Source organism: Salvelinus fontinalis, chromosome 26 (genome assembly GCF_029448725.1).
Source record: "Salvelinus fontinalis isolate EN_2023a chromosome 26, ASM2944872v1, whole genome shotgun sequence".
Classification (NCBI taxonomy): Eukaryota; Metazoa; Chordata; class Actinopteri; order Salmoniformes; family Salmonidae; genus Salvelinus; species Salvelinus fontinalis.
In genome coordinates this window covers 12,383,992-12,450,409 of record NC_074690.1, presented here as the reverse complement: position 1 = coordinate 12,450,409, position 66,418 = coordinate 12,383,992, and the positions used below count along the sequence as shown (strand labels likewise).

At 42.9% G+C, this 66,418-nt stretch overlaps 2 protein-coding genes across 2 annotated transcripts; both read right to left on the bottom strand.

The window, feature by feature from the left end:
* Window positions 1-9,971: 9,971 nt before the first annotated feature.
* LOC129824576 (uncharacterized) lies at window positions 9,972-15,833 on the bottom strand. Its single transcript, XM_055884267.1, has 7 exons — window positions 15,563-15,833; window positions 13,040-13,297; window positions 12,754-12,888; window positions 11,909-12,601; window positions 10,868-11,062; window positions 10,634-10,722; window positions 9,972-10,454 (listed from the first exon to the last, which is right to left on the bottom strand). The coding sequence occupies exons 1-7, from the start codon at window positions 15,636-15,638 to the stop codon at window positions 10,371-10,373; spliced, it is 1,530 nt and encodes a 509-aa protein (XP_055740242.1). The 5' UTR covers window positions 15,639-15,833; the 3' UTR covers window positions 9,972-10,370.
* Window positions 15,834-16,193: 360 nt separating this feature from the next.
* LOC129823651 (zonadhesin-like) lies at window positions 16,194-43,479 on the bottom strand. Its single transcript, XM_055882524.1, has 25 exons — window positions 43,403-43,479; window positions 42,747-42,787; window positions 42,041-42,297; window positions 38,798-39,350; window positions 38,395-38,591; window positions 37,848-38,228; window positions 27,727-28,028; window positions 27,284-27,549; window positions 26,813-26,866; window positions 26,558-26,695; window positions 26,007-26,269; window positions 25,812-25,896; window positions 25,631-25,702; window positions 25,382-25,519; window positions 24,524-24,786; window positions 24,244-24,328; window positions 24,094-24,163; window positions 22,963-23,151; window positions 22,619-22,692; window positions 22,206-22,414; window positions 21,945-22,101; window positions 21,313-21,692; window positions 19,596-19,725; window positions 16,982-17,150; window positions 16,194-16,693 (listed from the first exon to the last, which is right to left on the bottom strand). Exons 1-24 carry the CDS (start codon window positions 43,477-43,479, stop codon window positions 17,017-17,019), a joined length of 4,515 nt encoding a protein of 1,504 aa, XP_055738499.1. The 3' UTR covers window positions 16,194-16,693; window positions 16,982-17,016.
* Between the last annotated feature and the right edge of the window lie 22,939 nt (window positions 43,480-66,418).

The window sequence follows — 66,418 nt, the reverse complement described above, 5'->3', positions numbered from 1 at the left end:
AGCCGCAGATCCATACTACTTGTCAAACAAACATAGAGAACTGATACTATATACTGTTGCGGTGGGATTGGCGTGGGGTGTAGTGGTCCCTGACTACTTCTTTGGATTCCTCATGTCTTACTCATTGATAGAAAAAAGTTTAGTCTAAATCTGATGTTAGATAGTATAATTATTGAATATTATATGAATCCTAAAAATTAAAATGGCAAATTTGGGTGAAATCAATTTTTCAGAGATCAAATTATATTTCAACAAAATAATGGTTTTCTTACGCTATATACACAAAAGTATGTGGACACCCCTTCAAATTAGTGGAGTTGGCTATTTCAGCCACACCCGCTGCTAACAGGTGTATAAAATTGAGCACACAGCCATGCAATCTCCATAGACATTGGGAGTAGAATGGCCCTACTAAAGAGCTCAATGACTTTCAACATGACAATGTCAGTTCATCAAATTACTGCCCTGCTAGAGCTGCACCGGTCAACCTTAAGTGCTGTTATTGTGAAGTGGAAATGTCTAGGAGCAACAATGGCTCAGCTGCGAAGTGGTAGGCCTGAAGCTCGTAACGCGTAAAAACCATCTGTCCTCGGTTGCAACACTCACTACTGAGTTCCAAACTGCCTCCGGAAGCAAAGTCAGCACAATAACTGTTCGTCGGGAGCTTCATGAAATGGGTTTCCATGGATGAGCAAACGCGCACAAGCCTAAAATCACCATGCACAACGTCAAGCATCGGCTGGAGTGGTGTAAAGCTCGCCGCCATTGGACTCTGGAGCAGTGGAAACGCGTTCTCTGGAGTGATAAAATCAGCTTCACCATGTGGCAGTCAGAAGCACGAATTTGGGTTTTGCAGATGCCAAGAAAATGCTACCTGCACGAATGCAATGTGCCAACTGTAAAGTTTTGTGGAGGAGGAATAATGGTCTGGGGCTGTTTTTCATGGTTTGGTAACTTATGTCATAGGCTTGAGTTGGGCATAATCAAGCCCAAAGTTACATGCTCTTATTCAGAGGATGGCATCAGTGGCCTTCCTATGCCATTGCCTTGGGAAGTGATCCATTGAGAGCATCAAGCTAAAATGTTCAGAGAAAAAGCTCTGGTCTGATTTCAACCCCTAAGTGACCCCATATGATCTGAGTTTACAAACCAAACCTAGATGGCGAAAGGCGAACCCTTAGGCTATCAGTCAAGAGAATTAACATCAGTTGCATCTAGCAGGATTGTGGAGATGTGCTTGAGAACACACGTAATCCATTTGCACCACGTACAGCTATAGCAATGCTTAGAACGAAGCAACCAGGATAGGGGGGAAAATAGCATAAAGACCTATAATTTTGAGTAACGGGCAAACAACGTGTGTTTTCAGTTCTACTTTTAGCGCCTCATCCTGAGTCCGTGACACGAAGCTCATATCATATCTCATTTCACCGTGGCCTTTGACTGGCCACAATCACTGGCCACTTTAAAAAATGGATTTAATAATGGTATCACTAGTCACATTAAATAATGTCACTTTAATAACATTTACATTTCCTACATTACTCATCTCATATATATATATATATATATATATATACTGTATTTTATACCATCTATTGCATCTTGCCTATGCCGCACGACCATCGCGCATCCATATATGTATATGTACATATTCTTATTCCATCCCATTGTGTGTATAAGGTAGTCATTGTGAATTTGTTAGATTACTTTTTAGATATTACTGCACTGTCAGAACTAGAAGCACAATAATTTCGCTACACTCGCATTAACATCTGCTAACCATGTGTATGGCACCAATACAATTGATTTGATTTGAAATAAAATCAAACGTGCGTGCATGGCCCATTGTGATAGTAGATTCCCTTTCCCGTCGTATTATTTTCTCCCCTCTCAGCATGGTCAGATTTTGCCTATCATTTGACATGCGTTCTTGGCTCACAGAGAACGTTTAGAAATCCCAGTGGAAACGACAATAACATCCTTGTTGAATTTGGTCTATGAAGTTGCAAACGTAGCAATAATATATATAAATGTATGTGTTTTACAATAAATCGGCAGAGCAGTTGGTTTTTAGCCTAGTTCAGTGTCTTCAGTGGTGTAAGAGTAACCATAATAGCCTTTGGTACCCCATTACTGTCGGCTCATGACAGCTCGGTCAAAGGTGGTGAGAGTAGGCCTTGAGGACAACCGAATCTCCCGGGTCAGAGGGAGCAGCATCCTGCTGCCCTTATATGATCTATGTAGCTAGTTATAAAAGACATCGATGTCCCTGGGGCGGAGGAATATCGTTTCTCCTCAGTCATAATTTGATTTCTGAGCCGTGCTCCTATCCTCACTTTGGCGCCTGTTGACCTATCTGAAGTTTGGAACATGTGCCACAGCTACTCCAATGAAAAAAACATGCAACTCTGCTCTGGCGGATAGTTTTTCTTCCTTTTTACACGTATACCAATCTGTATTAGTTAAAAACTGCTAAAATTCTTGAACCTCAAAACGAAAACATGCTTGTCCATTTATATATACAGTTGAAGTCGGAGGTTTACATACACTTAGGTTGGAGTCGTTTTTCAACCACTCCACAAATTTCTTGTTAACAAACTATAGTTTTGGCAAGTCAGTTATGACATCTACTTTGTCCATGACACTAGTAATTTTTCCAACAATTGTTTACAGACAGATTATTTCACTGTATCACAGTTCTATTGGGTCTGAAGTTTACATACACTAAGTTGACTGTGCCTTTAAACAACTTGGAAAAGGATGTCATGGTGTCACGATCGTCTTTCTGTGGAAGAGAGGACCAAGGCGCAGCGTGATATGAATACGTCTTCCTTTTTAATGAAAGAAGATGAACACGAACAAAACACTTTTACAAAACTAACAAAACAATAAATGACTGTGAAGCTACAAACGAAAGTGCACACACAAGCTACTAACGTTAAACATAGACATAGACAATTACCCAAAATACCCAATGAATATGGCTGCCTAAATATAGCTCTCAATCAGAGACAAATGAACAACAGCTGCCTCTAATTGAGAACCAATCTAGGCAGCCATAGACCTACAAACACCTATACACGACACTGCCCCATTAAACATACAAACTCCTAGACAATACAAAAACACATACATTCCCCATGTCACACCCTGACCTAACTAAAATAATACAGAAAACAAAGATAACTAAGGCCAGGGCGTGGCAGTACCCCCCCCCCCCCCCCCCCAAAGGTGCGGACTCCGGCCGCAAAACCTGACACAGAACGGGAGGGTCCGGGTGGGCCTTTCTACGGCGGCGGCTCGGGTGCGGGACGTGGCCCCCACTCCACCATAGTCAATACCCGCTTTGGTGGCGCCTCTGGAACGGCGACCCATGCAGCGAGTCCCAGACTGAAAACCATCCCGGAGGGCGCCACTGGACTGAGGGGCAGCTCCGGACTGAGGGGCAGCTCCGGACTGACTGACGGATCTGGCAGATCCTGGCTGACTGACGGATCTGGTCAATCCACATTTTAAATGTAGGAGAGGTATTATAGGCACACAGTAGAATAATACATTTCTTAGCAAAGTATGTAATGGTCATGAGCAAATTTTCTCTGTCAGGATCAAGAACAAAGTCCTGCTGGGCATTAAGAAGATAGATACACGGGGTCATATCAAACTGTACATCTAATATTTTCTGTGCAGCAGTATGTATAGATTGCCAAAATCTGGCAATATCTCTACAGCTCCAAAATACATGCATATAGGTTCCACTTTCAGAAGTACATCTTTTACAGTTAGGAGAAATGTCTGTTTTCATTCTATGGAGTCTCAAGGGAGTGTAATAAAATTTGTACAAAAATTTGTAATTAGAGAAATTTGTAATTAGAGATTCTTTCATTAGTAGAGGAGCAGTATACCCTGTCGCAAACCTCCGCCCATAACTCATCACTGATAGTCAGACCAAGGTCCTTTTCCCAGATTATTTTCAAAGAGTAAAGGAGGAGCCCCCTTTCTCAGAAAGGAGTCTATAGATCTAAGATATTTTGCCTTTAATGGATTGTGCTGTGACAAGAAGGGTTTCAACTTCATTCAACTGAGTTCTAAACCTCCTCTTGGAAGTAAATGAGGAAATGACTAATTTGAAGATATTAAAAAAAATGGGATCTTGGCACATTGAATTCACTGCAGAGCTCTTGAAAGGATTTCAGTGTAGTGGTCTTCTGATGAAATAGGTCTGAAAAGGTACTGATTCCTAGAGTATGCCAAAGATTAAAGTTGGCATCCCTCAGGGCTTTTAGCAAGTCTGGGTTGCCTACTATAGGCGAGGGAGAACATTTTTGGGAGAAGATGCCCAGGTATTTCTTACATTCCCTCCACGCTAGTAGGGTGCTGTAAATCACAAAGGTTTTGGCTATGTTGCCCACTTCACTAAAGTTATTCATGAATATAATTGAGCTTAGTGGCAATGAACCACAGGATTGGGCTTCTATCTGAATCCCCGTTGACTCTTGTCTGTTTGTGATCCATGTTAGCATGTTGCGGATTTGGGCAGACCAGTAGTACAATTGAAGGGGGAGACCGCCCTTAGATTCAGGTTTCGATAGAGTGGAGAACTTGATCCTAGGTTTTTTTATTGCCCCATATAAATTTGGTGATGCTTTGGTTAGTTGTTTTGAAAAAGGAAGCTGGGAGAGCATGGGAGCATCTGAAATAAATAGTTCAGTCTAGGGAGGATGTTCATACGGATGACATTAATTCTTCCTACTAAGCTAATTGGGAGGGAGATCCAGGTTTGGAGATCGTTCTTGATTCGATCCAGGAGTGGAAGATAATTCTCCTTGAAAGGCTATTCAGATCTGGTGTTATGAAGATCCCAAGGTATTGAAACCCCTGTGTCTTCCATTGGAATGGACATAGTGTCTTCATAGAGCTGGTGAGTGTAATATTGAGAGGGCAGACAGTGGATTTGTTCAAATTGATCTTATAACCTGAAAACTTGCCATACTGAGCAATTGTGTCTAAAATGGGAAGAAGGGATTTCTCAGGGTTGGATATGTAGAGCAAGACATCATCCACGTAAAGCGAAATCTTGTGCTGCAGGCCGCCTGCAGAAACACCTATAATACTTGGATTGGATTGCTCCTTATCAACTCTGCCAGAGGCTCCGCCCCCAACAAGTAGAGCATGGGGGACAGCGAGCACCCTTGTCTTGTGCCCCGTCCCAAAGGGAATCTGTCAGAGTTCAGTCCGTTAGTAGTCACCATGGCCTTTGGATGAGAGTATAGTGATTTGATCCATTTAATAAAGTTTGGGCCCATATTGAACTTTTCTAAGACTGAGAACAGAAAGCTCCACTCCATCCTGTCGAACGCCTTCTCAGCATCCAGTGAAGCCAGCAGGACAGGGGTCTTCTGTACATTTACTTGATCAATAATATCAAAAAGACGGTGAATGTTATCAGAAGAATATCTGTCTCTAATAAATCCAGTTTGGTCCGCTTTTATTATTTTGGGAAGAAGAGTGTTTAGTCTTTTGGCGAGCAATTTGGTAATCATTTTGTAGTCGAAATCCAACAAGCGTATGGGCCGGAAGGAGCAGCAGGATAGGGGGTCCTTGTCTTTTTTGAGCAACACTGTAATGCGAGCTGTGTGCATTGAGTCTGGGAGAACAACGTTTTTGCTAAAATCCTCCAGCATTGGCATGAAAATAGGGCTAAGCTGGGCCCAAAAAGCTTTGTAGAACTCTCTGGGGAATCCATCTGGGCCTGGGGACTTGTTAGGTGGCATGGAGGTAATTGCCTCCAGGATCTCCTCTGGAGTGAAGGGGGAGTTGAGATCTTCTTGGTCGGTCTCTGATAGTTTAGGTAGCGAGATTCCCTCTAGGAAGGAGTGGAGTTCTGCCTCTGTGTGTTTTCTCTCAGAGATATATAGTTTGTAGTAAAAATGATGAAAAGTTAAATTGATATTTTTTGGGTCATATGTGCCCTCGTCCTCTGCTGTTCGGATAGCCATAATTGTACACTCTGACTGCTCTTTTTTTAAATTGATAAGCAAGCAATCTACTAGGCCTATTGCTATAGTCATGGTATTTCTGTTTAGTAAAGATTTTTTTTTTTAAATCTCCCAAGTATAGTCCAAATTCAGTTTGGCTTTGGCGGCTTTAAGTTGACTCCAGGAGGTGCTGTCTGGGGATTGTTTATGTACTTTTTCACAGCGTTCCAGCTCCCTCTCATGATCTAGCCTTTGTGCTTCCATTGCTTTTTTCTTAGAGGAAGCATATGCAATTAGATGACCTCTTAATGTGGCTTTAGCAGCGTCCCACATTGTGGCTGGAGAAACAGGAGAATCTTTGTTGTCTTGTGTGTAGTTGTCTATCCATGTAGTTACCAACGTATGGAATGCTTTGTTTGATCATGGAGGTGTTGAATTTCCAGCTCTTTGACCTCGGGATGTTTTTGCGGAGGTGGACAAAGGCGTGATCCGAAAGTGCTATAGGTCCGATTGTACACGTGGATGAATTTATGAAACTCTTTGGGATAAAAATGTGATCTATACGGGAGTAGGTGTTATGGACATTAGAGTAGTATGTATAGTCCATAGATTAGCTATTAGTCTCTCTCCAGATATCTATCAGTCCCATCTCTTTAGTAAGAGAGTTCAACATTTTTGCAGATCTAGGATTTGTGGTGGGGACTTGAGATGATTTGTCTAGGGTTGGGTTAAGGGTACAATTAAAATCTCCAGCCAGCACTCTAAAGGAAACACAATGCTCATTGAACAGGGTTATCATTTGGACATGAAAGCAGGAGTATCTGTGTTAGGGGCGTATATGTTTAAGATAGTTAGTGGTTGCCCATACAGTGACCCAGTTATCAAAATAAATCTCCCCTCCGGATCAGATATGTTTTTGTCAATTATGAATGGAACATTCTTATGGATAAGTATGGCTGTACCTCTACTGTTTGATTTGAAAGATGAGAAATACACCTGTCCCACCCAAGCTCAGCGGAGTTTGGCATGTTCGGCATCACAGAGGTGTGTCTCTTGTAATAGCACGATGTCTGCTTTTTCCTTTTTTAGACCACATTGTATCTTTTTCGTTTTATTGCATGACCTAGAACATGGCAGTTCCATGTCAATAGATTTAAGGTACTAGTCATTGTCATCGAACAGTAATCGAACTTTAGTGCAAGTCATCTCTGGGTAAAGGTGGATAGTAGTTACAGCTGCGTTCACATAAAAGGAAAATAAATGGTTTACATAAAATAACAATCTCTGAACACCCCAGCCGAGTTCCCAAACAACTCGACATATCCCGTTGGATCTATTACCCCCCCGCTCAGTCACAATTCTGTGTTCCAACAAAAACAAACGGGAACAGTTAGCAACGCACAACGTCTCCCCGTCCCCACCAAAGAAATGCCTCATCCTCTCCGCCACGCAATGAGTAAATAACAACGTAGCCCCCGTCCAGACCACATTAAAAGAGGGAGAAAATAGAATCAATCGCCCAGCCTACATATACCTCCCCCAAGGGACATAGGGAACCACAAGTAATAATTGCAAAATAAAAAAAGGTAAATAAAAGTTGGCTGAAACGTTAGTAGGCCCAGGTTATGCTATAGACCTCTCAGCTAAAGGAACATAAATGTAGATTAGACGGCTATAATGACATTTAGCGGGGCGGGTGGGTCTTTGGATATCGGCTATATGTTGTCTTACCTCCTTTAGTAATAACAGTAATCGCATTTAGTCATTGGTCCATTTCTCATTGACCAGGATGTTGTCTTTCAAAAAACGTTTTGCCTCTTCGGGAGTTTTGAAGTGTCGCAGGGCTCCTTAGTGAAGAATTCTGAGCTCATTTGGGTATTTGAATCCCCTAAAGATGCCTTGGTCAATGGAGTATTTCTTCACCTCGTCAAACACTCGGCGCTTTCGGCGTATTCCAGCTGACAGGTCCTGGTGTAAGGTGAGTTTGGCGTTTCCCACTGTAATGGTGTTGGTTTTCGCCGCCTGTAGGACTCGTTCCTTGTCGGTGAATCTCAGGAAACGTATGGTGATTGAGCGCGGTGGTTGTCTGGCTGCTGGTGGGGGCCTCAGTGCTCGGTGAGCTCTCTCAAGTTCTATGGGCCTGTCGGTGGACAGGTGGGGCCACTCGGGAAGTTTGTCTTGCAGGTAGCGGATCAGTGGCATGTTCCCTCTTATTTTTCGCCCAGATCAATTAGAACCCAATTATTCCTTCGCCCCCTGTTTTCCAGGTCCTCTGTTTTCTCTTCCAGCTGCTCTATTTTTTTTTAGCATATGCTATCGTTTCCATGGCGCCTGTCAATAAGTTTTCCGTGGATAGGATTCGCTCCTCTGCCTCGTCCAGGTGCCCCGCGTTTATGGTTATCTTGTTGTTGATGTCAGGCAAAGCATTTTCCAGGATTGTCACCTTGCCCCCTATCGCACTGAGGTGAAAGTTAATGGCATCTAATTTAATGTTGAGTTCTGTACGTTGGGATCTCAACTCAGAAAGGATGTCTTCGACAGAGTGCGAGGTTGGCATTCGTTGGGCCTCAGGGGGGAACGGGTCCTCTTACTCCTGACTAATGGCGCTAGCTTTTTCTGAAGCTAGCTGCTTCTTGGAGGCTTTTTCCGTCGCTAATGCTCGAGTCCGGGTAAAAATGTCACCTATAGTGTCGCCTTTTGTAGCCGCCATGACTTTTTGACTCTGGCCGCAAAACCTGAAACCAAATGGGGAGGGTAGGGGGGGTGATTAGTGTCGGTGGCAGCTCCGGTGCAGGTCGTAGCCCCCGCCCAGACCCCAGATCCGGCCATGGCGCCGGGCTGAACGCCGTGCCTGGACTGGGCATCGGCGCAAAGGAGGGCTCCGGCCATGGAGCTGGGTTGGACGCCGTGCCTGGACTGGGCACCGGCGCAGAGGAAGGCTCCAGCCTTGGAGCGGGACTGGACGCCGTGCCTGGACGCCGTGCCTGGACTGGGCACCGGCGCAAAGGAGGGCTCCGGCCATGGAGCAGGACTGGACACCGTGCCTGGACTGGGCACCGGCGCAGAAGAAGACTCCGGCCATGGAGCAGGACTGGACATCGTGCCTGGACTGGGCATCGGTGCATAGGAAGGCTCCCGCAATGGAGCGGGACTGGACGCCGTGCCTGGACTGGACACCGGCGCAGAGGAAGGCTCCTGCCATGGAGCTAGGTTGGCCGCCGTGCCTGGACTGAGTTCTGGCAAAGTAGAAAGCTCCGGCCATGGAGCAGGACTGGACACCGTGCCTGGACTGGGCATCGGCGCAGTGGAAGGCTCCTGCCCTGGAGATGGACTGGACGCTGTGCCTGGACTGGCCACCGGCGCAGAGGAAGGCTCCCGTCATGGAGCAGGACTGGACGCCGTGCCTGGACTGTGCACTGGCGCAGTAGACGGCTCCTGCCATGGCTCTGGACTGGGGAGACGCACTGGAGACCTGGTGCGTGGAGCCGGCACAGGTGGCACCGGACTGGTGACACGCACCTCAGGGCTAGTGCAGGAAGCTGGCACAGGACGTACTGGACTGGGAAGGCGCACTGGAGGCCAGATGCGTTAAACCGGTGCAGATGGCACCGGACTGGTGTCACGCTCTTCAGCACGCCTGTGCTGAATGCCTGCAGCATTCTCATCGCTACCACCTCTCTCCGGAATCTTTCATCAAATTCCTCCTCCGACTCCCAAACAGGCTCTGGCACTCTCCGCTGCTCGACCGTCAGCTTCGTGTGCCCCCCCCCCCCCCCCCCCAAAAAATCTTGGGGTTTCTGTGGCCGTGGTCCCCGGCGTCGTCGCTGTCCTTCCATGCTCCTTGGCAACTCCCGCCAAGGAAGGGTCTCATGTCCTCCCATGATCTCCTCCCAGGTCCAACTTACTTCTCCCATCGTTGCACGCTGCATGGTCCTTGTTTGGTGGGATATTCTGTTACGAATGTGTGGAGAGACGGACCAAGGCGCAAAATGATTGGAGTTCCACATCTTTATTAAGTTAAACTTAAAACAAACCAAGAAACAAACAACAACTGTGCAGTACTGAGGTGCTACATGCACTCTCTCAAAAACAATATCCCACAAAGCAGGTGGGAACAGGGAAACCTTAAGTATGATCCCCAATTAGAGACAACGAACATCAGCTGCCTCTAATTGGGAACCATACCAAGAGCACCAACATATAAATATATAACCTAGAACACCCCCTAGTCACACCCTGACCTACTACACCATATAGAACCAAGGGCTCTCTATGTTCAGGTCGTGACAGTGTTCCAGACTATATTAGGGTTATATGGTGAGGGTTAGTTCCAGGAATCTCATAAGATTCTTTGGGTTAGTGTAGAGACCTGGTTTGGATTAAATGTTGGTCTCATATTCCTCTGACATTTCTGATGCGTAGTGTGCAGTTGTTACAGTACTCTCTCTGTAGAAAGGCTTGGACCTGCGCTGCAAGCTGGAGAGGAAGAGTAGAATCAAGCAAGGAATAAAGGCTCTCCTGCCTGTTATCTCAACAGGTTGATATAACATAGCCTAGAAGCCTACTTCTAAATGGTTGATACTGGTTATGTAGTAATGTTTTAGAAACATTAAGCCGTGTAAAAGTGTGAGTTGATAATTGTGAGCTTCACTTACATTATGCAACGCCTCAATGATCTTCTCCTTACTTATGTCCCCAGCCGAAACTATAGAGACCCTCAAATGGGCGATCAGAGCATGGGTATCTGATTGAAAAAATCACAATGTAATATGATCCGTTTTGAGATGATGATCCTAGCCATACTGAGCTGTAAATGATGCCCTTTACAAAAATCAATCATGTTAATGCCATGATTCTGGAGCAACTTGGCAGTGGGAACTATAGCATACCTTTGTGAGAGGTTATGATGTTCTTATGGTCTGCCTCAGTTGTTTCCTTGGAGACAGTATTGTGGAACAAGGTTGTTGTGACTGGTGGTGTTGTGTTACCAGTTGTGTCATCAGAATGACTGGTAATGGTCTGTACTAGGTTAGACACAGCAGGGACGGTATGTGTGGCTTGAAGAGTCGATGTTGATCCAAGTTCTGAAATATACCATGTATATGATTAACACTTTGTCATGAAACTGATGTATTTATTCTTGGTCCATACAACTAGGGGATAGGTGTGACTAGATGTTGTTTGACAGTTCAGATACTAAACAGTGGTGTAAAGTACTTGAGTAAAAATACTTTAAAGTACTACTTAAGTCGTTTTTTTGGGGCATCTGTACTTTACTATTTATATTTTTGATTAATTTTACTCCACTACATTCCTAAAGAAAGCAATGTACGTTTAACTGCATACATTTTCCCTGACACCCAAAGGTACTCTTTACATTTTGAATGCTTAGCAGGACAGAAAACGGTCCAATCCGCACACTTACCAAAAGAACGTTCCTGGTCATCCATAATGCCTCTGATCTGGCGAACTCACTCAACACAAATGCTTTGTTTGTAAATGATGTCTGAGTGTTGGAGTGTGCCCCTGGCTATCCATACATTTAAAAAACAAGAAAATTGTGCTGTCTGTTTTGCTTAATATAATGAATTTGAAATCATCCATACTTTTACTTTTGATACTTAAGTATATTTTAGCAATTACATATTTAAAACCGAATACCAATAGACTTTTACTCAAGTAGTATTTTACTGGGTGACTTTCACTTTTACTTGAGTCATTTTCTATTAAGGTATCTTAACTTTTACTCAAGTATGACAATTGGGTGCTTTTTCAGTACTGATACTAATCCAGAGTAGTGAAGGCTGGGACTTTTGTGACTGTACTGCCCTCTAACGGTGACAGTGTAGTATTGCTGTCTCCTGTTATTGGCGCTGTTGTGTCTGTCGTTTTTGCCGGAATAGACTACTTGAATATCATCATACACTCACCAATAGGAGTGGACGTTGTGACTTCTAGTGTGCTGCCATCTTCTGCTGAAGGTGTAGTACTGCTGTCTGCTGTGTTAGATGGTGAAGGTCTAATATTGCTGTCTGCTGTGTTAGATGGTGAAGGTGTAGTACTGCTGTCTACTGTGTTAGATGGTGAAGGTGTAGTACTGCTGTCTCCTGTGTTAGATGGTGAAGGTGTAGTACTGCTGTCTACTGTGTTAGATGGTGAAGGTGTAGTACTGCTGTCTACTGTGTTAGATGGTGAAGGTGTAGTACTGCTGTCTGCTGTGTTAGATGGTGAAGGTGTAATATTGCTGTGTACTGTGTTAGATGGTGAAGGTGTAATATTGCTGTCTACTGTGTTAGATGGTGAAGGTGTAGTATTGAGGTCCACTGTGTTAGATGGTGAAGGTGTAATATTGCTGTCTACTGTGTTAGATGGCGAAGGTGTAGTATTGAGGTCCACTGTGTTAGATGGTGTTGTAGTACTACTAGTACTGCTGTCTACTGTGTTAGATGGTGAAGGTGTAGTACTGCTGTCTACTGTGTTAGATGGTGAAGGTGTAGTACTGCTGTCTACTGTGTTAGATGGTGAAGGTGTAGTACTGCTGTCTACTGTGCTAGATGGGGAAGGTGTAGTATTGCTGTCTACTGTTCCTGGCTCTTGTGTGACTGGCTTTGGAGGGGTGAACGCTTTAGAAAACAAGGAAAATGATGGCAGTTAGAAAGTCACAATTCAAACAACCGACTGTTGAGAAAACATGTCATATGTTATGAAATAAGTATCATTTCAACTGGTTGCTTTTGTATGTACTGATAGGACTGGTATTCTATCTGTCCCTCACGTTGTGTGCAGGTGTTCCTGTAGTCATGACAGCAGTCTCCATACAGCACACAGGCCTGGTCACAGAAACAGCTTCTTCTTCTACAGCTGCTACTCTGCCCCAAACAACACAGAACTGGAGGGGACGAGCATCTGTCTGAAAAACAATGGAATAGTGAACACTGAGGCTTCACCTTGTAAAAAGCTAGCCAGGCTTCTTACAAATGATCATTATACTGCAGGCCTTCGTATTGCGTTAATATCACTTAGGGACTCCCATTGAACAGGTAAGTGGGGTATTTACTCACCCTGTGATGGGGTCGATTGGGTTGGTGTGGTAGATAGGCTTGAGGTGTTGATGGTGGTATTAGAGGTGGAGTCACCCTCTTGGGGCCTGGCTGTGGTGCCTGAAACATGGCTGGTCAGACTACTGCTGGGGTCCTGGGTGGAAGTAGCCATGCTGGGTCGAGCAGAGGTGGGGGTAGAAGGAGTAGTTGGGTGGGATGCGTTCACAGGGCTGTAGTCAGTCTGAGTAGCTGTCGTATGGGTTGGAGAGATAGCTGTAACTAAAGAGAGAAGACAGTGAACACAATCTAAATGATGACACATCCCTTTAAATCATATCTTGTGTTAGTAGTGTGTGCCCATTGTATAGTAATTGCAGTTGACTGACAGATGGGCTGACATCCAGACAGACACCCACACAACACAAGCTATATTAAAGAGATGTGACAACAACAAGTTCAGTGTTATAGTGACATTCTTCTGTCTAGACGTGAGGTCTCAAGTATCAAGCTATTCACTTATCAGACTAGTCAACATTCCTTGCACTGATTTGTACTTTCACTATGATCTCATATTTTGAAGATGAAAAATAGACTGAACATACAGTGCTGTGAAAAAGTATTTGCCCCCTTCCTGATTTCTTATTTTTTTGCACATTTCTCACACTTAAATGTTTCAGATCATCAAACAAATTTTAATATTGCACAAAGATAACCCAAGTAAACACAAAATGCAGTTTTTAAGTGATGATTTTATTTATTAAGGGAAAAAAGCTATCCAAACTTTCATGGCCCTATGTGAAAAAGTAATTGCCCCCTAAACCTAATAACTGGTTGTGCCACCCTCAGCAGCAACAACTGCAATCAAGCATTTGCGATAACTGACAATGAGTCTTTCACATCGCTGTGGAGGAATTTTGGCCCACTCTTCTTTGCAGAATTGTTTTAATTCAGCCACATTGGAGGGTTTTCGAGCATGAACCGCCTTTTTAAGGTCACGCCACAGCATCTCAATCGGATTCAAGTCCAGACTTTGACTAGGCCACTCCAAAACCTTCCTTTTGCTTCAGCTTGAGGTCACGAACTGATAGCCGGACATTCTCCTTCAGGATTGTTTTGGTAGAGAGCAGAATTCATGGTTCCATCAATCACAGCAAGTCATCCAGGTCCTGAAGCAGCAATGCAGCCCCAGACCATCACACTACCACCACCATATTTGACTGTTGGTATGATGTTCTTTTCTGAAATGCTGTGTTACTTTTACAGTAGATGTAACAGGACGCACACCTTCCAAAAAGTTCTACCTTTGTCTCGTCAGTCCACAGAATATTTGCCCAAAAGTTTTGGGGATCAAGATGTTTTTTGCCAAAAGTGAGACGAGCCTTTATGTTCTTTTTGGTCAGCAGTGGTTTTCGCCTTGGAACTCTGCCATGGATGCCATTTTTGACCAGTCTCTTTCTTATGGTTGAGTCATGAACCCTGACCTTAACTGAGGCAAGTGAGGCCTGCAGTTCTTTAGATGTAGTTGTGGGTTCTTTTGTGACCTCTTGGATAAGTCGTCGCTGCGCTCTTGGGGTAATTTTGGTAGGCCGGCCACTCCTGGGAAGGTTCACCACTGTTCCAAATTTTCTCAATTTGTGGATAATGGCTCTCACCGTGGTTCGCTGGAGTCCCAAAGCTTTAGAACTGGCTTTGTAACCCTTTCCAGACTGATAGATGTCAATTACTTTGTTTCTCATCTGTTTCTGAATTTCTTTGGATCGTGGCATGATGTCTTGCTTTTTGAGATCTTTTGGCCTACTTCACTTTGTCAGACAGGTTCTATTTGAGTGATTTCTTGATTCAACAGGTCTGGCAGTAATCAGGCCTGGGTGTGGCTAGTGAAATTGTAATCAGGCCTGGGTGTGGCTAGTGAAAAAATGCCATTAACCACAGTAAATACAAGATTTAACAAGGCAGGCAATTACTTTGTCACATAGGTTCGGATGAAGGTTCGGATTGCTTTTTTCCCTTAATAAATAAAATCATCACTTAAAAACTGTGTTTTGTGTTTACATGGGTTATCTTTGTGTAATATTAACATTTTGTTTGATGATCTGAAACAGTTAAGTGTAACAAATGTGCAAAAAAATAAGAAATCAGGAAGGGGGGCAAGTCATTTTTCATAGGATTGTAGATGTTTGCCTAGTAAATTATAGAGATATGGTGACAGATACATCTGATCAGTAAGAGAAAAGTGATATATTATTGTTAAAACACAAAACGATGTTATCTTACGTCATGCAATAATGGACTACACTTTTGATATGTGATTATCGTATGTCTTGGACCTTGAAACATTGTAAGCTTCATATCAATCTTTTTAGAATTTCAACATTGGCTATCAAGTTAAATCATACTTTCTGCCCACATCATCATATCTTTAGGAGGAACCATCAACAAACAATAAACATTTCAAAATTATGTCTAATTTAGCCCAATATTCGAAATAAAATCAACATCAAATAGATTGTATGTGAATAACTGTCCTTTCCCTTTGTTCCCTACCTGTTGACAAGGTCCCCTGTGTATAGTGAAGCAGAAACAGCATCAGAAGCACGATGTGTACGGTAGACCCATCCATCCTACTGTCTTACAGCCAAATGTGGTGAACATTCATTTATGTGAGTATGAATGAATACACTGTCAATCATACACACGGTCGCACACGTATGCAGACAAACACAGAATGAGTAATCCCATGGTTTGCTAGGTGCACAAACACATATTTTCCTTCGAGTTTGGTAATATCCTATTACCTCAGACTTGACACCACAGTTGTATATGTTTCCCTAAAAGTCACAGTCACAGTCACTAATGGTTTAGTAACAATAACATTCCTTTCATTATTGGTTAATGTTTGACATGTAAGGAATGGTGTGTATTTCCTCTGACTAGACCAGTGGAGACACACATGACCAGACTGATTGAGGAAATAAATAATACACCATAACCAGGGCCCAGAGTTTTTCAAGTCACGTGAGTTACAACCACGGCCTCTTTGTTATCCCTTATCTAAACTGGACTGCCCTATTGCTTTCAACACATACAGAATAATTATTTATTATTTATAAGATCTCATAAATTCATATCAATCATAGATATATAATTCAAGAAATAAAACATACATTCAGTGGGATAAAACATCAGCTAAAACACTTGCATCCTTTGTTTACATAGTTTTCTATTATCATACAGTAATATTGCACATTACAGTCACTGAACTATTGGACATCAGCCTAAAGCTAAAGGAATGTGGGCTTTTGAATATATAGTACACATTAGCAGTAATACACAAATATGTAACTTATGTACATTGATTCATAAACTGTGCAAAGAACCTATAGTAAGACTGAAAGAGATCTCAGAAGGCATACAGGTGGGTCATAAGCCGCAGTAGCAACAGGATTTAAACCAACGGTCATATAGAAGAAGTAGAATACTTCATTGATCTATTTTCCACACAGTCCACAAAAACATAAGCTTTTTTTTGTTTAACCCAAGTACTTTCAAATACACTGTGTCCATTGTAGGAAGGAAAGTGTCTGCCTATGAGAAGAATATTACACAATCAATGGTCCTGATGCATGGAGGTGAGGTCACTGGCCATAGACAACGTTACGAAGGGAAGACGATCCTCTGAAAACATAAAAGAACGAGCAGTCAGTCTTGGTGTTGGTACTCTTTAAATATGTAACATATGCAATCAATAAAAAATAAGAATGACTAGCATTGTTCCCCAATAAATCAAATATCTCTGCTTGGTATAGAGGCAATTAAAGTGAAACTTGAAATTCTAAAAAAGTTAAATAAGGAGTGACAACTGGGGGAGTTCCTAATATGGATGCCGTACTATACACTCCACACACGATATGGCAGAAAATAACATGCTAGTGGCAACTAGTAGTGGTTTCTGTGACTACATACTTCCATGTTATGCTCAGTCTGTTCTCCGTCACTCTCTAGCTCTCTCTGAACTCCTTGATGCTCTTGGCCTGGTTGCTGTTGGGCTTCATCATATCGTTCTTCTTCTTGCCGTTAAAGTTGCCACACAGGCCGCCCACCCTCCTCTTGTAGGTATGGGGCAGGATGATCTCTACAGAAAGTAAATACATGGATATCAGTTTACTGCAATACATAAAGCAGTTTACTGTATGTCATAAAGCAGTTTACTGCATATCATAAGGTAGTTGACTGAATACCATAAAGCAGTTTACTGAATATCATAAAGCAGTTTACTGCATATTATAAAGCAGTTTACTGCATAGTATAAATCAGTTTACTGTATAGTATAAATCAGTTTATATCCTAAAGCAGTTTACTGCATATCATAAAGCAGTTTACTGTATATCATAAAGCAGTTTACTGTATATCATAAAGCAGTTTACCGCATGTCATAAAGCAGTATACTATATATCAAAAGCAGTTTAATGCATATCATAAGGCAGTTTACTGTATATCATAAAGCAGTTTACTGTATAGTATAAGTCAGTTTATATCATAAAGCAGTTTACTGCATGTCATAAAGCAGTATACTATATATCAAAAGCAGTTTAATGCATATCATAAAGCAGCTGACCGCATATCATAAAGTAGTTTACACCATAAATCAGTTTAATGTATATCATAAAGCAGTTTACTGTATATCATAAAGCAGTTTACTGTATATCATAAATCAGTTTACTGTATATCATAAAGCAATTTACTGTATATCATAAAGCAATTTACTGTATATCATAAAGCAGTTTACTGTATATCATAAAGCAGTTTACTGTATATCATAAAGCAGTTTACTGTATATCATAAATCAGTTTACTGTATATCATAAAGCAATTTACTGCATATCATAAAGCAATTTACTGTATATCGTAAATCAGTTTACTGTATATCATAAAGCAGTTTACTGCATATCATAAAGCAATTTACTGCATATCATAAATCAGTTTACTGTATATCATAAAGCAATTTACTGCATATCATAAAGCAATTTACTGTATATCATAAATCAGTTTACTGTATATCATAAAGCAATTTACTGCATATCATAAATCAGTTTACTGTATATTATAAAGCAATTTACTGCATATCATAAAGCAATTTACTGTATATCATAAATCAGTTTACTGTATATCATAAAGCAGTTTACTGTATATCATAAAGCAGTTTACTGTATATCATAAATCAGTTTACTGTATATCATAAAGCAATTTACTGCATATCATAAATCAGTTTACTGTATATCATAAAGCAATTTACTGCATATCATAAAGCAATTTACTGTATATCATAAATCAGTTTACTGTATATCATAAAGCAATTTACTGCATATCATAAAGCAATTTACTGTATATCATAAATCAGTTTACTGTATATCATAAAGCAGTTTACTGTATATCATAAAGCAGTTTACTGTATATCATAAAGCAGTTTACTGTATATCATAAAGCAATTTACTGCATATCATAAAGCAATTTACTGCATATCATAAAGCAGTTTACTGCATGTCATAAAGCAGTTTAATGCATATCATAAAGCAGTTTACTGTATATCATAAAGCAGTTTACTGCATACCATAAAGCAGTTTACTGCATATCACAAAGCAATTTACTGCATATCATAAAGCAGTTTACTGCATATCATACAGAAGTTTACTGTATATCAAAAGCAGTTTCATGTATAGCATAAAGCAGTTTACTGAATAATCATAAAGCAGTTTACACCATAAAACAGTTTACTCTATATTCTAAAGCAATTTACTGCATATCATAAAGCAATTTACTGCATATTATAAAGCAATTTACTGCATATCATAAAGCAATTTACTGCATATCATAAAGCAATTTACTGCATATTATAAAGCAGTTTACTGCATATCATAAAGCAGTTTACTGTATAGTATAAATCAGTTTATATCATAAAGCAGTTTACCGCATGTCATAAAGCAGTATACTATATATCAAAAGCAGTTTAATGTATATCATAAATCAGTTTACTGCATATCATAAAGCAGTTTACCTCATAAAGCAGTTTACTGCATATCATACAACAGTTTACTGCATATCAATAGCAGTTTCATGCATAGCATAAAGCAGTTTACTGCATATCATAAAGTAGTTTACACCATAAAACAGTTTAATGCATATCATAAAGCAGTTTACTGTACATCATAAAGCAGTTTACTGTATTATCTAAAGCAGTTTACTGCATACCATAAAGCAGTTGACTGCATATCATAAAGCAGTTTACTGTATGTCATAAAGCAGTTTACTGCATATCATAAAGCATACATTGCACATCTATAGCATATCATAAACATTACACAGATGTGTTTGGATTGATATGTTGTCTTGTTACCACATTTTCACCAAGATATGAAAAAAGGTGTCAATGATGCCAATAATAGTATGATTATATTATCTGTCCACAGATAAAGCCATGTTGTGTGGTCTGTACAGCTGTCTTACTGTCCTATCATTAGAGAGACTACTGAGATACCACTTATTTAAACTCTCCTTTGGCTGTACTATAACAGTGGTATTACCTGCTCTGCTGTCTCCATCAAACTCCACGGAGAGGCCGAAGTCTGTCTTCAGGTAGATACGAGAGGAACGCTCCAGAATCCTCAGACCACCTGCTGGTGAGACAGGGGCACGGGTGCTCCTACCGTCCAGCTAGAGAGAGGAAGAGAAAGAACACGCGAAGAAGTGAAAATATTATACATGACTAGTCCTGCATTCCTCTGAAGTTCAGAGTGTACTACAACCCTGTCATGAACTATTTATTTGATACTACACAGATAAGGCTCAACCAGTGCCTGAGCGACTGCCCTTTTGCCCTCCTATGAAAAAGTGCCCTTGCAGCTTGTGGATTTTTGGAATTTTAGGATTTACTTTTGAATTATATTTTGAGTCTCTTCATTTTTAGTTAAAATTTTAAATGTAACGAATTGCACATCAATGTAGATAATTTCTTAAACTCTTGAATCTCAGAATATTATACCCCTCCCCGCCCTCCCGCCCCAGATTGCACTCGTCTGACTTGCATGCAGTGGCTACCGGCTGCAGGCACCAGACGGGGAGACTTGAATACTGATAGGAGGCTACTTTAGAGTTTAGCAGATGTCAGCAACAGAACAAACTTAAATGAAATCAAGTCAAATTTAGTTTTTGTTTACCTTTTTTATTTTGAGCACCTGCCCTCCCAATGGGCTGTGCATGGTTTTGCCACACGCGCTCACACATCTCATGTGTATTTACTGTTTACTATACTATTCTACGATATCTCATTCACTTAATAATGCTGACATATCTTGCATTACTCATCTCATATGTATATACTGTTTTTTCTATACAATTCTACTGTATCTTAGTCTGTTCCGCTCTGACATCGCTCGTCCATTCTGTATGTATATAGTCTTAATTCCTTCCTACTGTCACGTTCCTGACCTGTTTTCTGTTATTTTTTATATGTGTTTAGTTGGTCAGGATGTGAGTTGGGGTGGGCATTCCATGTTTTGTGTATCTATGTAAGTGTCAGTGTTAATTTACCTTGTATGGCTCTCAGAGGCAGGTGGTTTACGTTTTCCTCTGATTGAGAACCATATATAGGTAGGTTGTTTCACATTGTTTGTGGTGGGTGGTTGTCTTCCGTGTCTGTGTATGTGCACCACATGGAACTGTTTCGTTTTGTCGTTCGTGTATGTAGTCTGTTCCTGTTCGTGCGTTCTTCGTCATTTTTTAAGTGCTCATAGTTCAGGTCTGTCTACGTTCGTTTGTTATTTTGTAGTTTGTTGAAGTGTTTTCGGTTTTCGTCTTTACTTTAATAAACTTCATTATGTCCACATTCCACGCTGCGCTTTGGTCCAATCCCTACTCCTCCTCTTCTTCCGAAGAGGAGGAGGACGACCGTTACACCTACTGAGATTTGTGTGTATTGGGTATACTGTATGTTGTGTAATTTGTTAGATATTACTGCACTGTTGGAGCTAGAAGCAAAAGTATTTCACTACACCTGCAATAACATCTGCTAATCATGTGTATGTGACCAATGCAATTTAATTTGTAACAATTCTAACACCTAGACAGAGATAATGTTTTAGAGAGGTGTTCAATGTGACATGGGGCAACTGATGACAACACGCTGAGGATGAAAAACCCTAGAAAGACCGCTGTAAATAATGTAGAAAGAGAAGTACAGGCTATGAATTGCCTTATACTGTACTTGTCATTTTACGTAACGTATATGTCCAGAATACTTACAACAAGTTTCCTGTTGTTTCTGAACTCCACTGTGTGGTTATAGACTCTGATCTTCAGTCCTCTGAGTCGCAGACGGTTGTCGTTCTCTTTGCTGTGATCATGGCTGTCTTCATTGCTGTCCCTTTCCTTGTTGTCTTTATGCTTGTCATCCTCATCATTGCTGTCACCATGACCACTGTCACCATGCCTACTGTCCCTATGACTGTCAACACCATCCTGGTTGACGATCTCAATGATGGCCTCGATGTAGACGTCTGGCTGGTTCTTGGACAGGCCTGTGGTCTGGACCAGAATGTAGGAGTTTCTGCCCTCAAAGTCGTGCTTCATGTTGTCAAAAGTTCTGTACTCTGGCTCTCCATTGATAGAGCACTCGCTGAAGTCTGGAAGGCAACAGTAGGGACATCATTAGTGCATAGGCATAGCCACGGGAAGTAGGGGTGCTGAGGGTGCTGCAGCACCCCCTAAAAATCACAATAAAAACAATTAACTATATAGAGATATATTTAAATAACTTATTTTTTTTAAATTAAAATTCCCAGAAGTAGTGCACTGGGCCTGGAGTAAGATATAGCCGTCTGTAGTATGGGAAAACATTAGTCCAGCCCATTGAGCCAGTCAAGTGTGGCCTATACCTGTTGACTTGCAGAAATACTGTCCGGCTTCATTCTGAAAACAGACGGTATCCTTATCACACCCATTTTCATCGTCGCAGTCAATCTCCCCCACACCATCGCCTTCATCACACTCACACTTTTGATGGCAGTGCTCAGTGTACCAGTTCTCTTTAAACTGAAATCAAATAGATCATTAAAGTAATTACACTGCACATGCTACACATATAACTAGGTAGCTACATCTAAAAACAGTTAAGAATTGTGTGCTGGGTTACTCACGTTATGACTGTTGCCATTGCTGCCCACACAGCCACACTGCTGGATGGGCACACACACCCTCTGTTTGAGAACAAAGCCGTCGTCACATACACAACCCTGTACACAGGGCTCGTCAGCACGGCAGTCCGGAGGGCCGTGGAGGTGCTTACAGGTGGGCTGGCAGGCGGAGATGCAGGACATGTAATGGCTGTTCTTTAGGCAAGATGGCGCTAGAGAGAAAATAACAAATACGATGTTGAGTGTAAAGAATATGTATCACACTGACTGCAAGTATAAGTACAGAGATTACATTTCCTTTGTACTTAGTGTTTTTCCATTTGGAAAAGACAGATTGTATTAAACTTGTTTTAAAGGAGGGGTATGTGATGAATGAAGATTGTAACTTTGTGTTATCGAAGGACACAAAGACTTACTTGGTCTTGCTGTGGTGGGCGGTTGTGGTCTTGCAGTTGCTGGTCTTGGTGGTCGTGGTCTTTCAGTTGTTGGTTGTAGGGTTTGTGGTCTTTCAAGTGTTGGTCTTGGTGGTCGTAGTCTTTCTGTTGTTGGTCTAGGTAGACCTAGTCTTTCAGTTGTTGGTCTAGGTAGTCGTAGTCTTTCAGTTGTTGGTCTTGGCGGTCGTGGTCTTTCAGTTGTTGGTCTTTGTGGTCTTGGTCTTTCAGTTGTTGGTTGTAGTTTTTGTGGTCTTTCTTGTGTTGGTCTAGGTGGTTGTGGTCTTGCAGTTGTTGGTCTTGGTGTTTCTGGTCTATCAGTTGTTGTTCTTGGTGTTTCTGGTCTTTCAGTTGTTGGTCTTGGTGTTTCTGGTCTTGCAGTTGTTGGTCTTGGTGTTTCTGGTTTTGCAGTTGTTGGTCTTGGTGTTTCTGGTCTTGCAGTTGTTGGTCTTGGTGTTTCTGGTCTTGCAGTTGTTGGTCTTAGTGTTTCTGGTCTTGCAGTTGTTGGTCTTGGTGTTTCTGGTCTATAAGTTTTTGGTCTTGGTGTTTCTGGTCTTGCAGTTGTTGGTCTTGGTGTTTCTGGTTTTGCAGTTGTTGGTCTTGGTGTTTCTGGTCTTGCAGTTGTTGGTCTTGGTGTTTCTGGTCTTGCAGTTGTTGGTCTTGGTGTTTCTGGTCTTGCAGTTGTTGGTCTAGGTGTTTCTGGTCTTGCAGTTGTTGGTCTTGGTGTTTCTGGTCTTTCAGTTGTTGGTCTTGGTGTTTCTGGTCTTGCAGTTGTTGGTATTGGTGTTTCTGGTCTTGCAGTTGTTGGTCTTGGTGTTTCTGGTCTTGCAGTTGTTGGTCTTGGTGTTTCTGGTCTTGCAGTTGTTGGTCTTGGGGTTTCTGGTCTTGCAGTTGTTGGTCTTGGTGTTTCTGGTCTTTCAGTTGTTGGTCTTGGTGTTTCTGGTCTTGCAGTTGTTGGTCTTGGTGTTTCTGGTCTTGCAGTTGTTGGTCTGGGTGTTTCTGGTCTTGCAGTTGTTGGTCTGGGTGTTTCTGGTCTTGCAGTTGTTGGTCTTGGTGTTTCTGGTCTTTCAGTTGTTGGTCTTGGTGTTTCTGGTCTTTCAGTTGTTGGTCTTGGTGGTCGAGGTCTTTCAGTTGTTGGTCTTGGTGTTTCTGGTCTATCAGTTGTTGGTCTTGGTGTTTCTGGTCTTGCAGTTGTTGGTCTTGGTGTTTCTGGTCTTGCAGTTGTTGGTCTTGGTGTTTCTGGTCTTTCAGTTGTTGGTCTAGGTGTTTCTGGTCTTTCAGTTGTCGGTCTAGGTGGTCTTCGTCTTTCATTTGTTGGTCTAGGTGGTTGTGGTCTTTCAGTTGTTGGTCTTGGTGTTTCTGGTCTTTCAGTTGTTGGTCTTGGTGTTTCTGGTCTATCAGTTGTTGGTTGTTGTGGCCTAGTTGTTGTGGGTGGTTCAGGTCTTGTAGCAGTTGGAGCTGGTGCAGTGGTGGACTTGTCCACTGGAGGGAGTACAGGTTTCTCTGTTGGTGTTGGTGGCTTAATCAAGTCTAGAAGATAAAATAATATCAACATTATGAACATGGTTGTGTTTTTGACCAATATGAACTATAGAGGGAGTGACCCTTACCTGCACATCGTCCACGATGCAGAGATACATCATCTATAGTCACGTCGGACTGATCAGTGGTGCCTCTGTGGCCCTCGAAGATGATCTGAGATCAAAGTAATAGCCAAGGGGAAAAATTCATAATAGCAAATTGATATATAACAAACAGGTAAAGTAAACACATTTTGTCAAAAGGACCTCTGGATGAACGGTAGTACACAAGTCCGAGCTAGTCTTTAAATTACAACATACAGGATGGAAAAGGCCATTGGCTACACCAAGACCAAGGTCACACCACTACCTGGAAAGTTCCAGTGGTCATCAGATCCACCTGAGCCCGTTGCCATGAGTCTCCCTGGTTGTTCATCTTCCCCCACACCCCATCCACGTAGCGGCCCTGGAGCAGGTAGACGTGCAGACCCATGGTCTCGGCCGAGCCAGACATGTGGTACCAGAACTGCAGACACTGAGGACCGGGGTCAGAACACTCAGAGCTAAGGAGGCGAGCCGTGTCTCCGTTAGACACACTGTTGGCCTCGATGTACAAGTAGTGACCAAATGGACCTGCAGATTATAGGTGAGAGTAGATTAGATAAGATTAGAGATGGGGTCACAGGGCCTCCTGAGTGGCGCAGCAGTCTAAGGCACTGCATCGCAGTGCTTCTAGGCGTCAATACAGACCCGGGTTCAATCCCGGGTGTTAAGAAGCACGGTTAGGTGGGTCATGTTTCAGAGGACCATTGACTCAACCTTTGCGTCACAAGCCCGTTGGGGAGTTGCAGCGATGAGACAAGATTGAAAAAGGGGGTAAAAAATAAATAAAAAAGAGATGGGGTCACATGAAATTCCTTTAGATTTTATTAGGGTTTCTAACAGCAATGGTACAGGTTAGATTGTTAATGTAAGGGTGTAGGTCTAACGATATAGCCATTGCGGTTAATTGAGCAAAAATAATAGTTGAGGGTAAGTCTTTCAATCCAATTTGGACTTTCAGGTCTGTTGTTTGAGTTTCGGAGATTTTGCAACCATTACAATGCATTAAAAAGCATTACAATGTCCAACAATAAGCATATTGGCGCACATTCAGGCGGTAGCCCCGACCGGGACTGAAACCTGGGTCCAGTGACTGTCAAGCCAAACACATCCTACAAACACCTACTTCCTTTTGTGTGGTCAGCTGATGGCCCAGTCATGGCAGTAGGGGTTGAGCCACTGTGCCTTGTCCAATCAAAAACGTCTGTCATCAGCTGGGTAAAACCGCAGAGGTCCTGCTCGAAAGCGCAATCAAGGTTGCAGACTGAACGGGGAACATTGGGCACATTTGTAAATGTCAACATGAGTCTAAAATGTTAACATATTATTCTGAAATATCTTTCCATAAGAAAATGTGTCTATAGATGTTATGTACCTGGGTGTGGGGCCACTCCTCCATCAACTGAGGAAGGAACTGAAGCTCCACTAATACCACCAATTGAAGAACCTGCCAGAGGAAGCAAAGGAATGGCATTGGTCATAAAGGGTGAACGTTTTCTTATCTGACATTCAGGGATTAGATAAAGCATGTGTTCCTATGATAATTAAAAGCTCACCTGAGCATGATTCATAGTGGATGGAGACGTCATCAAATGCCACATCAGACCGAGGGTCAGAGCCTCGTATTCCCTCCATGATGATCTGAAACAGAGACCTTTTGTGTTGGATGAAAAACAATCTCCCCTCTCTTTATAAAATCATAATCTTTTCACACTAGTTAACCCTCTAAAACCTCTGTGACCTTCTCCTACCTTGAATGACCCATCGATTATAATATCCACTTCTGCCGGATACCATGTGGAGCCCTGGTTGTTGGCTTTGGACCACAGTTTTTTGTTTCCGTTGTGCTGGTCAAGCTGGTAGACATTGAGAGCCATGGCTGTGGCCTGTCCGTACATGTGGTACCAGAAGCGCAGGCAGTATTGGCCCGGCCTGTTTTGGCACTTAGGGCTCATCATACGAGCAGAGTCTCCGTAGTAAACACCGTCACCCTCAATGTACATGTAGGAGCCACCTGACCAACAAACACACACAGACACTCTTTAACATCACGACTCACAGCATATTAGCTCTGAAATGGCTTGCTTCCATGGTGTCTATGGTATCTTCTATGTAGACAGGTATTTATATATCACTATCTGTACAAGTCGATAGGCCACAACCATGTATTGACGCATTCATTGAATAATGTGCAATCTCAGAAACAGTGACTGATGCACATTTGAACATTGAGATTGGATCTGGGTGTGTAAGGTATTGGTCATTTCAGATATTTTTTTGTCACAACCATGTAACCTCTCACCTCCTGTGGTATGGTCTTGGGTTGGCCCTGTGAGGTTAGATGGGGTTGGGCCTCTCAGTCTCCTCCAATCAAAACTGTCCTGAATAATTTGCTCCCACCCACACTCGCTGTTGTCAAAGTTGCAGTCTAGAGGACAAACTGTAGGAGGCAGAACCATAGAAAAATCTGTCATCAAATGAACCAGCTGGTATAAAAGGCATGGAAATGCTGCCGTTGATCAATTTGATACAAAAATAATGTGGTCAAGGTTCTTACGTTCCTTGTCAGGTGTAGTAACTGGTGGTATTGTGGGAGGTCCAGGTAGACTATCTACAATGATAAGGCAGACAGCAAGGTTTTTCACAGGAACACATTGGACAAGCCTCAGGTTCAGGTGGATGTTAGGGAGGGCAATGTCAGAGAAGTAGCGCGAAGGGGAGGAGGAAAAAAAGGCCAGGAATTAGGGATGAAAGAGGGGAAGGAAAAGAAGAATGGAGTAAGGAATGAAGGATCCAAGTTGAAGACTACAGCAAAAAGCTAAGTGTACGATGATGGATGGGGTGAGCAAACTCCATACAATCATGGTACAGTGTTCATATTAGGATAGCCTCACCGTAGTAGTGCGTCCATAACCAAATGTAAATTAGATTAAAACCTAAAGATTGCCTCTAAACCCAATACATCAACATCATCATCATCATCATCATCATCATCATTACTAAAACAACACCATCAAAAAACCCTCACCACAGGCGGTGTCGTTCCACCAGGGAGGCAGGGTCACATTGGCCACTTCGCAGGTGGTCACATAGGACCTCAGGGAGTCACATGTCACATGCATGTTCCCACCGGAGGCACAGTGGTCGGACATACAGCTGTCGATGTAGGGTGTGGGGTGGACGAAGGGGTGGCAGTGCTTGAAGGCTTCACGCAGCATTTTGGAACACTCACGGTAGCCCTGTTCATCCAAATGGGAGTCACATGGTTGGGGGGCAGGGGGGGAAGCAACACATCTAGGGTAGAAGGGAAAGGAGAGGAGATCAGTGGTGGACTGGATTTGTTTATAGAATAGTGTTGATGACACAACCATGGTTCCGCATTTCAGATTATGCACCGGATATGGTCATTAACTACAAACCGAATGACCATTGTACGTTACCGTTATGGTTTAAAACAATTAACCCACTCACCGATCGTCTTCCGGACTATTCACTCTCCAGCTGTTGGCGAACGTGACCACGTTGGTCTCGGGTTTGGTGCCGTTAGGGGTCAGGAAGTCATCCCCCTGGTCATCGGAGTAGGTACCACAAAGGCCGCACATCTTACCCTTGTAGCGCTCGTCCAGCTGCAGGAAAAGCCTGCTCTGGTCGTCCAGCAGCATCCGGAGGCCAAAAGTCGTCTCCATGACAGTGTACTGCTTCTTCTTATACAGCTTCACCTCGCCGTATGTGCCGTTTACTGTAACAGGAAGATGCTGCCAAACATGGTTCACCTACAGTGGAGAGTAGAGAAGGGTAGAGTAGAGTAAGGTGGAGTGGAGCCAAGTAAAATAGATGACAGTAGAACTGAACTGAATTAAATTGAATTGTTGTTGGAGTAATGTACACTACCAGTCAAAAGTTTGGACACACCTACTCATTCAAGGGTTTTTCTTTATTTTTACTATTTTCTACATTGGAGAAAAATAGTGAAGACATCAAAACTACGGAATAACACATATGGAATCATGTAGTAACCCAAAAAATTGTTAAACAAATCAAAATATATTTTATGTTTTATATTCTTCAAAGCAGCCACCATTTGCCTTTATGACAGTTTTGCACACTATTGCCATTCTCTCAACCAGCTTCATGAGGTAGTCACCTGGAATGCATTTTAATTAACAGGTGTGCCTTGTTAAAAGTTAATTAATGCGTTTGGGACAATCAGTCGTGTTGTGACAAGGTAGGGGTGTTATACAGAAGATAGCCCTATTTGGTAAAAGATCAAGTCCATAATATGGCAAGAACAGCTCAAATATGGCAAGAACAGCTCATCATTACTTCAAGGCATGAAGGTCATTCAATCCATAACAAGAACTTTGAAAGTTTCTTCAAGTGCAGTCGCAAACACTATCAAGTGCTATGATGAAACTGGCTCTCATGAGGACCGCCACAGGAAAGGAAGACCCAGAGTTACCTGTGCTGCAGAGGATAAGTTCATTAGAGTTACCAGCCTCAGAAATTGCAGCCCAAACAAATGCTTCATAGAGTTCAAGTAACAGACATATCTCAACATCAACTGTTCAGAGGAGACTGCGCGAATCAGGCCTTCATGGTTGAATTGCTGCAAAGAAACCACTAATAAGCGACACCAATAACAAGAAAAGACTTGCTTGGGCCAAGAAACACGAGCAAAGGACATTAGACCGGTGGAAATCTGTCCTTTGGTCTGATGAGTCCAAATTTGCTATTTTTGGTTCCAACAGCCGTGTCTTTGTGAGATGCAGAGTAGGTGAATGGATGATCTCTGCATGTGTGGTTCCCACCGTGAAGCATGGAGGAGGTGTGATGGTGTGGGGGTGCTTTACTGGTGACACTGTCAGTGATTTATTTAGAATTCAAGGCACACTTAACCAGCATGGCTACCACAGTATTCTGCAGCGATTTGCCATCCCATCTGGTTTGAGCTTAGTGGGACTATCATTTGTTTTTAACAGGACAATGACCCAACACACCTCCAGGCTGTGTAATGGCTATTTGACCAAGAAGGAGAGTGGTGGAGTGCTGCATCAGATGACCTGGCCTCCACAATCACCTGACTTCAACCCAATTGAGATGGCTTGGGATGAGTTGGACTGCAGAGTGAAGGAAACGCAGCCAACAAGTATGTAGCATATGTGGGAACGCCTTCAAGACGTTCCTTCACCTGAAAAGCGTTCCAGGTGAAGCTGGTTGAGAGAATGCCAAGAGTGTGTTATATATGGGGGATACAATCTTCCCAGGTCTGCAGATTTTGCTGCGAGGATGCAGAGTCATTAGATCATTTATTTTGGTACTGCCCATATGTAGCTCGTTTTTGGTCACAGGTCCAGGAATGGCTGAAGAATTGCAACATTTACCTAGAGCTAACGCTGCAGATAGCAATACTGGGTGATTTGAAAAGTCATAGTCAATCGATCAATAATACAGTATAATCATTATTTTAGCAAAAATGTTTATCTTTAATTTACAATCTGTAGAAACTATGAGAATAGAAATGTTCAGTACTTTTGTGAAGCATCACATCACAGTTGAAAAATATATGGCAAATATAAATCCAATATGGATGGTGTTTTAAGAGATATATGGGAGGGGCTGAATGGAGCTGATGGGTGGGACTAATAACAACAAGATAACCAATGTAAAACATACGGGGTCTGTAAAATGGATATAGGTTCAGAACTTTTGAAATAGCACAGTTACAAATATATGGCAAATAGAAATCAAACTGGGTGGACATCAGAAATAGAGGAAGGTCAGGACTAAAAACAAAGAAAATATAACTACTGTAAAATAGATTGTGTCTGTAAAATGTGTACAGTATGTATAAGTTGGAAGTAGAAGCCTAAGTGTTATTGTTTATTAGTTTACTCCAGTTGGGGGAGGGGTGGTAGGATTTGCGGGGAATAATAAAGGAAGGTATATTCTTATAAAAAGTGAGTATGTATATATGTATGTGTGTATGTGTATATATGTATATATGTATGTGTGTATGTGTATATATGTATATACTGTGTGTACGTATGTATGTGTATATATGTGTATATGTACGTGTGTATGTGTATATATGTATATATGTACGTGTGTATGTGTATATATGTACGTGTGTATGTGTATATATGTGTATATGTACGTGTGTATGTGTATATATATGTGTATATGTACGTGTGTATGTGTATATAAGTACGTGTGTATGTGTATATATGTATATACTGTATGTACATATGTATGTGTATATATGTATATATGTACATGTGTATGTGTATATATGTGTATATGTATGAATGTTTATACAGTTGAAGTGGGAAGTTTACATGCACTTAGGCTGGAGTCATTATAACTCGTTAATCAGCCACTCCACAAATTTCTTGTTAAACTATGGTTTTGGCAAGTCGGTTAGGACATCTACTTTGTGAATGACACAAGTAATTTTCCCAACAATTGTTTACAGACAGATTATTTTACATATAATTCACTGTATCACACCTCTAGTGGGTCAGAAGTTGACCCCCTCCATTACACACACCAAGTGTAACGGCTTTCCTCTTCCTCTTCATCAGAAGAGGAGGAGCAGGGATTGAACCAAAATGCAGTGGAGTTTGAAGACATGATTTATTAACGAAAACACGAAAACACGAAAACGAAATACACTTGACTAAACAAAATAACAAACGGTGTAGACAGACCTGGACGACGAACTCACATAAACACTAAGAACGCACGAACAGGGAAAATAGCCTACACATAAAAATGACGAATAACAAAACAAACCGAACAGTCCCGTATGGTGCGACAAACACAGACACAGGAGACAACCACCCACAACGAACACTGTGAAACAACCTACCTAAATATGACTCTTAATTAGAGGAACGCCAAACACCTGCCTCTAATTAAGAGCCATACCAGGCAACCCATAAACCAACATAGAAACAGAAAACATAGAATGCCCACCCAAACTCACGTCCTGACCAACTAACACATACAACAAACTAACAGAAATAGGTCAGGAACGTGACACCAAGTTGACTTGGGTCAAACGTTTCGGGTAGCCTTCCACAAGCTTCCCACAATAAGTTGGGTGAATTTTGGCCCATTCCTCCTGACAGAGCTGGTGTAACTGTCAGTAATAACTGTCAGTAAACAGTAATTGTCGAGGTTACCTAGCCAGTTAGAGGTTACCTAGCCAGCTACACTTTCAAACAAAGTCAACAACGCAGCCACTGCTAGCTAGCCTATTTCACCAGCCAGCAGTACTATATCATTTTAGTCAATAAGATTTTTTGCAACGTAAGCTTAACTTTCTGAACATTCGAGACGTGTAGTCCACTTGTCATTCCAATCTCCTTTGCATTAGCGTAGCCTCTTCTGTAGCCTGTCAACTATGTGTCTGTCTATCCCTGTTCTCTCCTCTCTGCACAGACCATACAAACGCTTCACACCGCGTGGCCGCTGCTACTCTAACCTGGTGGTCCCAGCGCGCACGACCCACGTGGAGTTCCAGGTCTCAGGCAGCCTCTGGAACTGCTGATCTGCGGCCAACAAGGCAGAGTTCATCTCAGCCTATGCTTCCCTCCAGTCCCTCGACTTCTTGGCACTGACGGAAACATGGATTACCACTGATAACACTGCTACTCCTACTGCTCTCTCCTCGTCTGCCCACGTGTTCTCGCACACACCGAGAGCTTCTGGTCAGCGGGGTGGTGGCACTGGGATCCTCATCTCTCCCAAGTGGACATTCTCTCTTTCTCCCCTGACCCATCTGTCTATCGCCTCCTTTGAATTCCATGCTGTCACAGTTACCAGCCCTTTCAAGCTTAACATCCTTATCATTTATCGCCCTCCAGGATCCCTTGGAGAGTTCATCAATGAGCTTGACGCCCTGATAAGTTCCTTTCCTGAGGATGGCTCACCTCTCACAGTTCTGGGTGACTTTAACCTCCCCACGTCTACCTTTGACTCATTCCTCTCTGCCTCCTTCTTTCCACTCCTCTCCTCTTTTGACCTCACCCTCTCACCTTCCCCCCCCTACTCACAAGGCAGGCAATACGCTTGACCTCATCTTTACTAGATGCTGTTCTTCCACTAATCTCATTGCAACTCCCCTCCAAGTCTCCGACCACTACCTTGTATCCTTTTCCCTCTCGCTCTCATCCAACACTTCCCACACTGCCCCTACTCGGATGGTATCGCGCCGTCCCAACCTTCGCTCTCTCTCCCCCGCTACTCTCTCCTCTTCCATCCTATCATCTCTTCCCTCTGCTCAAACCTTCTCCAACCTATCTCCTGATTCTGCCTCCTCAACCCTCCTCTCCTCCCTTTCTGCATCCTTTGACTCTCTATGTCCCCTATCCTCCAGGCCGGCTCGGTCCTCAACTCCTGCTCCGTGGCTCGACGACTCATTGCGAGCTCACAGAACAGGGCTCCGGGCAGCCGAGCGGAAATGGAGGAAAACTCGCCTCCCTGCGGACCTGGCATCCTTTCACTCCCTCCTCTCTACATTCTCCTCTTCTGTCTCTGCTGCTAAAGCCAATTTCTACCACTCTAAATTCCAAGCATCTGCCTCTAACCCTAGGAAGCTCTTTGCCACCTTCTCCTCCCTCCTGAATCCTCCTCCCCCTCCTCCCCCCTCCTCCCTCTCTGCTGATGACTTCGTCAACCATTTTGAAAAGAAGGTCGACGACATCCGATCCTCGTTTGCTAAGTCAAACGACACCGCTGGTTCTGCTCACACTGCCCTACCCTGTGCTTTGACCTCTTTCTCGCCTCTCTCTCCAGATGAAATCTCGCGTCTTGTGACGGCCGGCCGCCCAACAACCTGCCCGCTTGACCCTATCCCCTCCTCTCTTCTCCAGACCATTTCCGGAGACCTTCTCCCTTACCTCACCTCGCTCATCAACTCATCCTTGACCGCTGGCTACGTCCCTTCCGTCTTCAAGAGAGCGAGAGTTGCACCCCTTCTGAAAAAACCTACACTCGATCCCTCCGATGTCAACAACTACAGACCAGTATCCCTTCTTTCTTTTCTCTCCAAAACTCTTGAACGTGCCGTCCTTGGCCAGCTCTCCTGCTATCTCTCTCAGAATGACCTTCTTGATCCAAATCAGTCAGGTTTCAAGACTAGTCATTCAACTGAGACTGCTCTTCTCTGTGTCACGGAGGCGCTCCGCACTGCTAAAGCTAACTCTCTCTCCTCTGCTCTCATCCTTCTAGACCTATCGGCTGCCTTTGATACTGTGAACCATCAGATCCTCCTCTCCACCCTCTCCGAGCTGGGCATCTCCGGCGCGGCCCACGCTTGGATTGCGTCCTACCTGACAGGTCGCTCCTACCAGGTGGCGTGGCGAGAATCTGTCTCCGCACCACGTGCTCTCACCACTGGTGTCCCCCAGGGCTCTGTTCTAGGCCCTCTCCTATTCTCGCTATACACCAAGTCACTTGGCTCTGTCATATCCTCACATGGTCTCTCCTATCATTGCTATGCAGATGACACACAATTAATCTTCTCCTTTCCCCCCTCTGATAACCAGGTGGTGAATCGCATCTCTGCATGTCTGGCAGACATATCAGTGTGGATGACGGATCACCACCTCAAGCTGAACCTCGGCAAGACGGAGCTGCTCTTCCTCCCGGGGAAGGACTGCCCGTTCCATGATCTCGCCATCACGGTTGACAACTCCATTGTGTCCTCCTCCCAGAGTGCTAAGAACCTTGGCGTGATCCTGGACAACACCCTGTCGTTCTCAACTAACATCAAGGCGGTGACCCGTTCCTGTAGGTTCATGCTCTACAACATTCGCAGAGTACGACCCTGCCTCACGCAGGAAGCGGCGCAGGTCCTAATCCAGGCACTTGTCATCTCCCGTCTGGATTACTGCAACTCGCTGTTGGCTGGGCTCCCTGCCTGTGCCATTAAACCCCTACAACTCATCCAGAACGCCGCAGCCCGTCTGGTGTTCAACTTTCCCAAGTTCTCTCACGTCACCCCGCTCCTCCGCTCTCTCCACTGGCTTCCAGTTGAAGCTCGCATCCGCTACAAGACCATGGTGCTTGCCTACGGAGCTGTGAGGGGAACGGCACCTCAGTACCTTCAGGCTCTGATCAGGCCCTACACCCAAACAAGGGCACTGCGTTCATCCACCTCTGGCCTGCTCGCCTCCCTACCTCTGAGGAAGTACAGTTCCCGCTCAGCCCAGTCAAAACTGTTCGCTGCTCTGGCACCCCAATGGTGGAACAAACTCCCTTACGACACCAGGTCAGCGGAGTCAATCACCACCTTCCGGAGACACCTGAAACCCCACCTCTTTAAGGAATACCTAGGATAGGATAAAGTAATCCTTCTAACCCCCCCCCCCCCCCTTAAAAGAGTTAGATGCACTATTGTAAAGTGGTTGTTCCACTGGATATCATAAGGTGAATGCACCAATTTGTAAGTCGCTCTGGATAAGAGCGTCTGCTAAATGACTTAAATGTAAATGTAAATGTAATGTAAATGTAACTGAGTCAGGTTTGTAGGCCTCCTTGCTCGCATGTGCTTTTTCAGTTCTGCCCACAAAGTGAAATAATCTGTCTGTAAACAATTGTTGGAAAAATTACTTGTGTCATGCACAAAGTAGATGTCGTAACCGACTTGCAAAAACTATAGTTTGTTAACAAGAAATGTGTGGAGTGGTTGAAAAACAAGTTTAAATGACTCAAACCTAAGTGTATGTAAACTTCTGACTTCAACTGTATATATATATGTGTATGTAATCATATATTTATAGATTTACCCCAAAAATATATGGGTGATTGGAAATGATTCAGACAATTACATTGATGGAAGCAACACAAAAGAGAAATAGGCAAAATAACATTTCGATTTAGAGCAATAAAGAAATGGAATAAATTAACTGAGCAAACTAGAAACCTTTCAATATATAAATGTAAACATTATTTTAAAACGATTTAAATATAATACATAAAAATGTTGTGGGACTATAGTAGATGAAGAATCAATATTTTTTAGATTTAGTATTTAATGGGTCATTATGTTAGTATATTGTGTATGTTTGTAATAGTGTGTTATATGTGAAAATGTGTTCGTATTATAAATTGTATTTTAATGTTTAAGGACTCTTTGAAGATTAGTCCAAATGGGGACTAAAAGAGATCCAAATCAAATCAAACAGTCTATCCTCAATATTAAAGCCGATCCACCCCCTAAAAATATATATATATACACTGCTCAAAAAAATAAAGGGAACACGAGCACCTACCCTGGGTCCGGGAGCACCCCCCACCCCCCCCCACACTGATTAGCATCGCTAGCATAGCGTCACAATTAAATAGTAGCATCTAAATATCATTAAATCACATGTCCAAGACACCTAATGAAAGATACAGATCCTGTGAATAAAGCCACCATTTCAGATTTTTAAAATGTTTTGCAGGGAAGACAAAATATGTAAATCTATTAGCTAACCACGTTAGCAAAAGACACCACTTTTCTAACTCCATCAGTTTCTTACTCCATCAGGTGCTATCACCAATTCGGCTAAACTAAGATATTGATAGCCACTAACCAAGAAAAAAACTCACCAGATGACAGTCTGATAACATATTTATGGTATAGGATAGGTTTTGTTAGAAAAATGTGCATATTTCAGGTAGATATCAGAGTTTACAATTGCACCCACCGTCACAAATGGACTAGAATAAATACAATGAGCAACGTGTTTACCTAATTACTAATCATCAAACATTTCGTAAAAATACACAGCATACACTAATCGAAAGACACAGATCCTGTGAATACAGGCAATATTTCAGATTTTCTAAGTGTCTTACAGCGAAAACACAATAAATCGTTATATTAGCATACCACATATGCAAACGTTACCAGAGCATTGATTCTAGCCAAAGAGAGCGATAACGTAAACATCGCCAAAATATATAATTTTTTTCACTTACCTTCTCAGAATTCTTCAGATGACACTCCTGTAACATCACATTACAACATACATATACAGTTTGTTCGAAAATGTGCATATTTAGCCACCAAAATCATGGTTAGACAATGACAAAAGTTGCCCAGCTGGTCAGACAATGTCGTGCGCCATATTAGACAGTGATCTAGTCGTATACATAAATACTCATAAACGTGACTAAAAAATATAGGGTGGACAGCGATTGCTGGACAATTTAATTCTTAATACAATCGCTGATTTACATTTTTTAAATTATCCTTACTTTTCAATACAGTTTGCGCCAAGCGAAGCTACGTCTAGCAAGATGGCGTCATAAGCGATTAACATTTCTCGACAGAAACACGATTTATCATAATAAATTGTTCCTACTTTGAGCTGTTCTTCCATCAGAATCTTGGGCAAAGAATCCTTTCTTGGGTCTAATCGTCTTTTGGTCGAAAGCTGTCCTCTTGCCATGTAGAAATGCCCATTGCGTTCGGCATGAATTGGAACCGTGCCCAGAGATTCACAGTGTCTCAGAAATAAATGTCCCAAAATCGCACTAAACGGATATAAATTGCTACATTTGTGGCCTGCTGGAGGTCATTTTGCAGGGCGCTGGCAGTGCACCTCCTTGCACAAAGGCGGAGGTAGCGGTCCTGCTGCTGGGTTGTTGCCCTCCTACGGCCTCCTCCACGTCTCCTGATGTACTGGCCTGTCTCTTGGTAGCGCCTGCATGCTCTGGACACTACGCTGACAGACACAGCAAACCTTTTTGCCACAGTTCGCATTGATGTGCCATCCTGGATGAACTGCACTACCTGAGCCACTTGTGTGGGTTGTAGACTCCGTCTCATGCTACCACTAGAGTGAGAGCACCGCCAGCATTCAAAAGTGACCAAAACATCAGCCAGGAAGCATAGGAACTGAGAAGTTGTCTGTGGTCACCACCTGCAGAATCACTCCTGTTTTGGGGGGTGTCTTGCTAATTGCCTATAATTTCCACCTTTTGTCTATTCCATTTGCACAACAGCATGTGAAATTTATTGTCAATCAGTGTTGCTTCCTAAGTGGACAGTTTGATTTCACAGAAGTGTGATTGACTTGGAGTTACATTGTGTTGTTTAAGTGTTCCCTTTATTTTTTTGAGCAGTGTATATATATATTTACAATTATAAATAATAAGAAAAAAAAGAGTGTGCAATGCTGTCATCAAGTCAAAGGGTGGCTACATTGAAGAATCTTGTTTAACACTTTTTTGGTTACTACATGACTCCATATGTGTTATTTCATAGTTTTGATGTCTTCACTATTATTCTACAATGTAGAATGTAGGTGTGTCCAAACTTTTGACTGGCACTGTATGTCTCCACCATCTCACAGGACAAATTGTAGATACTAAAGTACACTGAATTGTCACAAATACAAATGAAGACATATAATGGATAGGCATAGTTAGATTCTGTACTACTAGTCTACATCAAGTTTATTTGACCTGTCATGCCAAAACAATACAGAACAGTGGGGAGGGCTAGTGGGAATCCAGTGGGTCAGCAATGCATGCTAATGTAATCACAACAAGTAAAGAAAGATTATTCAGAATTTTGTAGTTTTCATGCTTACTGTGGCACTGTAGTTTTGCATCTTCACATGCAGACCGCTTGTCTCCAGAACCACTGCGCCCAGCTTGGCACTGCTCTCGTTTCTGGGGTTCCAGTTCTGGCCCGTCACTGAGAACTGGACGGGTGTGTGTCCGCCGCAAGTCTTGGCCAAGGTATAGCTGCAGCCCCCCTGGAAGGTGTATGCCTTGCCGTCGAAGGTAATGTAGTGGGGGTCTCCGTAGACGTGGCAGGTTGCTGGGCTGGAGAGGAAGCAACCATTGACCCCTTCCTTGACCTTGCACACCTCGTCGGCCGCACAGGAGGAAGCAGCACACTGGAGTCTGTCCCCACCCATACACTGGCACACACGATCACACTCACCTTCCATGAACGTCTCTCCTCTCTAGAAAAGGGTGAAGAAAAGAGATTGATGAACACCAACATTCTCTGTGTGTTGTCTGTCTGTCTGTCTGTCTGTCTGTCTGTCTGTCTGTCTGTCTGTCTGTGTGTCTGTGTGTGTGTGTGTGTGTTTCTGTCTGTCTGTCTGTGTGCGTGTTACCATTCCCTACTTCATAGTGTTCTCCCTTTATCCAGCAGCCGCAGTCCTCTGCAGGTACACAACTCCCCCCGCTGAGCTTGAAGCCTGGGTCACACACACACCTCTCCTCACACCTCCCACACGCCCCTTGATTATCCATGCTGGAGCAGACCTCAGGGCAGCCCTTAGCACAGGCATTGTAGTGGCTGTTCGCACCACACTCCAGGGCTGGGGGAGGAAGAGAGAGAGAGATGAGACAAAAGTCTGGTCATGGTGTAAAAGAGGGCTATCATCATCCTCATCACCACCACCAACATCATCATCATCATCATCGTCATCATCATCATCAAGTTCTCTCCAACTTCACCAGTTAATAAGAGCAAACTGTTTTCTACAACAAGAAGGTTGAAAGAGGAAACCATAAAAGAACTTACGACACATGGTCGAGTTCCTCCAGGCTGGTACCAGCACCCCGGCCTTGAGACACATATCGGAGTAGGACTGCAGGGCTTCACACAGCACCTCTGGGTCACCATCCGCTCCACACATCCCCGCCACACAGCTCCGGAAGTAGCTCTCTGCTCCCAGAACAGACTGGCAGCCAGAGAAAGGCCCATGCCTGGAGATCAGGGACCCACAGTATGGCTCGCTGGCATACTCCGCCTCATCAGTTGGTTGACACTCAATGGGGACGACGGTCAAGTCACAGGCCTCGCTCTGCCAGTTCTGTCCAAATGTGGCAGAGTCTTCGGCCTCGGAACTGCCAGGTGTGCGGTAATCATCGTCTCTCAGGTGGTTGAAGTTCCCACACATGCCACAGACTTTACCGGAGTACGATACGGGAACGGTGATATGGACAGCACCGGCGTCGTTGTAGGATACAAAAAGGTTGAAGTTTGTCTCCACAACGATGGAAGCGGCGTTGCCTTGGATGTTGACAGTGCCACCATTGAGGCTCAGAGGGAGTTTCCTCCAAATGCCGTTGACCTGAAAACATGATACAGATTAGTGTGCTTGAAAGACTTTGGTCTTTCTTTGCCGTTCGCACATCTATGGTAGTATGTAGTAAATATTTACTGGCTCAAGGTGTTCAATACTTTGGAATAGGGGACAAAATACTAATGCCCTAATGGCCCATAAAACTTTGAAAAACCTGATAAGGTTTCATATTATTGTACATTATTGTGTAACAGAACTTTGAACTCATCTGAACTTAGTTGTATTGTAAATACCTTTTAAGATATCAGTTCATGGAAACAGCAGATACAGTGAGCTCCAAAAGAATTGGGACAGTGAAAAATGTTTTATTGTTTTGGCTCTGTACTTCAGCAGTTTGGATTTGCAATAATATAATGATTATGAGGGTATTTTCATCCATATCGGGTGAACTGTTTAGAAATTAGAGCACTTTTTGTACATAGTCCCCATATTTTAGGGGACCAAAAATATTGGGACAAATTCACTTCTATGTATTTTAAAGTAGTAAAAAGTGAAGTATTTGGTCTTATATTCATAGCACACCATGACTACATCAAGCTTGTGACTGTCCACATTTGTGGGATGCATTTGCTGTTTGTTTTGATTGTGTTTCAGATGATTTTGTTCCCAATAGAAATGAATGGTAAATACTGTATTGTGTTATTTTGGAGTCACTTTTATTGTAAATAATAATAGAACATGTTTCTAAACATTTCTACATTGTGGATGCTACCATGATTACAGGTAATCCTGAATAATGATGATTGAGAAAGTTACAGAGGGTCATTGGCATTGTCTGCATAAATGGCTGCATATTTGCATTTCACAGGAGAGAAACACACCTTATCTGTGGCAATCTCAATGAAGAGATGTTCCCCCAGAAGTCCTGAGGTCACTGACACAAGGAGACGTGTGATGACTGATGAAAATGTGAATTGACTAAATGAATGTTACTGTGTGAATTAAATTGTCGTGTTTGGTTTGTTTCAAGAGCTCATAAAGGGCTGCACATTTGGATATCTCTAACTGCATTGTACGTTTTCTGGTTGATGCATTTTTAAAGTGACTGGTTTGAAATTGTATGTTGGGTTGATTGGTTATCAGGCCCATTCCTGTTGTCTGGTCAGAACATTCCAATTCAGTTGATTAGATTAGAATCTGGGTGTGTTGTTCCTGTCTTTTGTTTACACTAGCAAAGAGCTCAGAAATGTTAATTCAGGTTGGGGATGGCTTCCCGCTTGAATTTGGTTAAAAGGGCAGTGAATTCGCCCATACTTTGAGAACTTGCTACCAAGCTCCTGTGTGTATCAGACACACATCGTTTCTTCTCTTATAGGTTATTCTGACCTGAAGACACGTGTAACAACTTTAAGTCTTAACCTATTGGTGATAGTTACTTACTCTGTTTTATTCTCTAATGTATCATGTATTTCATGTACACTGTAATTGTTTGATTGTCAGTTATTTTGTGACTAATAAATTCTAATTGTTGAATTGAGTAAATGCATTCCTCGTTTTACAGAGTAATTATTTGATTGACTATAAGCCTATAATGTAATAGGTCTATTGATAGTGGTTATATACACCAAACACATATCACATGCTTGGGTACCACCTTGACATCCCTGATATGCTGGCCTCAATAACTTAATGTTAGAACATTGGTTGCCAGGATTAGCTATTTGAATCTAGTCTTAATAATTGCATAACGTTGCAAGTTAGACATTATAGTCATACTGAGTCGGTGATGCAATGATTCGCTATCTTGCTAGATCCTCCAGAGACCCACAGGGCCTGTTGCATTCATTCACATCATATTGGAGTCAGATTGATGACTGTAGTTTAGTAATATTAAACATCATTTCTACTTAATGGTTGGATAATGTTTATACATCTACATAATGGTGACCCCTGATCCTCAGTCGATGGGGATTTCCACCAACCTACAACCCTGTTATTGGAATGGTGAGAGGGTTAGCATGTCTTGGGGGTATGCTATTTGTGCATCTGTAACTTTCTCACTCATCATTAATCACCATTCATTCAGGATTATCTGTAATCATGGTAGCATCCACATTAATGTAGAAGTGTTTAGAAACCTGTTATACTCTTATTTACAATAAAAGTGACTCCAAAAGGACACAATACATTATTTACCATTCATTGTTATTGACCACAAATTTGTGGTCACAAGTCATTGTGTGCTATGAATATGGGACCAAATACTAAACTTTTTACTACTTTAATACACATATAAGTGAATTTGTCCCAATACTTTTGTTCCCCTAAAATGGGGGCACTATGTACAAAAAGATGAAAATACCCTCTAATTAAAGCTAAGAGTCTGCACTTTAACCTCGTAGTCATTGTATCATTTCAAATCCAAAGTGTTGGAGTACAGAGGCAAAACAACCACAAAACATGTTGGAGCTCACTGTATATCTACGTTTAGACCCAGTGACTTCGTTTAGCACTATTATGCAGTGACTCAATTACAAATAGCACAACTAAAGTCAGGATATTTTTCTGCGTCAAGATACATTATGTAACATTAACGTGATTAACTGCAAACGTGATTAACTGACCACAGTTGGAATTTTCAAGACTAAATCACATGTGAAAGTGATTATAACCAATAAACCATTATAACCCATTTTATAATGCAGAAACTTCATAATAACAACCTACAAGATACTCACCATGACCCGATGGTTTTGTCTCTTGTGCAGGGAGACCCTGAGGTTCTCCACTTCCACCTTGACATGCTGAACAGCAGACACGGAGGAGTTCCCTCTCAGCTCATTCTTCACCTCCACACTGAAGTGGGACAGGGGTGTCTCAGAGGGTGCAGAGGGCGAGCACACCCGGGTCAGGACGTAGGTACAGGGTCCCACGAAGCGGAAGTTGGCCCCGTCAAAGGTGCTGTAGTGGGGGTTGCTGTGGACAGTGCAGGTCCCTGAGAGAGAGAGAGAGAGAGAGAGAGAGAGAGAGAGAGAGAGAGAGAGAGAGAGAGAGAGAGAGAGAGAGAGAGAGAGAGAGAGAGAGAGAGAGAGAGAGAGAGAGAGAGAGAGAGAGAGAGAGAGAGAGAGAGAGAGAGAGAGAGAGAGAGAGAGAGAGAGAGAGAGAGAGAGAGAAAATGTAAAATTTTTAATACACTATTCTGTGTTTTGGATTTTAAGAAAGGTGTGTTTTCTCCAAAGTTACTGTAGCAAGAAATTGGTGGTGTGGATGACAGTGGAATTAAGGACGTGAACTGCACACAAGTGTAGCCTATAAGCCAGACTGATGAATAGGTTGCTAGTTCTACTGACAAATCCCATTTCTCCTTTAGCAATCATTGTGTTGTTTGAAAAAAAAACAGCAAAACAATGCAAAGCATTATTTGTTTTAAAAACTATTCCGCACCTGCATCTGTCCTGGTAACTGATGAGCCGTCACCTTCAATGCTGAAGGAAGAAAAACAACATCAGGATCAAATCAAAACATTGGAAGAGAAATGGATATCAAAATAAAACACTTTGTTTGCCTGTCAATACATCAACATCATAACCTCGATGTCATGGTGCTATCAGAGAACAAGTTGCAAAGAAAAGTTCAGCATTAGTATTATTAATACTATTATTAAAATTATCTAAAAGTATCTAAAATTATCTGAAACCCAACCAAAACAACCAGCACATGCATCCAACAAATTTGTGGTCACAAGTCAGTGTGCTATGAATATGGGACCAAATACAAAACTTTTTACTACTTTAATACACATATTAGTATTATTAATACTAATGTGGACATAATAAGGACTTAGACAGTAATCATAGAAGTGAAAGACTGAGATGCAGCCAGAGAGAGAGAGAGCGGAGGGAAGAGGGGGCAGAAAAGAGACACACAAACACATAGAGTGTCCGATACCTATGTCAAGGCAGATGGATGGAGGGAGGGTGGAAGGAAGGGAGGAAGGGAGTGTGTTGGAGAAGAAGGGGAAGTGATAGAGAGAGAGTAACTAAAAGTATGCTAGATGCTAGACATTAGACCAAGAGATACAGTATGATAGTGAGACCCACCTTGCGTTGGTTCCTGCCTGTAGCAGGCAGAGGAGGGCTGCTGTAGCCACCAACCCAGTGTAGGTGCCTCCTAGCATGGCTGTTCTCGTTGCTGTGGTCCCTTATGGAGGCTAGAGATAAAACACTCTTTGCACTCTTTGTACAGAGAGAGTGGAGAGTACTGAGTCTCCGAGTGTTGTCAGGTCTCACTCTGATTCTGAATGGGAAGAGGAGAGCAGGCAGGCTTTTATAAGGGGGAAGCACACACCTGATAAGGTAAAACCCAGAGCAGTGGGCGGGTAAAGTAGAAAATGGGGGTGGTCAGGTGTATGGCGTCAAACAGACATTGAATTGACGAATTGATTGAGAAACAGTTACTATAAAGGGTGTCAGTCTCCAGGTCAGGGATTTAGTATAGGATCAAAGCTATGGCATGGCTAGTAGACTACGCCATGCTGATTAGAGATTGATGATAATAAAAATATGCTTTTTTCACTTCTTAGGAGCCAGGACCATATAAAAAGCACAAGGAAAAAGTGAGGACAATCACCGAGAATTTAAAATGTATTTATTGATAAGATCAAGAGTGGAAATGAGGGGAAATTCAGGGGAATCGGGTTCTGGGAGTGAATTTACGGGAGTAAAATTGTGCTTTTTCAGGTAAATTCAAGGGTTATACATTGGTGGGTTCCCAGAGTGATTTCCCCCCCATTTCCACGCCTGGCTTAGACATTTTTCTATTGGAAAACGACATTGCTAAAGTTTGTTTATTTGCTTATTTCGGACACCTCATGATCCATTGCAGTCACTGTATACAGCAGAACTATCACCTTATGGTGAGGATAGCTGAGTTGCAAGCTCAGCTTCAGACGCAATCGTTAGGCAAAGGCAATTTAAGTGTAGGAAAGGATGATAATGCGTCTGTGACACCAGTAAATACAGGTAGTAGTGCACAGTCCCTGAAGTCGGACAATTTTCTCATTGCTTCTGGAGAGAAATGCTGTCTGCATGCTCAACCGGTGTAGCTCGTTCAGCGGATAGAAACTGTCTGCCGATTTCCCCCACTAAGCAAAGAGTTGAAGTCAGAGCCTGAGCCTTTGCAGGTCTCTCCACCGGACATGTGTAATAGTGGTGCGTGGGTCAGCTGTTTGTTCGCCTGCAATCACAAAAAAATTTGAAGGCCCGTACCCAACCCTAACACGCAAATATAGAAAATGCGCTATATGTTACAGTCAAAGACAGCAGAACGATTTAGATGTTTCTGCTTCTAATTCCCGACATATTGGTAGGCTATGTGTTAGTAAACTTGTCTATAATTAGATACACGTAGTTTCTCTTTTGTCATTATATGTTGCTCTAGAAGACTAAATAAACCCTTTATCCACATAATAATGTAATAGATCGATAGAATGAATGCTTTAATCTAGTTGACCTTGGGACAGTTTTCTCTCTCATCTTTCGCGGGGCAAAGGCGTTTCAGGACTGGGGAGAAAATACAATAATGCAACAAACAAAAGTCTGTTTTATCGGTTGTAATGAAAAAGAAAGCTTTGAAAACGACCCAACGTGTTTCTGATAAGATTTCAGTTCGGCTTCGACGCATATTTTATGTTTATTTTTTTTAATTTAACCTTTATTTAACTAGGCAAGTCAGTTAAGAACAATTTCTTATTTTATGTGTAGGAAAAATGTGATTGAAATACAATCAGCTTTTATGTTGCTTTTATGATGAAGATTGAACCTCTACAGATGGTTTCTAACTGAGCATTACCTTCTATCAAGATGCAGAAATAAATAAATCATATTTCTCGACTCCTGTTCCCAAATCCACATTTTGCCTGCATGTGGTGTATCAATTTACTACAAGAAATGCTTAATTCTGCAGGAGTTATTGTTAAGGCTGTGTGAGAGGTTATAGACCTACAGTCAGTGTCCAGATTTCAGTTTCCATTTAACCCATCTGAACACTAGGTTACAGTTGCCTTGACATGTTATAGGCCTATTTGAAGTCCTGTCTTGTGACTGTCGAATATGTTTAGCGCCTCACAATCATCACACATACAGTTGAAGTCGGAAGTTTACATACACTTAGGTTGGAGTCATTATAACTCGTTTTTCAACCAGTCCACACATTTCTTGTTAACAAACTATAGTTTTGGCAATTCGGTTAGGACATCTAGTTTGTGCATGACACAAGTCATTTTTACAACAATTGTTTACAGAAAGATTATTTCACTTATAATGCACTGTATCACAATTCCAGTGGGTCAGAAGTTTACATACACTAAGTTGACTGTGCCTTTAAACAGCTTGGAAAATTCCATAAAATTATGTCACGGCTTTAGAAGTTTCTGATAAGCTAATTGACATTATTTGAGTCAATTGGAGGTGTACCTGTGGATGTATTTCAAGGCCTACCTTCAAACTCAGTGCCTCTTTGCTTGACATCATGGGAAAATCAAAAGAAATGAGCCAAGACTACAGAAAAAAAATTGTAGACCTCCACAAGTCTGGTTCCTCCTTGGGAGCAATTTCCAAATGCCTGAAGGTACCACGTTTATCTGTACAAACAATAGTAAGCAATTATAAACACCATGGGACCACGCAGCCGTCATACCGCTCAGGAAGTAGACTCGTTCTGCCTCCTAGACGTGAACGTACTTTGGTGCGAAAAGTGCAAATCAATCCCAGAACAACAGCAAAGGACCTTGTGAAGATGCTGGAGGAAACAGGTACAAAAGTATCTATATTCACAGTAAAACGAATCCTATATCGACATAACCTGAAAGGCCACTCAGAAAGGAAGAAGCCACTGCTCCAAAACCACCATAAAATAGCCAGACTACGGTTTGCAACAGCGCATAGGGACAAATATCATACTTTTTGGAGAAATGTCCTCTGGTCTGATGAAACAAAAATAGAACTGTTTGGCCATTATGACCATCATTATGTTTGGAGGAAAAAGGGGGAGGCTTGCAAGCCGAAGAACACCATCCCAACCGGGAAGCATGGGGGTGGCAGCATCATGTTGTGGGTGTGCTTTGCTGCAGGAGGGACTGGTGCACTTTACAAAATACATGGCATCATGAGGCAGGAAATTATGTGGATATATTGAAGCAACATCTCAAGACATCAGTCAGTAAGTTAAAGCTTGGTTGCAAATGGGTCTTCCAAATGGACATTGACCCCAAGCGTACTTCCAAAGTTGTGGCCAAATGACTTAAGGACAACAAAGTCAATGTATTTGAGTGGCCATCACAAAGCCCTGACCTCAATCCTATAGAAAATTTGTGGGCAGAACTGAAAAAGCGTGTGTGAACAAGGAGGCCTACAAACCTGACTCAGTTACACCAGCTCTGTTAGGAGGAATGGGCCAAAATCCACCCAACTTATTGTGGCAAGCTTGTGGAATGCTACCCGAAATGTTTGACCCAAGTTAAACAATTTAAAGGCAATGCTGCCAAATACTAATTGAGTGTATGTAAACTTCTGACCCACTGGGAATGTGATGAAAGAAATAAAAGCTGAAATAAATCATTCTCTCTACTATTATTCTGACATTTCACGTTCTTAAAATAAAGTGGTGATCCTAACTGACCTAAGACAGGGAATTTCCACTAGGATTAAATGTCAGGAATTGTGAAAACTGAGTTTAAATGTATTTGGCTAAGGTGTATGTAAACTCGATGAGTTCCATGAGACTTTTTGAAAGAAATACACAGGGCTTAACATTACCCTGTTTATCAAATTATGCTACCCTCTGCCTATTGACTACTTAGTTTATTCAAGCTTGTCTCATAATACAACACTGCCCCTTTAAGACAAAAAAAGCTCTTTACCTGACTGGCTTTTCAAAAATGTCTAGAAATGCACGTTTTGTGCTCGTGTAGGAAGCAATCACTTCCCCATTGCCGACTACAAATGATCTATAACTGGACTAATAACTCACTAACCAGCAAAGGATATGAACAAATGTGCAAACGTGTCTACATGTAGCTCAAAACATGCACTTCTACACTCATGACTGCTCATGCTGTAAACACAGTCCAGTTCAAAGTGAATGGCACAGATCTATATTTGGCAGTTGTCTATTTGCATATACAGTAGACCTACTGCAGCTCTGATTGGTTATGGCGCACCGGTCTGTGTAGAGTACGGGCCTGAGTCGTGCATGTCAATGCAATAGACTCCTACTCTGATGCATTCTACCTACAACAAAATCGCTTCCATAGTTAGTCTTGCATAGTTTGTTTTGTTTTGGTATGTTGCACTAAAAGTGGCTAATATTGCGTTGATTCGATCACAATTCCCACAGTAAAAGGAAACGTTGATAGTGTTAACTAACGGGGAAAACTCTAGAAAGTTGAGTGAAGTTCAATCTCGTTCTTCTCTGTGCGGGCTCATATTTCTTCTGCTGGTATTCCCGCTGAGATGCCCGCCCACGCGCAGCTTAGAGGGAACATTGAGTAAAGGGTCTGAGCCACTGAAGCCTCCTACCATTAGCTCTGACAAACTGAAAACCCTAGTCATTGGCGACTCTTTTACCCGCAATATTAGGCTTAAAAAGAATCATCCAGCGATCATACATTGTTTACCAGGGAGCAGAGCTACCGACGTAAAGGCTGATCTGAAGATCATACATTGTTTACCAGGGAGCAGGGCTACTGACGTAAAAGCTCAACTGGAGATGGTGCTGGCTGAGGCTAAAACTGGCGAGTGTAGATGGTATATGGATGTTGTGGGAGGTCCTGTGTAAACACAAAGGTCCTGTGTAAACTCACTTCCTTCACAACTTCCTTCACAGCAGCTCTGCGCTGCTTTGCAAAGCGCAAGAAGTATGAATGCCCTGACTTCTCTAGAGGCCAAATCACCGTAAATGTTGTATGGCCAATGCAGATGTCGGATTGACCATGCAAAGCCTTCAACTTAGCCAGAAAGATGTGTTGGCATCGAGCAATTGTCTTTGGCCCCCTCCCAGTTAGGGGGAGTGATGAGCTCTCCATCAGATTTACACGACTCAATAGGTGGTTGAAAACTGTTTTCTGTCCCTCCCAAAATATAGAATTTATAGATAACTGGCCCTCTTTCTGGGACTCCCCCACAAACAGGACCAAGCCTGACCTACTGAGGAGAGACAGACTCCATCCATCTGGAGGGGTGCTCTCATCTTATCTATCACCATACACAGGGCTCTAACTCCTCTAGCTCTGCAATGAGATAGGGTGCAGGACAGGCAGCAGGCTGTTAGCCAGCCTTCCAGCTTAGTGGTGTATGCCAGTAGCACAGTCAGTGTAGCCAGCTCAGCTTTCCCCATTGAGACTGTGTCTGTGTCTCGATCTAGTTCGGGCAAAACTAAACATGCCGGTGTTCGCCTTAACAATCTCTCTGGAATAAAGACCTCCTCCATTCCTGTCGTTATTAAAATAGACTGTGATAATATCTCACATCTCAAAATAGGACTACTTAGTGTTAGAGCCCTCACTTCCAAGGCAGTCATAGTCAAATAACTAATCATTGATCATAACCATATTGTGATTGGCCTGACTGAAACATGGCTCGAGACTGATGAATTTACTGTGTTAAATGAGACCTCTCCTCCTGGTGACACTAGTGACCATATCCCCCGCGCATCTCGCAAAGACGGAGGTGTTTCTAACATTTACAACAGCACATTTCAATTTACAAAAAAAAGACTGCAATTTTGTCTTTTGAGCTTCTAGTCATAAAATCTTTGCAGCCTACTCAATCACTTTTTATAGCTACTGTTTACAGGCCTCCTGGGCAATATACAGCATTCCTCACTGAGTTCCCTGAATTCCTATCGGACCTCGTAGTCATGGCAGATAACGTTCACATTTTTGGTGACTTCAATATTCACATGGAAAAGTCCACAGACCCACTCCAAAAGGCTTTCGGAGCCATCATTGACTCGGGTGGGTTTTGCCACAGTCATACCTTGGATCTAGTTTTGTCCCGTGGAATAAATATCGGGGATCTAAATGTTTACAACCTGATTTGAGGAGAAGAAAAACAATTCTAAATGTGTTTTTGATACTGTCGCAAAGCTAACTAAAAAGCATCATTCCCCAAGTGAGGATGGCCTTCACTTCAGCAGTGATGAACTCATTAACTTCTTAGACGAAAAGATCATGATCATTAGAAAACAAATTATGGCATCAATGTTTTTTTTAATCCTGTATCTCTCGACACATTCACTAAAATAGTCATGGCCTCTAAACCTTCCAGCTGCCTCCTGGACCCTATTCCAGCTTAATTACTGAAAGAGCTACTTCTGTGCTTGGCCCTCCTATGTGCACCAAACTCACTAAAAGTGGCAATTAGAAAGCCTCTCCTGAAAAAGCCAAACCTTGACACAGAAAATTAAAAAAACTATCGGCCTATATCGAACTATCGGCCTATTCATCTCAAATATTTTAGAGAAAGCTGTTGTGCAGTAACTCACTGCCTTCCTGAATACAAATAATGTATACAAAACGCTCCAGTCTGGTTTTATACCCCATCATAGGTACTGAGACTGTACTGTGGTAAATTACCTTTTGATGGCGTCAGACCAAGGCTCTGCATCTGTCCTCATGCTCCTTAACCTTAGTGCCGCTTTCGACACCATCGATCACCAAATTCTTTTGGAGAGATTGGAAGCCCTAATTGGTCTACACGGACAAGTTCTTGCCTGGTTTAGATCTTATCTGTCCGAAAGATATCAGTTTGTCTCTGTGGATGGTTTGTCCTCTGACAAATCAATGGTAAGTTTCGGTGTTCCTCGAGGTTTCGTTTTAGGACCACTATTGTTTTCACTATATATTCTATCTCTTGGGGGATGTCATTTGGAAACATAATGTCAACTTTCACTGCTATGCGGACGATACACAGCTATATATTTCAATGAAACATGGTGAAGCCCCAAAATGTCCTACCCTGCAAGTTTGTGTTTCAGACATAAGGAAGTGGGGTGCGGCACATTTTTTTAACTTTTAAACGCTGACAAAACAAGATATGATAGTTCTAGGTCCCAATAAACAAAGATATCTGCTGTTTGATCTGACAATACACTAGATGGTTGTCTCAGTCGTCTCAACTAATACTGTGAAGAACCTCGGCCTTACTCTGGACCCTGATATCTCTTTTAACAAACATACAGTATCAAGGATATTGCAAGGGCATCTTTTTTTCATCTTCGTATCATTGCAAAAATCAAAACCTTTTTGTCCAAAAATTATGCAGAAAAGCTAATCTGTGCTTTTGTCACTTCTAGATTAGACTACTTAAATTCTCTACTCTCTGGCTACTCCTTATTGCTACTCCTTATTGTCCCCAAAGCAAACAGCTGGAGGCAGGGCTTTCTCCTACAGAGCAACATTCAGTAAAGACTTAAAAGTCTCTATTTTTAAGACTTTACTGAAGATTAATCTCTTCAGTAGGTCCTAGGATTTAGTGTAGTCTGGCCCAGGGTTGTGAAGGTGAATGGCAAGACACTGGAGTGACGAAACGCCCTTGCTGTCTCTGCCTGAAAGGCTCCTGTCTCTCCCCTGTCTCCACTGGGATTCTTTGCCTCTGACCCTATTACGGGGGCTGGCTTACTAGTGCTCTTCCATGCCGTCCCTAGGAGGGGTGTGTCACGTCGTGCCAGGCTTTTCCGCTGCACTCGACTTGAGTGGGTTGAATCACTGACGTGATCTTCCTGTTCTGTTTTGCGCCCTCTCCCTCACGCTCGTGCGGTGACAGAGATCTTCGTGGGCTATACTCAGCCATGTCTCAGGGTAGTAAGTTGGTGGTCTGTTGATATCCCTGTAGTTGCGGGGGCTGTGCTATGGCAAAGTGGGCGGGGTAATATCCTGCCTGGTTGGCCCCCCCTCAGCCTCCACTATCAATGCTGTCTAGTTGCCTGGGGCTTGGGTCTATCTGATGAAATTCTCCTGTTTTATCTGGTGTCCTGTGTCAACTTACGCGCTCTCTCTCTCTCTCTCTCTCTCTCTCTCTCTCTCTCTCTCTCTCTCTCTCTCTCTCTCTCTCTCTCTCTCTCTCTCTCTCTCAAACAAACAAATATTAACACTGTTCTTAACTGCTCCGTTTATAACATGTGTGTGTTGGCGTCTCAGAGAGAGTGTCTGATTTGACTGTATGTACAGGAAAAGAATCAATGAAATCTATAATGGTTCTCAACAGATGGATCACAGATTATCTTCACATCCATTTTAGGTGTGTCCTCTTCAGGAATTTATCAGAATACATTCCAGCATCTTAATGGGGCCTGGCTGTAGTTTGGAGCCTAATGGTTGCTAAGGCATGCCAAAACATTGTTGGTTGTAAGGAACAGTAGCATGTTAAAATAGTACAGCAAGAGAGCATGATATGTTAAATCTAGAACATTCTCTTTTGACTGGGTTCTACCTGCATGAGACCACTTAGATCTGTTGGTCATTGGAACCACGTAACAATTTAGTTTCTATTTTGTAATTATGATATTATCAATATATTTTACCATTGGATTTGGGCCATAGATTGATGGTAAAACGGCAAAATCTTGCCCTTTGCCCAGGCTTAATGCCTTGGAAGGGTGTTGGCTGTCAATCGATATGGGTCTGAGTGACCAAATAGTCATGACAAGCACTGCCTTGCACCGTCTTCTCAGTCTCTTTATCAAGTTATAAAGTCGACCTTCCAAATCAGGTGGAGGGCGCTCTGATGACTGTATGACGCAAATTCTCATGCATGAAGTGTGGACCAGACTGGAAATAAGGATAATTGATTATTGGTATTATTATTGTTATTGGTGTCAAGAAGTGAGCCACCAATGTGAACTACATTTCTTATCCATTACTAATTGGTGCAGCACAGAAATGTAACTAAAGCATTGACTGTACACATACAGTATGTTTCCGCTGCGTGGTACGGTTTTAGAGGGGGCTAGAGTCTTTGAAATATAATTGTGAGGTATGCGTACCGAAATTATTTGTATTAATTATACTGTCTCTGATTAATTAGTCCAAACATTCATAGTTTCTGATATTAAGTAAATGAAAGCTCACAAGTTGTCACGCCCTGACCTTAGAGAGACGTTTTATTTCTCTATTTGGTTAGGTCAGGGTGTGATGTGGGGTGGGCATTCTATGTTTTGTGTTTCTATGTTTTGGCCGGGTATGGTTCTCAATCAGGGACAGCTGTCCATCGTCTCTGATTGGGAATCATACTTAGGCAGCCTGTTTTGCCACCTTAGTTTTGTGGGATGTTGTTTTTTTGTTAGCTCTGTGAAGTCTACAGAACGTGACGTTCGTTATTCTTTTGTTGTTTTGTTTGGTGTTTCTGATTAAATAAAGAATCATGAACACGTATCACGCTGCACCTTGGTCCACTTCTTCCGACGAGCGTTACACAAGTATATACTGTTTTTATAATATCTTACAAATGATTCTGCCCATTAATCTGAATCTATTCATCTGAATAAAAATGTTTAACATACAATTACTGTTATATAAGTGTGAAACTGAATATCAAATCAATTGATACCCCAAAATGATGTCTCATCATGATCATATTGAATTAGGGCTGTCAGAGTTGATCAGTTAATTTACGTTAACATTTTGTAATTTTAGTGGACTATTTTGTATTAGGGCTGGATTCAATCCATATAGCAGAAGTATCGAGGAATATCCGCGTTACAACTCAATAGAAATGTAATGGCAATGGTGTTCATTCACGGTTAACACTGCATGCTCAATCGGAAAATACCGATACATTTTAACGTGGATCTTCTGCAATATTTCTGCAATACGGATTGAATCCAGCCCTTAATCGTGATTAATCTCATTGTCTGAAAACATTCAAAATACTGAAAACATTCAAAATGTATAATCTAAAAACAACAATGTGATGTCAAAAGATAGAGCAGTGCACTCCAGTAAGATGAGGGGGGGTCTGTGCATATTTGTAAACAACAGCTGGTGTACGAAATTTAAACAAATCTCAAAATTTTGCTCGCCTGAAGTAGAGTATACTGTGAAAAATTGCAGGCCACTACTTGCCTAGAGAGTTTTCAGCTATACTTTCGTGGCTGTTTATTTACCACCACAGACAGGTGCTGGCACTAAGACCACACACAGTCAGCTGTATAAGGAAATAAGCAAACAGGAAACCACTCACCCAGAGGCGGTGCTCCTAGTGGCCGGAGACTTTAATGCAGGGAAACTTAAATCATTTCTACCAAATTTATATCAACATGTTAAATGTGCAACCAGAGGGAAACAAATTCTAGATCACCTTTACTCCACACACAGAGACGCGTACAAAGCTCTCCCTCGCCCTCCATTTGGTAAATCCGACCACAACTCTATCCTCCTGATTCCTGCTTACAAGCTAAAATTAATGCAGGAAGCACCAGTGACTCGGTCTAAAAAAAGTGGTCAGATGAAGCAGATGCTAAACTACAGGACTGTTTTGCTATCACAGACTGGAACATGTTCCAGGATTCTTCCGTAGGCATTGAGGAGTACACCACATCAGTCACTGGCTTTATCAATAAGTGCATAGAGGATGTCGTCCCCACAGTGACTGTACGTACATACCCAAACCAGAAGCCATGGATTACAGGCAACATTCGCACTGCGCTAAAGGGTAGAGCTGCCGCTTTCAAGGTCCTGGACTTTAACCCGAAAGTTTACAAGAAATCCTGCTATGCTCTGCGACGAACCATCAAACAAGCAAAGCATCAATACAGGGCTAAGATTGAATCACACTACACCGGCTCCGACGCTCGTCTTATGTGACAGGGCTTGCAAACTATTACAGGCTATAAAGGGAAGCACAGACGCGAGCTGCCCAGTGACACAAGTCGGATGAGCTAAATCACTTCTATGCTCGCTTCTAGGCAAGCAACACTAAGGCATGCATGAGAGCATCAGCTGTTCCGGATGACTGTGTGATCATGCTCTCCGTAGCCGACGTGAGTAAGACGTTTAAACAGGTCAACATACACAAGGCTGCGGGGCCAGACGGATTACCAGGACGTGTGCTCCAGGCATGTGCTGACCAACTGGGAGGTGTCTTCACTGACATTTTCAGCATGTCCGTAATTGAGTCTGTAATACCAACATGTTTCAAGCAGACCCCCAGTGTCCCTGTTCCCAAGAACACAAAGGCAACCTGCCTAAATGACTACAGACCCGTAGCACTCATGTCCGTAGCCATGAAGTGCTTTGAAAGGTTGGTAATGGCTCACATCAACACCATTATCCCATAAACCCTAGACCCACTCCAATTTGCATACCGCCCAAACAGATCCACAGATTATGCAATCTCTATTGTACTCCACACTGCCATTTCCCACCAAGACAAAAGGAACACTTATGTGAGAATGCTATTCATTGACTACAGCTCCCTCTGCAACTACATCTCTCTAAACACCTCCCTCTGCAACTGGATCCTGGACTTCCTGACGGGCCGCACCCAGGCGGTGAGGGTAGGTAGCAACACATCTGCCACGCTGATCCTCAACACTGGAGCTCCACAGGGGTGCGTGCTCAGTCCCCTCCTGTACTCCCTGTTCACCCACGACTGTATGGCAAGGCACGACTCCAACACCATTATTAAGTTTGCAGACGACACAACAGTGGTAGGCCTGATCACCGACGACGACAAGACAGCCTATAGGGGGAGGTCAGAGACCTGGCCGGGTGGTGCCAGAATAACAACCTATTCCTTAACGTAACCAAGACTAAGGAGATGATTGTGGACTACAGGAAAAGGAGGACCGAGCATGCCCCCATTCTCATCGACGGGGTTGTAGTGGAGCAGGTTGAGAGCTTCAAGTTCCTTGGTGTCCACATCAACAACAAACTAGAATGGTCCAAACACACCAACACAGTCGTGCAGAGGGCACGACAAAGCCTATTCCCCCTGAGGAAACTAAAAAAGATTTGGCATGGGTCCTGAGATCCTCAAAAGGTTCTACAGCTGCAACATTGAGAGCATCCTGACTGGTTGCATCACTGCCTGGTACGGAAATTGCTCGGCCTCTGACCGCAAGGCACTACAGAGGATAGTGCGTACAGCCCAGTACATCACTGGGGTTAAGCTGCCTACCATCCAGGACCTCTACACCAGGCGGTGTCAGAGAAAGGCCCCAAAAATTGTCAAAGACCCCAGCCACCCCAGTCATAGGCTGTTCTCTCCACTACCGCATGGCAAGCGGTACCGGAGTGCAAAGTCTTGGACACAAAGGCCATAAGACTCCTGAACAGGTAACCAAATGGCTACCCGGACTATTTGCATTGTGTTCTCCCCCAACCCTTCTTTTTAAGCTGCTGCTACTCGCTGTTTATCTTATATGCATAGTCACTTTAACTATACATTCATGTACATACTACCTTAATTGGGCCGACCAACCAGTGCTCCCTGTCACGTTCCTGACCTGTTTTCTGTTAGTTTGTGTATGTGTTAGCTGGTCAGGACGTGAGCAAATGTGGGAGTGGAGCCTAAGGGAGAGGTGCGCGTAGTAGGCACTAGATCTCCAGTGCTCATCCACAGCCCGGTTCAACCTGTGCCTGCACTCTGGAGGGTACGGGCTGGAGTAGTATGCCAGCCTGGGGGAGTGGTGCCAAGGCTGCACACCAGAGCTCCAGTGCTCCCCCACAGCCCGGTCCTTCAGGTGCCTTTTAACATCAAGCCTCCTGTAGGTCTCTCCAGCCTGGTGGGTCCTGTGGCAGCCCCACGCACCAGGCTGTCTCTCCGTCTCCTCCCTACAGGTGTGCCCGTCTGCCCAGCGGTGCCTGAGCTGCCCGTCTGCTCAGCGTCGCCTGAACTGCCCGTATGCCCAGCGGCGCCTGAACTGCCCGTCTGCCATGAGCCTGCAAAGCTGCCCGTCTGCCATGAGCCTGCAAAGCTGCCCGTCTGCCATGAGCCTGCAAAGCTGCCCGTCTGCCATGAGCCTGCAAAGCTGCCCGTCTGCCATGAGCCTGCAAAGCTGCCCGTCTGCCATGAGCCTGCAAAGCCGCCCGTCTGCCAGGAGCCTACAGAGCCGTCCGCCAGACAGGAGCCGCTAGAGCCGTCCGCCAGACAGGATCAGCCAGAGCCTTCCGCCAGACCGGATCAGCCAGAGCCTTCCGCCAGACCGGATCAGCCAGAGCCTTCCGCCAGACCGGATCAGCCAGAGCCTTCCGCCAGACCGGATCAGCCAGAGCCTTCCGCCAGACCAGATCAGCCAGAGCCTTCCGCCAGACCGGATCAGCCTCCAGAGCCGTCCAGCCAGGACCAGCCTTCAGAGCCGTCCAGCCAGGACCAGCCTTCAGAGCCGTCAGCGAGCCATGACCAGCCAGAGCCGTCAGCGAGCCATGACCAGCCAGAGCCGTCATCCAGCCAGGATCCGCCAGAGCCAGCCAGCCAGGATCCGCCAGCCAGTCCGGTGTTGTCCCTCAGTCCGGAGCTGCCGTCCCTCAGTCCGGGGCGGCCCCTAAATCCAGCGGGACCCATGTCTAGGGTTCCCAGTCCAAGGTCGGTGGCGAGGGTCGCCACCTTGAGGAAGACACAGAAGCGGGGATTTATTATGGTGGGATTGGGACAGCGTCCGGAGCCGGAGCCACCACCGTGGTCAGATGCCCACCCAGACCCTCCCCTAGACTTTTGGTGGTGCGTTCGGAGTACGCACCTTGAGGGGGGGGTTATGTCACGTTCCTGACCTGTTTTCTGTTAGTTTGTGTATGTGTTAGCTGGTCAGGACGTGAGTTTGGGTGGGCAGTCTATGTTTTCTGTTTCTATGTTGGTTTAAGGGTGACCTGATATGGCTCTCAATTAGAGGCAGGTGGTTTTCATTTCCTCTGATTGAGAGCCATATTAAGGTAGGTGTTTTCACACTGTTGGTTTGTGGGTGGTTGTCTCCTGTGTCTGTATGTATGTTCGTGCCACACGGGACTGTAGCGTTTGTTTGTAGTCGTGTACCTGTTCGTGCGTTCTTCAAGTTATATGTAAGTTCGTGTCCAGGTCTGTTTTCATCGTTTATTTGTTTTGTAGTTTATTCAAGTATAGTTCGTTTTCTGTCTACGTCGTGTTTGTTGTTTTGTCGTGTCTTCAATAAATCATGTCATCATACCTCGCTGCACATTGGTCTTCAGATCCCTCTCTCCTCTCCTCGTCTGAGGAGGAGGAGGATTTAGAGTATCGTTACACTCCCGCACATTGGCTAACCGGGCTATCTGCATTAGAGGTCGACCGATTAATCGGAATGGCCGATTAATTAGGGCCGATTTCAAGTTTTCATAACAATCGGTAATCAGCATTTTTGGACACCGATCATGGCCGATTACATTGCACTCCACGAGGAGACTGCGTAGCAGGCTGCTTACCTGTTATGCAAGTGCAGCAAGGAGCCAAGGTAAGGTACTAGCTAGCATTAAACGTTTCTTGTAAAAAACAATCAATCTTAACATAATCACTAGTTAACTGCACATGGTTGATGATGTTACTAGTTTATCTAGCTTGTCCTGCGTTGCATATAATCGATGCGGTGCCTGTTAATTTATCATTGAATCATAGCTTACTTCGCCAAACGGGTGATTTAACAAGCGCATTCGCGAAAAAAGCACTGTCGATGCACCAATGTGTACCTAACCATAAACATCAATGCCTTTCTTAAAATAAATACATAAGTATATATTTTTAAACCTGCATATTTAGTTAATATTGCCTGCTAACATGAATTTATTTTAACTAGGGAGATTGTGTCACTTTTCTTGGTTTCTGTGCAACAGAGTCAGGTTATATGCAGCAGTTTGGGCCACCTGGCTCGTTGAGAAATGTGTGAAGACAACTTGTTCCTAACAAAGACAGGCAACTTCGCCAAACGGGGGATGATTTAACAAAAGCACAATCATTGCACAATTGTACCTAACCATAAACATCAATGAATTTCTTAAAATCAATACAGTATATATTTTTTTAAACCTGCATATTTAGTTAAAATAAATCCTGGTTAGCAGGCAATATTAAACTTGAGAAATTGTGTCACTTCTTTTGCGCTCACTGCATGCAGAGTCAGGGTATATGCAACAGTTATGCCGCCTGGCTCGTTGCAAACTAATTTGCCAGAATTTTACGTAATTATTACATAACATTGAAGGTTGTGCAATGTAACAGGAATATTTAGACTTATGGATGCCACCGTTAGATAAAATACGGAACGGTTCCGTATTTCACTGAAAGAATAAACGTTTTGTTTTCGAAATTATAGTTTCCGGATTTGACCATATTAATGACCTAAGGCTCATATTTCTGTGTGTTATTATGTTGTAATTAAGTCTATGATTTGATATTTGATAGAGCAGTCTGACTGAGCGGTGGTAGGCAGCAGCAGGCTCGTAAGCATTCATTCAAACAGCACTTTCGGGTGTTTGCCAGCAGCTCTTCGCTGTGCTTCAAGCATTGGGCTGTTTATGACTTCAAGCCTATCAACTCCCGAGATTAGGCTGGTGTAACCGATGTGAAATGGCTAGCTAGTTAGCGGGGTGCGTGCTAATAGCGTTTCAATCGGTGGCGTCACTCGCTCTGAGACCTTGAAGTCGTTGTTCCCCTTGCTCTGCAAGGAGCCGCGGCTTTTGTGGAGCGATGGGTAAACAATGCTTAGAGTGTGGCTGTTGTCGATGTGTTCCTGGTTCGAGCCCAGGTACGGGCGAGGAGAGGGACGGAAGCTATACTGTTACACTGGAAATACTAAAGTGCCTATAAAAACATCCAATAGACAAAGGTAAATGAAATACAAATGGTATAGAGAAAAATAGTCCTATAATACCTATAATAACTACAACCTAAAACTCCTCACCTGGGAATATATTAAAGGCTCATGTTAAAAGGAACCACCAGCTTTCATATGTTCTCATGTTCTGAGCAAGGAACTTAAACGTTAGCTTTTTTACATGGCACATATTGCACTTTTACTTTCTTCTCCAACACGTTGTTTTAGCATTATTTAAACCAAATGTAACATGTTTCATTATTTATTTGAGGCTAAATTGATTTTATTGATGTATTATAGTAAGTTAAAATAAAAGTGTTCATTCAGTATTGTTGTAATTGTCATTATTACAAATAAAAAAATAAAGAAAAAAAATGTCCAACATCGGTATCGGCCTTTTTTGGTCCTCCAATAATCCGTATCGGCGTTGAAAAATCATGATCGGTCGACCTCTAATCTGCATTGTGTCCCGCCACCCACCACCCGCCAACCCCTCTTTTACGCTACTGCAACTCTCTGCTTATCATATATGCATAGTCACTTTAACCCTATCTACATGTACGTACTACCTCAATCAGCCTGACTAACTGTCTGTATGTAGCCTCATTACTTTTTATAGCCTCGCTACTGTATATAGCCTGTCTTGTTACTGTTGTTTTATTTCTTTACTTACCTATTGTTCACCTAATACCTTTTTTGCACTATTGGTTAGAGCCTGTAAGTAAGGATTACACTGTAAGGTCTACCTACACCTGTTGAATTCGGCGCACGTGACAAATAAACTTTGATTTGATTTGATTTACCTGGTCCTCATTGGTGACAATGTGTCAACCCAGGCTTTAGGTAGAACACCTGAGAAGGCATTGGAATGTGGCTTTTCACACACACATAAATGGAACACACAAGACATTGAAACAGAACGATAGCTGTACCATGTCTCGTTCCTTTACAAGGCACCCTAAGACCACACAACATGCTGTTCAATGTAATGGGACCTTATATAAGTCTATAAATTGGACCCACTTGAGATGCAATATATAATTTTCTAACATATTCCACTCAGTCAATAAAAATCAAACAAACAGAAAACAGGTCTTTTCATATCACATAGGTAGTGGATGGCGTGACTTTCCCCACTTTCCCTTATAAAATGTAAAGTGCTCTTTGCATTTATATACTATATATAAAAAATGACTCATCCAAACCATACAGAATGTATTTGTCTGAGCTGAAGGCACCATTATACAGTTGTTTATCTGGTTCTCTGGGGTCTATTTCCAGTTAATTTTCAACTGTGTCATCATAATAAGTCTGTGTGCCCTCTTTCTATCATCTCCTCTCTCTAAAACTCCAAGCCCATTAATGGACACACCTCCGCCCTATCTCTCTCTCCTCTCTCCCCCCCTGATGAGGCGAAGACCCAAAAGGTCACCTCTGTTAAGAAATCAATCCAGACAGCATTCTTTCATCTGGGGATAGGTCAAGCGTGGCATATGGATATCTTCAACCCTCTTCTCTCTTCGCTGACTCCCGTCTCCAGAGGGCTCGGGACACCCACTCCTACAGAACACTGCCAGGTCAAGGTCATGAGTGATGGATAACAGTGGGTTCTCTAGGGCAGACGTTGAGCTCTCCCTCTTTACTAGTTGGCTCTATTGACTTTTTGTTTCTCTCTTATTCTCGTCCCTATTCCCTACATCTAAGACAAAATACTGGAATAAAAAGAGACGTTTGTAACACTTAAAAGCAGTATGGGGGTAGCTTTGTTTCTCCTGTTTTGTCTGCATCTTTTTCTGGATATTATGATTCACAAATGTATAATTCCCTAAAACTCCTAAAGCTCTTAAAAGAGCCCAATATTTACATGTGAGGGCTTGTGCCACTTACTAAATACCACGAGAGGCAAATAGCAGATTTATGTTTGAGCCTAGCATAACTGCTAAAGTGGATCCATAGCATTATGGTTGTAGCGCTTTCCTGCAGTCAAATTACCAATCGCCTTCTAGTGGCCTCATGGGTGGAATGTAATTAATATTTTTCTTAATTTCATACTTAATAAACATCATTTAAAAATCACGCTGAAAATCAAGTGTTGCTATGTCAAACCGTTTTGTTTTATTTCAGTCTTCTGCGATGTGTATAAAGTGTAATATTGGGATGCAAACTAAAATTTGAATACGTTTCAACTCTGTATCTGACATGGTACAGGTGTCTTCTTTTTTAAGCACATAACCATGTGTGTAAGGTGTATACTTTTGTTTCAAAGTATACTATATAAAAAAGAATGTGGACATCCCTTCAAATGAGTATTTTTGGCTATTTCAGCAACTGCCGTTGCTGACAGGTATATAAAATTGAGCACACAGCCATGCAATCTCCATAGATAAAACTTTGGCAGTAGAATAGCCTTACTGACAAGCTCAGTGACTTTCAATGTGGCACCATCATAGGATGCCACCTTTCCAACAAGTCAGTTCATCAAATTTCTGCCCTGCTAGAGCTGCCCCGGTCAACTTTAAGTGCTGTTATTGTGAAGTGGAAACGTCTAGGAGCAACAACGGCTCAGCCGCAAAGTGGTAGGCCACACTAGCTCACAGCTCACGTATCTCCTCGGTTGCAACACTGACTACCGAGTTCCAAACTGCATCTGGAAGCACTGCCAGCACAAGAACTGATGGTCGGGAGCTTCATGCAATGGGTTTCCATGGCCGAGCAGCCGCACACAAGCCTAAGATCTCCATGCTCAATCCCAAGCGTTGGCTGGAGTGGTGTAAAGCTCACTGCCATTGGACTCTGGAGCAGTGGAAACATATTCTCTGGAGTGATTAATCACACTTCACCATCTAACAGTCTGATGGACAAATCTGGGTTGGGTGGATGCCAGGAGAACGCTACCTGCTCCAATGCATAGTGGCAACTGTTAAGTTTGGTGGAGGAGGAATAATGGTCTGGGGCTGTTTTCATGGTTCAGGCTAGGCCCCTTAGTTCCAGTGAAGGGAAATCTTAACGCTACAACATACAATGACATTCTAGATGATTCTGTGCTTCCAACTTGGGGAAGGCCCTTTCCTGTTTCAGCATGACAATGCCCCTGTGCACAAAGCAAGGTCCATACAGAAATGGTTTGTCGAGATCAGTGTGGAAGAACTTGATTGGCCTGCACATTGCCCTGACCTCAACTCCATCGAACACCTTTGGGATGAATTGGAATGCCGATTGGAAGCCAGACCTAATCGTCCATCATCAGTGCCCAACCTCACCAATGCTCTTGTGGCTGAATGGAAGCAAGTCCCCGCAGCAATGTTCCAACATCTAATGGAAAGCCTTCCCAGAAGAGTGGAGGTTGTTAGCAGAAAAGGGGGGACCAAGTCCATGTTAAAGCCCAAAGATTTTAAAATGAGATGTCTGACGAGCAGGTGTCCACATACTTTTTGTCATACAGTATAGAGTAGATTTGTCTACCAAGAAACACTCTGTGTGACCCTAATTTACCCCCCACAGTAAAAGTTTAAAGTTACTGCAACATTTATAAGGACATATTGCAGAACTCACCATTTAATATCCTTCTACTACTGCAGAAATGGCCTATTTTTCAATGAAAGATTCATTTTGAACAAAAGAGAGCAGCTGCTCATATCAGAAAACACTGCCCAGGGAGGATGACAGACTGCACCTCTCTAGAAAGTAGAAGTGTAGACCAAGTCAACTAATCACAAAACAGTTTAAATTGGCGGTAACCAAAATAAAGTCAGACTATTCAATAATTACAACTGAAAAGACATTAAGCTTTTAACTTATGGTACTGACTATTCATCTTACTCTTAGACAAGCCGATTGTATTCTATTCCACAGGTCTGACTGTGTCAACAGTTTGAAGTGCTGAAGGTGAATACGTTACTTGGCAGTTATAAAGCATTATAAACTGGGTGGGTCGAGCTATGAAGACCGTATACCACGGGTATGACAAAACATTTATTTTTACAGCTTTAATTACGTTGGTAACCCACTTATAATAGCAATAAGGCACCTCGGGGGTTTGTGGTATATGGCCAATATACCACGGCTAAGGGCTGTATCCAGGCACTCTGCGTTGCGTCGTGCTAAGAACAGTCCTTAGCCGTGGTATATTGGCCATATACCACACCTCCTCGTGCCTTATTGCTTAAATAAAGCGCTACAACACATTGATTTTCATTCAATAATAATATATAGCCTGGTAAGAGCCAGTTTGCTATTAATGTGCCATTGGTCATTAGCCAAAACACCTCTTCTCTTCCAAATAGGTCATAACATACCCTTTCTCCTCCCTAGTGACTTCTCACTCCATTGGCACTTTTCCATTGAATTCTAAGTTGATTCTAAGGCATTCGGCTCATGGCACTTCATTTTGCAATCAGCGCTTTACCTCATCACCCCTTCCCAGCTGAACAGGTAATGTAATGAATACAGGTGCAGTGGTTCTGCACTGCCTATCAGGGAGACATGATCAATACAGTAGTAGTGTTTAACTGTCTTTTTTTAACACTGAGCTTCTCTCTGAGGAGGAGGAGTAGAGGGGCCCCTCAGGGCTCTGTCTCGAGCCCTCTGCTGTTCATCATGCTCAACACAATGTAATATATTCTCCTTCCCCACTAGCATTCCCCACTAGCATGCATGAATAGGAAATACCGCCTGACAAGCAAGCCCTTTTTTAAGGTGCTAATGCATGATAGGAGAGTATGTGTGGTGTGGACCGAAGGTTATGGTGTGTTCTAGTCAAATGCATGCTTATGTGTGTGTGTGTGTATGTGTGTGCATGTATGTGTGTGTATGTGTGTGCATGTGTGTGATCTCCATGCATACATTTTTTCACTGTGTATTCATATTTCTCTCAGTTTGCTGACTATATCACGTGGATTCTAGAATGACTCACCAGCGTAAGGTTTTTTGGAGGTCATTCTATCATTTAGCCAGAGGGTGGTGCTCTTTCTCTCTCAGAAAGAAAACAATCAGAGACATGAGACTGAAAATGTTCTCAGTCTGGCAGTGGGAATTATCCCACTGACAACAGAATGGAAACAAACCTTAAATGATCTGTCCCTGCTACTGTAGAGATGCATAGTGGCAAACTTAATATGTTGAATAAATATACATGTATTACAACGGTGACATTAGGCCTTTCAGCTGGAATGAGGGTACAGTATTTTAGCTACATTATAAACTTTAGAAACATGCAGTCTGCAGAGGAAGAGTTTAACTCAGCAAGACCCTTCATGCCAATAATCACATATTTAAACCAATGAAAGAAATATGAAATTCATTATGAAACCAATTGATATTGGTTCATGTTTGGGTTAAATCTGATAAGGAATTGAATGTACTGGGTTCAGTGATTTCCCTGATAATCCCTATGCTCCCTAGCACAATACCATGGCAGAGACCACCCAGTGTCCTATGTGTCAACTAGCTTTAAACTGCACTCCATTATACGCAACAATGAGACGCACTATCTCATTACCACACACTGTCCCATTAGCACTTCTAATTGTTTTGCTAATCATTTTCAGTTTGATTGTCATCCCTATTTTCTATCAGAGAGTGGTTCTGATGGAAAATGGAGACCCCGTCCCAAAGGGAAACGGAAGGGTTTAGAGGGTCACAGCGGCAATATTTGTGGCCCATTGCCATGAGAAAAGGGAAACCAATGGAGCACAAAGAGAGACAGAGAGAGACAGAGAGGAGGGAAGAGGGGGCAGAAGAGAAATAGACACAGATACAGAGAGACAGCGAGAGCCCCAGAGTCCGAGACCTATGCTGAGATGGACGGAGGTTGTGCGTTGGAGAGGAACATAAAGCGATAGACCTTTTTGTTCTTCCCCACCAAGGTTGATGTTTACAGGTAGTGCAGCGGTGAGTAGAGTCAGTGGTGTTAGTGTTGTAACCTTCAAAGGCCAAGGATGGAGGCTGTGTTAATTCACAATCAGTTTAAAGGTCAGCACTCACACACTGATGCTGAGAGTAGCTGTAGTTCACTGAGCTAACTGACTGAAATCATTCTGAAGTGGACTCACCTGCTGTCTCCAAATACACACTAAACAAGCAGGCAAACAGGCACTCACTCAAAATCTGCTTAGCGTCCCTGGCTCTACTCAAAGCTCAAAGGGTACTGAAAGAGTACTTGAAGTATGTAAAGCAAGGACAGGGTCTATGGGCGGCTTGTAGCCTCAAGGTTAGAACTAGTAACTGAAAGTTTACTGGTTCAAATCCTGAAGCTGACAAGCTGTGCCCTTGAGCAAGGCATTTAACCCCAATTGCTCCAGGGGTGCTGGACAATTGTGACCCCACTCCCTGTGGGTGTTTCACGGGGAGTTGGGATATGCAAAAAACACACAGGATCATTATTGTTGTAGATATCTAGACTTGCGGTGACTACTTTCAAAAAGTGTTTTTTGTGTCTGGATGACGTGCTCTGCGCCACACCAGCTCAGTCCTATTTGAGCGTGAGATGCTTCCGATGTAGTCTAACGTAACGTGGCAATGTTAGAAGGATGACATCAGCCTCATGAATGTTAAATGTGCCTGCCCACAGAGCGAGCAGAGAGAGCAGAGAGGCCAAGTACTGTGAGGACTCGGCGTTACTTAGATCGCTCGGAGAAGAAACACACTCATTATTTATTCATAGAGCAGGGTATAAGCACAGCGGGAGCAGTGATGCCATCAACTCTCCTGAGCTCCTTTCCGGGTGCATAGTTAGAGCTTCTGAGTGACTGATTCATACTTCTTAAATACTATATATATCACCTGGATACACACCTACGTCTTTGACTAATGTTGTTTTTCTCCTTATGTGTTTGGATTTTGTGGTATGTCTTTGGGTGGTGATGTATTGTCTTGCCTACAATACTCAGCAGGTCTTTGAGTGTGTGTGTTTGCTCTGCATTGATGTTATTGTCATTACTGTCGTTTGTCCTATTGTGCAGTATGTCCTTGTGTTTCTTGTGTCCACTGTAAAGGTTTCACTGTCTGTACTGTATTTCTATCGATTGTGTATGAAGCACCTTTTGTATATGTCTTCGTATTTGAATGTGTGCTTTAAAATAGTATGAAGAGATGATATTATCGATGGCCATGTTCTTCTGTCTCAAACACACGGAGGCAGGTGATGTCGTAACGATACGGTGGTGACTCACACACAGCCTGTAGGCTTCATGCACAATGTCCAAACATCATTCTTTTGGAGGTTCTATTTCATATGGAATGGAGTCAGTGTTGAAATGACTGAGGCGTATCCAGGGATTCCACTCAAAAACTGAAATAGTTTG

Bases quoted from the DNA above. Each gene is read 5' to 3' on its own strand.
- LOC129823651 (XM_055882524.1), bottom strand. From the start codon at position 43,479: ATGCTAGGAGGCACCTACACTGGGTTGGTGGCTACAGCAGCCCTCCTC. The intron at 25,520-25,630 runs GTACATAACATC...TTCCCCGTTCAG, and splicing joins AGGAGTGGCCCCACACCCAG to TCTGCAACCTTGATTGCGCT. The intron at 21,693-21,944 runs GTATAGGCCACA...GTTGCCTTCCAG, and splicing joins GTATTTCTGCAAGTCAACAG to ACTTCAGCGAGTGCTCTATC.
- LOC129824576 (XM_055884267.1), bottom strand. From the start codon at position 15,638: ATGGATGGGTCTACCGTACACATCGTGCTTCTGATGCTGTTTCTGCTT. The intron at 11,063-11,908 runs GTGAGTGTATGA...GGTATATTTCAG, and splicing joins CACAACGTCCACTCCTATTG to AACTTGGATCAACATCGACT. The intron at 10,455-10,633 runs GTAAGTGAAGCT...CTTCCTCTCCAG, and splicing joins TCATTGAGGCGTTGCATAAT to CTTGCAGCGCAGGTCCAAGC.